Raw genomic sequence first — 59,265 nt, 5'->3', positions numbered from 1 at the left:
ACCACATACTTAAAATCCTAGAAGCTTAGCAAGGATTTTTGCATTTTAAGTTGCCATTCACCAAGTACCCCGCCTGAGTTTCATGCCACATCCTGGAAGGAATGCTAAAAGGAAGGTAAGTGAATTATGAGGTAGAAGCCTGGGGAGACCTGGCTCAGCCTCTCAGCCTCTTAGCCCCTGCTTATGCCTCAGATCCTTCTTCCAGAAACTTGGTCACCTGGGGACAGTCTACCAACTGCTGCAAACTTCATTTACCACAGCGGAAGGAGCACGTACATCTTACGTGATAGAAGCTTCCACATCAATTAATTCAGGTCTTCCCCCACCCACCTCCTTCATAAAGTAATTCATGTGGACATCCCCTTTTCATTGCTGGAGCATCATATTTAAGAGTGCAGGCTCTGAAGCCAGACCGCCTAGGGTTTGTTTCCCAACTCCATCATTTACTAGTCATGTGACCATAGGCAAATTACTTCTCTGTGCCTCAGTTTTCTCACCTATAAAAATGAGATTTATCAAATTTAGACCTTTTTCCAGACACTGGTCTGTATGCTTTATAAATTTTGATTCATTTAATTCTCATAACAACCCTATGACGTAGTATTCGTATGATCTTCTTTTAGCAGATGGGGGCACTGATACACAGGCCTCCCCCAGGTCACAATGCTAGTAAATGGGATTCAAACCTGGGCTGTCTAGTTCTAAAGTCTGTGCTCTTAATCACTACACTGATACCTACTTTGTGGGGTGGTTGTAGGACTAAATAAATATATGTAAACCACTGAGAACAATCCCTGGCATAATCATTAAATTGAGTTATTGGGTTTTTTTGTTATTGTTAATATCATAGTCGTTATTATTGTAACTGCAGCTGCTCTTATGCTTGTCTTTTGAGGTCTAGGAAGCTGCTTTGCACACACTCTCACGTGGATTTTTAGTCCCATTTTAGGAGAGAGACAGGACCTTACAGCTCAGGCAAGGTATTTGCCCAAGGCAAGAAATGAGGAACAGCTGTCTCCAGTTGCTGGAGCCAGTTGACCAATTCACTTATCAATTAAAAAAAAAATGCAGAACCTAAAAGTTGAGCATTATGTTTTATTCGGTGGACTTACTGAGGACTTAAGCCTGGGATTCAGCCACTTAGATAGCTCTGAGGAACTGTTCTGAAGAGAAGCCAGGATATATAGGAGTTTGGAGGGGAAAAAAAGAAAAGAAAAACAAGTAATTGGAACATCAAAAGATTACTGCTAATTAAAGAAAACCAGACATCTCAAGCTAATGAATTTAGCCTTTTTCTATGTATAAGAAGATGCAAGAGTCTGGACTTATTGAAATTATTCCTTTGATATGTACCTTAACTATCTAGGGCCAGTATCCTCTTTTTCCATCCTGAATTCCCCTCAGAGTGCACTGTCAGGGGCAGCTGCAATGGCTGTTGGGTTGATGGCCCCAACATCCTTTGTTTACTGAAAAGACAGGAGACTTTCCTGGTCCACTCTAGACCCTAAGAAGCCTGGAGTCAGTTCTATGAGTCAGGGAGCAGAAAGATCACCCTGGTACCAGATGGAATCTCGTTATCTGCACAAGCATTTCTTCTCCAGTTATCATCACACCAACAGACATCCCTGGAGAGAGGACTCCAAGTGTCCTGGTGGAGCCACAGCTGGGAGTGGTCCCTGAGCCCAGGACTGATAATATACAGACTGCACTCTACCGGGGACCTTTTCCTGCACATGCCCTGCTTGGACAGGGAGAATCCAGTCATTTGGTCATTCCACAATCTGCCCCACCCCAGGCTCCAGACCCAGGGCCTGCCCCCATCTTGGGAATACAAATCTACTTATTAAAAGCTCAAGATGCAGCATCAGGCTGGACACAAAACACTGGTTGATAACAAGCAAATGAAAAATAGGGTCACATGTCCCTCTGCCTGACATCTTCCCCTCTACCTACTGAGCACCTTCTGTATCACCCTGTCCTCCCACCGTACTTCCTCTGCCCATAATTTTACTGCTCTCTCAAGAGCAGGGCCAGCCCCATGTTCAAATTTAGCTTCAGATGTTTACTATAATATTTGGTTCCTGGAAGGTACTCAAAGAAAGGATTTTACACGTTTTTTAACTGAAGGAATGAAATGTTAAAGCTAACATTTGGGCTGGAGAGTTAGGAGGGCACAGAACAGAACTGAAAGAACTTGGAATGCTAAGAGATAAGGACCATCAAGAGATTTTGAAACAAAGTAATGTTTTTCAGGTACTTCTGCCTCACTTTCAGGGGCATCAGTATAGAGGACACAGTCATGGCAGAAGTTAAATGGCCAGAGGGATGAGATGTCCAGAACCAGGTCTGGAAATGGGACGCTTTTGACAACAGGGTGGATCCCAAAGCAGGAGAGCAATTCAATTATCTGGTTCAAGTAATCAGACCTCAACAGAGAAATTTCCCCACCTACTTTGCCAAAGATTGAGATTTTATGGATAACTATTTGCAAAGCACCTATATTTGAGTTCCAGCAAAGGACTAGCAAAATATTCAGGTCAGAAAATAATAGCTGGATTTTACTGGGAAAGACACCATGTGCCAGGCACCATATTAAGCATTGCATTTAATGCTCATCAATATAGGAGGCAAGTATCAATAGGCTCTCCATTTTAAAGATAAGAAAACTGAGGCAAACAGATGTTAAGATGCCATGATCACACAGCAAACGGGCAAGTAGCTTGAAGCAAAGCACCCATGCTTTGAAATGTAAATTTTGAGAGTACAGTTTGTGAAAATATGCTGAAATGATTGAGGCTGGGCTGCACCAGGGGCTAATCATCAGGAGACAATCCAACCATCCATACTTTCTCAGAAGCTCATCAGCTGATAGGGGACTGACAATGAATAAACAGAAAATTAGACCTATAAGGGTGAAGATAAAGGCAGGGGCTCCGGGTATCGACAAAAGTGGCTCTTCAGAGCTGATTTAAGAATTAGCAAGGCAGCCAGAGGGAATAGCCAGTGCATGTCAGGGAGAAAAATATTAGGAAGTACTCAGGGACTGACCAGAGTTGAAGTCACTTTTGACTCTTCTCTCATATCACTTACCTGATCCATCTGCAAACCCTATTGGCTCTACCCGCAAACACTAGATTAAAGTATATCCAGTGGCAAAGCAAATGAAAAGATGCTCACTACCGTGTCATTAGGGAAACGCAAATTAAAACCACAATGAGATTTACACACCTATTAGAATGACTGACTAAAAAGATGAATCACATCAAATGTTGGTGAAGATGGGGAGTAATCAGACTTCTCAAACAGTGTTGGTGGGAATGTGAAACTGTACAACCACTTTGGAAACAGCTCAGCAATTTCTTAAAAACATAAACACCTACCACATGACCCAGCCATATGGAGCCAAGAAAAATGAATGCATTTGTCCACACAGAGACTTTTACATAGCTTTATTTGTAACAGCCCCAAACTGGGGAAAAAAAAAAAAAAAACAAATATCCATCAACAGGTGACTGGATAAACAAATTCCAGATATAAAACAAATATACCCACACTGTGAAATACTACTCTGACAATAAAAGGGAATTATTCCTACAATATGAATCTCAAAATAATTACGTTGAAAGAAGCCAAAGATTAAGCATTGTGTGATTCCATTTATAAGGCCAGGACCCTTTATATATGGGCTGCTTTATACACACACCACGTCCAGCCCATACCTCTGACTTCTTACCCTGGGCTTTCTGGGACATCAGCTTTCGCAAACACTTAGTTCTTCCTTTTGTCACGTCGCCACTTGCAGTTCAGCAATCAAGCAGGAAAAGAGTCGCAGATTAAGGAGTTAGGGCACAAAGTCAGGGAGGGCACAAAGTCAGGGAGGGTACCGCCAGTGCCAACGCCAAGGCCTTGTCCAGAGGCCAGTGGAAACCACCTGGACAGCGCAGCCTGGCCAGACTCCGCGGCCGCACTTGGAGGCAACATCACACTCCTCTGTGAAGATGAACAGGCAAAATCCGGCCTTGGAATCCACCTGGCCGCCCGCGGTGACCAGGGACAAGAGACATGACCTGTTTCGTGGCGCCCCCCTAGTCAACAGAGGCGGAAGGCCCCAGGATGTCCGACCGCGGGGCTGACGCTTCAGTTCACAGCGCGTCCACTTTTCTGCGCGCGTGCACGTTAGAGCGTCGCACGAGGCATCGCGGGAGTCGCGGCGCCTGACGTCAGTAGAGGGCGCGGGCGCTTGGTGTTAGCTTGGAGCGTCGCTGCTGGGTTCTGGTGTTCCTGCATCCTTTCCCCGCGCCCTTGCCTAGCCCGCAGATCTCGCCGGTCCCGCGCCGTCGGAGAAGTGGTCACTGGGAGCGTGCCGTTTCGGGTTGTGGGAAGACGGGTGAAAGAAAGGCCCAGCGGAGGAGAGGGATCAGAGCGGGTACATCACCAACCTTCGACGCTACGGCGGTCATGACCCAGAGTCCGGTTGACCCGCTTGTCTCGAGCCTTCCCTGACTCCCGGTGTGGCTCAGCCCTGGACAGGATCCTAACACTGCAAGTTTCCCTTATGCTATTTGTCACCATTTGCTACTCTTACGAGGTTAAATTCTCTCCCCGATTAGATTGAGCTGCAGGAGCTCGATCTATTAAAAACATAAATAAAACACATTTAGGGAGCATCTGATTAAGCATTAAAAACTAGGTATGATAATAGTATATTACGGCTATATGGTGATATACATTAAGGGGTAAAGTGTTGTAATGTCTGAAATTTAACTTCAGATACCCAGTAAGAAAAATTATACATACATAAAGCATATGGAAATGCTAACTTGAAGGTAGATGGTGGGTACTGGTGTTTGTTTTACTATTTCCACTTTTCTGTTTCAAAATTTTCATAAGACGTTGGACAAAAACATATATCCTTGCCACAAGTCATTCATAGATGAAGGGGGAAAGCCCACTGACCCAGGCAGAAGCCTTGTCCCCTCCAAGGTAACTTCTCAATTCAGGACTGTGGTGGGGGAAGCCCAGATAAGCAGGCGGGCTGTCAGTTCTCTGCCCCTAGGTCTCCCTAGGCCTCTATCCCCTTTGGAAGTGAAGTTGAGGGAAAGTGAAGATTCTGTGGGTTAGGAATTCAGAGAGTTCAGAGCAGGGACTGCTTGTCTTTGCTCCATGATGCCTTGAACCTCCGCTATGACAACTAGGGGTGACTTGATGCTGGGGGCAAGAATCATTTGGAGGCATGTTTCTTCACATGTTTAGTAGGTGATGCTGGTAAAGATTGGGACCTCTGCCTGTTTGCCTGAACATTTATGCATGGCCTATCCACGTAGTCTATCCAAGTGGCCTCAGACTTCTTCCAAGGAGGCTTGTGGTTCTAAAGGTGAGTGTCCCAAGAAGACAAGGCAGAGGCTGTACAGCCTTTTATGACACAGCCTCAGAAGTCAACAGAGTGTCACTTCCATAAATGCCAGATTCAGAGAGAGGGAACACAGACCTCACCTCTTAATGGCAGGAGCACCAAACCCAGTGTAAGAGAAGAGCACAGGGGTTGGGAGCTAATTGTTGAGTACATTTTTAGAATGTATTCCAAATACATTTCCACAACACTCCCCTGCTGTTCCATAGCTGCTTGTTTCTCAGCTGGTTCCGAGATTCTGTGCGTTGAGCAAAGTGGCTTCTCCCATCCCCAACTCTGTGCTCTGGTTTGGCTACTCTGTATAAGCCCTGCACTAGGGCTTGAGAGTGAGAGAATGGAAGCCTATGAACAGAGCTTTAATACAAATAAATCATTTGAAATTCAGGATGTAATTTGAGCCTTTCTCCCCAAGGTTTTAAATTTCCAAAAATGTGAATTCCTTGACAAGCTATTCTCCTGGCTTCAATTATCAACTCCATGTGAACAACTTGTATCTTGAGACTGGATCTTTTCTAACCCTCAGTTAGGGATGTCTTGCTATGCTATTTATTGGTTATTACCACTTGCATGAATTGCCATTGTCTCAATTAGATTCTTTTGCTCCAAAATAGCTCACCCTTCGGAATCGCCATCTTCCAATTGTTCCACCACTGTCCCAAGCAATCAGGCTCAAAAATCTTGCCAACCTGACCTTCAACCCCCAGACCAAATCTATTTCAGAATGCCACCTCTCCTACAACAGCACCTTAAGTCCACATCCTCATTACTTTTTCTTGGAGTTATTTCACAATCTCCCACAAAGGACCTTCCTTCCACAGTTCCCATCTTCAGAGAACCACCAGCTAGGTTATTCCCACTGTACCACATCTCTTACACACTGGCAGTGGTGTTCAATCTTCTGTCTGGCTTTCAGCATTCGCCAAAGGTGGTTCTCAATGTATCCAGTACCCAGCTGTACATTTTAATGCCAACTGCCCCATTCAAGCAGGTACAATCTCTCCCATTGTCCTTGGGACGGATGATCACATTCTGCCCTGCATCATAACCGAAAATGATGATAGAATACAGCGGTTCAGGAGCTCAGAGGAGGGGGATGAAAGTGAGGATGGAGACAACAGCCTCCAAATGGTTGTGCCTGTGGACAGCTGGGAGAAGGAGTGAGCGGTCTATGTAAGGAAGGTACCTATCTACTATTTAATCTTTTTCATTAGGTACAGTGGGGCAAACAGATTGTGGGTTGTTTGTTTTCTATCCTTTTGATAGTCCAAAAGCTATAAGGATTCAGAAGCTTGAGAGTTATTTATGCTTTTGATAAAAGAGACTCACATCTAGAACTGGAGTCAAAAGAAAAGACTTCAATGAAAGACTGATTCATAAATTATAAAAGTACAGATTCAAACAGATTTAATTTAAAAAATGGAACATATCTTACATAAGGATCTTGTAAGTTAGAAACGTTATCCCTCTCCGGGCACTACAGAAGATGCACGGACCTTCCACAGCTCACAGAGGAAAAACTGTATAGACAATTTTGAAAAGGAGTAATTCAAAAAGTTTACAGAGAGAATCAGGAGGCAGAAAATGCTTCAAGAGGCTTGGTCCTCATAAGTTGTTCTGGAATGCCGTTTCACTTGTATCAATATCATGTTCCTGGATGAGGGAATAAGACATAGAATTTTAGTGTTTCAGTACAAAGCCTGAAATGTGAATTCTTTGTTGTTTTGGCTTTGATTAGAGAGTCTAAATCCTCTTTAATTGGGACACACAGGTAATCTCTGGCTTTAAGGCTAAATCCAGACCAAGAATCAAATTTTCATGATCAGGACAGGGCTCTGACCACAGCCCACCACCCCTCATGATGAGTGGGAAGCAAACACAGTTGGAGATACTGATGCAAAGACCACACAAAACTTCTTACCTTGGCTTTGGGGGCCATTCCTTGCCTTGCCACCCAGGTAAGTACTGGTGGGAATCTACCTGAGCCCCATCCCGTATTTCAGTGCTGAGCAAGTATATCAGTACTTTGCCCCTGAGTTCCCTTCCTGGCATTTATCTCAGAGCACCGTCCTCGCCCGTATACTCCTGTCTCCCCCACTGCACGGAGCTCAGAGGCAGACAGCAAGGACTGCATTCATCCCGTTCACTGCTGTAGCCCCGACATCTAGCACCATAAGCACAAGTGAGGTGTATACTATGAATACCCAGCAGATCCAGCCCCCTGCCAGTAGTGGCTCAGATCCTAATTAGTCTTTCTACTCAGCATAACGTACATATATTAAAGAAAAACGGACTCTCCCTCTTTATACTGTTTTATAGCCCTTCCTCCCACCTCACCCCATTTACTGTATCATAAATGTCCTCCCAAGTCCTTAAACATTCTTCTAAACATTCTTAATCTTACAGGATACACCCTAGGTACTTAACCAGTTCCCCACTGATGAAGACTTTTCTTCCATTAAAACAATGCTGCACTGAGCATTTTGACTGTAAATCTACACACATTCAGTATTATATTCTCAAGACAAATTTTGAGGATTAGAATTGCTGGGTCAAAGGTATATATATTTTTCAGGCTTCTGAACGATATTACAAAAAATAGCTCCAGAAAAGTCGGACTAACTTATTCTCCCATCAGTAGTATATAAATGAATGCCCCTTTAACAATAGCGGTTGGGCTTTTAATTTTAGAAATCCTGTCCAGGGATAGACAAAATGAAGGCCAGGCAAAATTTTAAGCTCCTGGACCTCAGTCTAGGGCAAAATGATCCTTAATATAAGGTGCTGACCTTACGTCCTGTACTGCTCCACCCTTAGCTCAGTCCTCTCCAGCCACACAGGCATCACTGCTGTCCCTCAAACATGCCTGGCAGAGCCCAGCCTTAGGGACTCCGCATGGGTCTTCCCTCTGTTGGACACTAGTCCCCAAATCCCTCAATGCCTTCAAGTCTTTGCTCCAGTGGAGCCTATTCTGAATATCCACACTGCCACCTTCACCACACTTCCCTCTCACCCTGCTCTACTTTTCTCTACCATAGCATTTATCATCCCCTAGAATATCCTGTGATTTACTTATGTATTGTTTGTTGTTTACAGTCTCCTCCAGCTAAATCCCTCCATAAATGCAGGGACTGTTATCTGTTTTGTTCACCAATAGATACCAAAATACTTGCAGAATGAATGAATGGCATTAAACACAAGAAGTCCAGTTTCTGGATGATACCACCATCCGAAGGGCTCCCACTTCACTGGGCCTTCCAGACGCTATACCTGGTTCAATTTCTTGAACTCCACCACCTGGAAGAAGATGTGCTCAAGGATATGTTTGGCATCTTGCTGGTCCTTTGGTAGTTTACTGGTGACACCAAGAATGTCACCACACTTCCTGACGTAGAATTCCAGGTCTTCTTCAGTACCTAAGCACAGTGAGGGCAGTTAGATTCACCCTTAACTCTGCCCTTTCCCAACTACAGACTTTTGTGGTTGAGGTACCCCTGTTGAGTTGTCTCAAGATCACCCACCTCTCCCTAGGGTAACGTGACTAAGGGACTTAAACAATGACAAACTGTAGAGATCTCTGTGTGCTGCTTTTGTAAGTTAGGACAAAAGTGTGACACCTAGTGAGAATAAGGCTGGACTGGTTCTGGCTCGCCTACTCCCAGATCCCACACTCCTACGTTACAAAGAACAGGAAAAACCAGTAGGAAATTAAATTACCATTCTCCGAATGCCACAAGGACCATTATGAGAAGGACATGTGGGTGTTTTAAATAGCATTTATTATAGGAAATGAAGAAAAAATAAAAAATATCACCCACAATTCCACCAATAGCGTATCTCTGTGACACCACCCCAGGCCTGTATCAAGGATGGACAGCCATTACTGCCTTTCCAACATAACATTGTCATTTCTTTTTGTTTCCCCTCTGATTTGCGTTTTTATAGTTATCATAGCTATGATCTCTCACCCCAGCTCTATCCCCACCACCACCACTTAGGGTAATTACTGCCATGTATGCCTACATATTTACATGTGTAAAAAATGGGATCAAACTACAATAGTTGTGTAAGTTGCCTTCATCATTTATCGACAGAACACGGACATTCCATGTCAAAGCTTATGCTCCACATCTTTTAACAGATGTATAATATTCCACTTTGATATATTTTTTAACCAATCCTATTGATGGACCATTAGACTGATGCCAATTTTTTGAATGCGATGATTAATACCTCTGTAGCTAATCTTTTTTTGTTTTGTATTTCTACAAGGATTTCTGAAGGATAAATTGCTAGAAACAGAAATGCTAGGTCAAAGCATCTGGTCCCTCACAGGTCTATTATTCCTACTGGACTAATTATTGGATCTTGCTAATTTCTGATTGGACAGCACCTACCACAATGCCTAGCACAGAAAAGAGATGCAGTAAAGGTGTCTTATACTGAACCATTTTCATTTTTGCATATTCCTTTCCAGTCCTTGAACACAGACAGATCATACAGATACTCCCATAGTTGGGATCCTACTGTAAGTAGAGTTTTATATCATGTCTTCTTCATTAAGGAATCTTGCTTAAATTGTATCAGTGTCACTCCCTGGGCTTGTAAATCTCTTTTACAGTGACTATGTATTGTCCCACTGATTGAACGTGGTACAATTTACTACTGTTCCCCTGCTAGTGAACATTAAGACTATTCCCAATTGTATTTTATTTTTTAAATAATGTAGTAATCATTTGTGTACCTTCATTTACCAACTCCTTAGATTAGTTTCCCAGGAGTGGGATCACTGCCTCAAAACGTATGGTTAATGTTCTGTGTCTGAGCACACATGTGCAGGCCCACCTGCTGTGTGAGACAGGGCTTGACAGGAGAGGTATTGGACTAAAAGTCAGGAGCACCACTCACCATGCATCCAAGTGGCCTGGGGCCTCATTTCCTCATCCACAGCTCAGGGTGGGCACATATGACTCTAGGATCCCTTCCAATGTGAAGTTTCTGTAATTTTATTGGCTGTGACTGAATTTTCTTACTCAACTGCTCCTATGACCAAAGGCCTAGATTTGATAACTGGAAGCCAAGGTCAGAATTCATCCTAGAGTCACTCAATAGGTCAGAACTAAACACCCACAGGAATTAAGGCTGAGACCTTGGCTTCTGCTTGGCATCATGTTCTAACTCACTGAGCTAACTGGCCTCTAGAGAAATAATCAACATCATTTACATGAAATAAAAACTAATTTTATACGCCCATTCACATTTTGTTCTTCCTAAACAATCTCTAAGCTTTGTCTCACAGCTAATCTCAGAAATTCACAATAAAACTCACAAAAGGAAACAAACAAGACTCACACTTATTGGTAATCTGAGCAAGCCGAGCCTTCTCAGAGGAGAATGTCTCATCTAAATCAAACAGCTCTAGCGGAGGAGGTGGTAATTCCCTGAAACTCGGAGGGAAAACCTAAAAGGCAATAAGGTCTTTCATGAAAGAGCATATCCAAAGCCATAACTAACAGTGATGAGACGAAAGGAGTATGAGAGGCCAACTCAGCCCTTCCCTGGGATGAACCACCCAGCGCCAGCATCTCCTGCCCTGACCCATTAGACCACAGCAAACAAGACAACAGTCCATTATAAGCAACTCAGTGGAACCGGCTCTAACCAGACCACTGACCTGACCAAGCTGACGTACCAGTGCCCATTAACTCGTGCAAGGACACAGAGCTTGGGGCTTATTAGGTTTATTAGTGTTGAACATTTGATTGTACAAGTTGTTTCTCATCTAATCATGAGTTCTTTAGGGAAGAAATTGGGGAAACAGCTGTGGGTTAATGTAGAAAGTGCTGAACTTAGAGCCAGAATTCGCAGGAATGAACCAGTGGTGTGCTGATAAATGTTTGACTATCACTCAAAACAAAAGGCCTGATCTGTAGCATTTGTCATTTTGTCTTGTAAATACTTTCACCATGGCCAGCTTCAAGCTACCAAGATGAAGCCAACTGGCTCATAACATTCTAGGAATGTGGTGGGATAAGACAATTTGGAAGGCAGTGGAGTTCATGCTGGACTGGGATGTGGAAAAATAACCTCTAGACACACGAGGGCTGTTAGAACTGTGCTATAAATCTGAGTGCCTGCTGCCTAGAAAGCTCAAAGTTTTCTAGCACAAAGCTCTTCATCCTTTTCCCTGAGGAGTTCTCATATCTGCCCTCCAACCCCAGAAGATGGGGAGTATTTAACAGCCAGGAAGGTCCATGACCTTGATTTCTCAGTTGGGAATGACACCAAATGCAAGTTCCTACAAAAAACTAACAGGTTTGGTCTCTGTGCATGTGTAGAGCCAGAGAGACATGGAGACCTACATACGAGGGGCCAGCTGGCCAGGGAAGGGCAAGTGGCAGGGCCCTGCAGTGGGCTGTCCCCTGCATACCTACTCACCGCTGGTTGAAGGGCTGGCAGCGGCGTCTCAAATTGAGGTTGGATGAGCTGGAGAGGTTCATGTTTCACGTTCAGCTGTTCATGAGCCCTGTGTTAACAAGAAGATAAAAGGAAGGAATCAAGACGAGACACTGGGGCAAAGCACATCGAACTGATCACATGGTGCTCTTCTCCACCAAGTCAGGAGGTTCAGCCCTTTGGCAGAAACACACACAAAAAAGTTATTATATGGAATGCAGTGATCCTTTCAAGAATCTTCTCTCCTGTATCAGACAGAGTGACTTTATTGAGAACAGAAAGGAAAGGTTCTTTCAAGTTTCGTATCAGGCTTCTCCTAAACAGACTTTTAATGTTTACCCACTGGACACTGGGAACCTTGTAACTCACTGTGTTTCCTTATTTGTTTTCACCATCAAGAGACGAGTCAAATTTGAAGTAAGCTTCTGGCAACTGTGCAGATCAGGAGGATTAGGCACTGCTGTTTGCTCATTCACTCCACAAATATTCGCTGAACACCTACTATGTACCAGGCAGCTTTATCTACTGGGAGTACAGTAGCAGGGGAAAAAAAGAGTCCAAGGCAGGCCCTTGTGGAACTTATATTCCAGCGGAAGAGAGGCACATGATAAACTAAAGCCAAGACGCCAGCTATGAATAGGCATTACAAAGAAAAGCGGATCAGGAGAGGGGGACGGAGACTGGGAAGGGGCAGGAAGTATGGCTTGTCCAAGCAGCCCTGAGTGAAGGGAGGGACAGGCCATGCAGTCATCCTTAGAAGTGTCTCAGCCAGAGGCAAGAGCAAGGAGAACAGGGAAAGGAGTGCCAGGCACTTGCACAGAACAGCAGGGCAGCCGGAGTGGCTGCGACGGAGGGAGAGCAGTAGCAACAAGTTTCCAGTCTACTGCTGACCTCCCCCCATGGTATTTTTTTTTATTGTGGCTTCCCCTTTGCCTCCCTTCTCTCAAATATTCATTTGACCTTTTTTGCATTATTGTACAGAATTGTGCAAGGTGGCTGACCTCCTCTGGGAATGAGGCAAATTAAAATACACTCACTCAATTTAAATTGTACACACAACGGTGGCCTTTCAAAATGCATCTGAATAAGCAAATGCCAAGAGGTGTGGACAAAATTCATGCCTCCTTCCACGTACGGGTGCTTTCAGAAAGGAGAGAGGTCTGTGACTACAGAAGAGCAGGTAGCTGACCTTACCACTGTCACCCCCTCTACATTTCTCAGGTGTGTGGAGAGCATCTTTCCCAGCAATGAGAAGATCCCCACAGAGAGAGAAGTCTTTTCTTGAGTATCTGCCGCATGCCACACGCTGTGCCTGACCTTGTGCTAGGTACTTATTCCATTTAATCCTCAAAACAACCCTGAGAAGTGGGTGTAATCTTTTATGGAACAGGAAACAGAGGTATAGAGATGAAGCAGCTTCTCAAGGTCACATGGTTAGGAAGCAACAAAGGCAAGATCAGAACTCAGACCTGGCCAATCCCTGCCAACCAGAAGCCCCACGACTCAGTCCACCCAGAAGGCAGAATGACGTTAGAGGCAGTTCTAAGCTAGAGGTCCTACTACCCATACATGAAGAACCCTGTTGCCGAGTCCTGCCCTTGGTCGTTCCAACCATGAGATTCTGTTTTCTGTCCCTAGACAGAGCTGACTGTGCTGAAGGCCTATGTTAATAATAAAACAAATGCCATTAACTCTTCCCTTTCTCTACTCAGCTCACCACCTGCCCAAATCTTCCTCCTACCAGTAGTCAACATGTACTTGGTGGGGGTGGGAAACGGCTAATCTTAAAACTAAGCCAAACCTAGTTCAGAAAGACGATCAGTATAGGAAGAGGGGGAGAATGACTGTCATGACTATACACAAATCTGTGAATGGGGCTGCTACATATGCCAACATACCCCGGCCTGAACTTCAGCATTGCATTTTCACCACTGGTGTCTCACTCCTAAACCCACCATGAACTCTGAGGGCAGGGACGCCACACCATTTGTCTCCACCTCAAGTCCCACAGGCATTAAGAAGTACTAGATGGACAAATGAAGGTACTTTAGAGCAATACCCTACAGTTGACATAAATATTTAAAGACTAATGGAATTTTCAGTCAAAAAGAGAAATTGCATTCAAAAGATGTTACATGCAAATAACACTACTCAAAAGCACCATACAGAAACTGTAAGCCAGAAACTCCTGCCCTTTGCTGTGGTATGAAAGACAAATACAACCAAAAGAGCCTCTAAAACATCTGCTACTTGACTCTGCTGACACTAAAATCATACAGAGTTCCAATCAGTCCCTCATTCAACACTGAGGAGGGGTCTTAATGGCCTGTTACCACATCAGGAATGAAGCAGCCAAAATGGCAGAAGCTGTTTGGACTGGCAGGAGTTAGTGGAGCAGCCTGATGAAGCTTTTGTTATTCTAAGAAAAAAGCCCTGCATGAGAAGGAGAACAGAGATCAAAACCAGGCAAACAAAGAGCCAAACATGCAGCCAGGATTTATGACCTGGCTGTCACCTGCAGGCTGCAGGTGGTGAGTGGATAACAGAGATGCCCTGGCAGCTCTGGGGCATCAGTGCTGTTCTGCTTTTTAGAAACACTGTGACCTCCTATGGTAACAAATCTCCAGATAATTTCTCCCCAGGTTCAGAGTTAAGATTGGCTGGATTCAAATTCAGGCCCCACTGAAAACTAACTGTGTGACCTTAGGCAAGTCACTTAACTTCTCTGTGCTTCAATGTCCTCATATGTAAAAAGGGGATAATAACTGCATTATGATTATCACATGACAAAGCAACATACATTAAAAAAACTTAACACGGTACTTGTTAGAAGTCAAAGCTAAATGCAGTTCAAAGGGCAATTAGGAATAAACTTCCTTGCCTGGACTCACCTTGTCTTTGCTCATGAAGGACCTCACTGCAGAGTGCTCTCTCCCAGTGCCCCAACTATCTCCTGAAATTTCCTCTCACCCCTTAAAGTGCAGCTCCCAGCAGAGTGCCAAGCAGACACAAGTCACCAAGAAATGTTTGTTGAAATAATCAATGCCTGGCCACAAGGACCCCTCTTTCATAAAGCCTTCCCCACTCACCCCAGTCAGAACTGAATTCTCTTTCTTCATTATGCCCATGGCGTCCAGTTTTATTTTTCCACATTTAGCATTAGTATAATAACTTCGCGTCACAGCTTTTGTCTGTCTCCTCTGTATGGCTCCTCCAAAGACCATACACTTTAGCTACAGTGCTTGTTGGCACAGTCTGAGCTCTATAAGTACTTGCTGACCCTGAACACAAGTACAGCGGCAGGAAGTTAGACAATCGTCTGTAGCTGCACCTTCAGCCTTTGATTTATCCAGATGTACATCCTGTGCCAGACCAAAGATGCTCAAAAATGTTAGTCCCTGTGCCTGTCATTAGGGATGTTTGAAAACAATAACAAAGCAGGCAACGAAATAGGGTCAAGCACCAGCTTGAAAGTCACTCAGGCCTGGCTTGAAATCCCTGCTCCCACCTTGGAAGAATCCCTACCCTCTCTAAGCCTCAGTTTCCTCAGCTCAGAGGATAGGTAACTCAGAGGGCTACTGAAAGTACCAAATGAAGCAGGTAACTCAGAGGACTACTGAAAGTATTAAATGAAGGAACAATTTGGAGTGCTTATAGGGTGACTAACCGTCTTGATTTACTGAGTCAGTTTCTGGGATATGGGATGCTCTGTGCTAAGACCAGGAAAGTCCCGGGCAAACCAGGACAAGTTGGCTCCTCCATATGCCTGATACAGAACCTGGAACACAGCAGGGGCTGATAACTCTTGGCGGTTTTCTCTGCATCAAGCCCCCACCCCAGTCTCCCAGCGATCTCAGCCAACCTCATCACAGAGCTGAGAACATGTTTTGCACACCACACTTGCTGTAACCCTAACTCCCATCCCCAGGCTCGTGTTTTCAGACCGAACACTCAGAATGGAGTGCAGAGCAGCAGAGAACTGTGGTACTGACTTGATGACCTTGGGGAGGGAAGTGGTGTCCAGCTGGTAAATGGACAGGTCGAAGAGGGTGGTGAAGTCCCGCGGGTTCTCATCGCCCTCCTGGAGACACACTCGCAGCCGCTCGGACAGAGTGGCCATGTCAGGCAGCATCATGTAGTCGGAAATCTGAAAGCCACAAGAGGGTTCCTTTCAGCAGATCAGGGGCAAGAATTTACTCTGCCTGGTCTCTGACGACTCAGGTCTAAATCTGCAATATTTCTACTCTCTTGCCAAGAGATTTCACTATGCACGATCACTGACAACTAAATCTTAAATAAGCCACTTTGGGAGGAAAGAAGGACAGAGGTCACCTGGCTAAACCTGAACACTGGCAAAATCCAGTTCTGCAATTACTCATACCAGTGTGCACACAGCTGAACATGGCCAGAGAAATGCACAACCCTGCTGACTGGCCTCCTTTTTATCTCATGATCATTGATCTTGGGTGCTCAGCCATCAGCTAAATTCTCAAGTTCATTCCCTTCTCCTATTCTCCTCAGCAACACCTTCCTTCCGTCACTTCAACCATCTAAAATGATTTTCCCTTTCTTAATTTTAGGTGATGACCTTATTTTTTTACTTCAGTGAGAAAACAGAAGCAATCATAAAAGGAAGTCTCCATCTCCCATTTCAACCTCTGTCCTTTCTATCCTCTCTCCAGCCACCAGCACCTGGGCTGCACACAGTGCTTTCTCTTCTGTCCTGTGTACAAACCGCCTGTGACCCCAGAACAGACAACCCCTCCTCAGACACCAGACTCCAGCCCCTCTCATCTAACTGAGGACATGCCTCCAGCACTGCTGAGGCGCCCTTAATTATGTCATGTGCTTAATGATGACAAGAGCTTGATGATGACACTCTGGTAACAGCAAAAGACAGGGAAAACCTAAATGCCTATTGTTAGGAGGCTGGTTAAATGTACTACAGTAAGAAGAAATGGAAAATACAGCTTTCAAAAAATAAAACAAACAAAACAAAAACAGTCAAAAGAAAGCTCTTTTTGTATAAATATGGAAAAACCTCCAAGACATATTTGGTAATTTTGAAAAGTAAGGTGCTAGACAGTGTGCATACACAGCGCCGTTTTAAGTAAAACGGGGAAGGAGAGCACACGCACACACACACACAAATTTGCTTATCTATGTATAAAACATCTCTGGAAGAACAAAAGAGAGACTGCTAAGATTGTTGTCACTAGGGAGACAAGCAGCTGGGCAAAGACAGAAGGAAGACTTCATTGTGCAGGGTTCTGAATTCCAAACTATGTGAATGCACTACCTAGTCCAGCAATAAATTTAAATTTAAATGAACGCATGCTGGCAACAAGAGGCTTGTTTATTCCTAATCTCCCTTTGAACTCATTTAGGCTTGACTTCCAACAAGGCCAACTTGGTGCTCGTTTTAAAAACTGGTCCTCTGAAGTCACCTACAACATGCACATTCTCCGGCACTAGCACTTGAGAAGACACCTAAGCATTACAGAAATAAGTCCAGACAAGCAGGCTCACTTCTTTTTATATCCCAAGGGTCAAAAACTTCCCCAGTCCTCAAACTCTTTTTCAGACAAGAAACAAGGCAGAAGGATCAACAAACAGATGCCCTTCCTGGCACTATCTGGCTGCTGCAGAGGCTTAAACCCTCTAATAGGACAGGGATGGAGGTGAGAGCAGTAGCAAGGGCCCTGACTGGGGCAGGACACACACCTGGGACGTGGCATGGAGATCAGTAACAGGCCAGCAATCCCAAAGGTCCTGCGGCTGATTCTCGGCTCTGCACAGAAGCCTGCTACAAAATCCTAGTTCAGACAACTAACAAGGCCTTAGACATCCAGACAGAAACATTAAAAGAGTGCTACCAGAACCACTGGTTTTCATGACTTCTTAGCAAATGCTGAGGTTAAAACTTGTTACATAAATTCCTTCAGCCCTTTATCAAGCTATCATTTTATTTTATTAACTATCATTTGAAACTGATCTATTTCTGGGTTTGAAACCCATTCCAACCTAACAAGATTTAATCTGAAACCATAGTTAGGCAGTTCAGATTTTTGGAATTTCTTACTGTGAAATGTTCCTGGATCCAGTATTTTACTTTCCAAAGCCTTGCAATACAAAGGACAGTTTTCACCAGGTCTCACATCTGGAAGATACACAAAACTGCATGGTCTTAGAGAAAGGTCTTAACAACATCCCCTTCCTCTGGCTTTCTACTGATGCTTCCCTTCAGAACCAGCCCAGCGTCACGTGTATTAAGAGAGTGAACAACAGGGCAGCAGAAAAGGCACAGGCTCCAGAATCAGCCTGAAATAGGCGTTGATAATGGCATGGCCAGGTATTAAATCTAAGCAGGCACCTTGAAGAATTTTCTTACTTCAACTTCTTCAACTAGAAAACAGGAATGACAGACACTTAGCAGAAGCAAGGTGGCCACACAGAACAGAAGCAGATGCAGCATCTTAGTGCTGCTTCCCTTGACCCACAACACTAACTCAGCTTGGCAACTGCCAAAGATGCCATCCACTCAGAGTTGGGTCCTGTGAGAGCTGAAAAGTGTATTCCTAGCTGTACCCCAGTTCTTTCATTTTGGGGGCTTACATCACTTTTCAGGAGGAATTTAAGCTAAACAGCCACACTCTTAATGTTTCCACATAAGGGGATATTTTAGACATAGGGCTTTCCAGTCGAGGGCAGTAGTCAGTGGACAGCCATTTCTGATCACCTCTTGACCACCTCCTGCTGTCTACAGCCAAGAAATTATTATCCTGACATTTCAGAGTTTAAGAAACTGAGAAGTAACTGTAGAATGAGCAGACTTTGAATCAGGAGAGCTGGGTTATGGGTCCTGGCCCTGCAATTTCTTGCTCTTTGAGCAAGCTGCAATCTTGCAGAATTTGGTTTCCTCCTCTATAAAACAAGAATAAGACCATCTACCTTCTGGGGCTGTCATGAGGTTTAAAGAAGATGATTTATGTGGACACAGTGCCTGGTATATAATACAAGAATTTAAAAAAATCTTGCTAGATATACAGCACGTTTTACACCTTTTAGTTTAATAAGTACATTTACATCTAATTTAGGCCTCACAGCTATTCTGTGAGACAGAGAACACAGGTATATTAGCACCCCCACTTCACAGATGAGAAAACTAAGACAAAAAAAGATCCGAAATAAACTGCTTAAGGTCCCAGGACTGGTGATGAAACAGGACCTAGAATATAGTTACTGGTTCCCATTCCAGTGCTGGTCTCACCATTATCCCTTCTCTGATAACTATTATCACAATGTCTTTAGGATGGTTTTTCCTAAAGGCAACGAAATTATAGTTTAAAACAAATTCTGGTGATCTTTGTTTCTTCATGATAAAATTATTTTTATATCTTACATATTTTTGAAAAACATATTTCTCTACAGGTACTGATTTTGAAAGTTTGGGCCAGAGAGCATATATTAAATTCCAATTATTACATCTATAGAGGTTCCTGTCCCATTGAATACTGTAACAAATTATGTAATTTATTGATTTGTTATTTTTTACAACGTGGCCTTCATCTCCCTAAAGAGCATCACTTCTTTCCATCTGTCTTACAAATAAAGTAAAAGATAGATATTCCCCTGGAACTGGCAGAAGTGGTGCTGAGAACTTGGATCCACTTTTCATTTCAAAGTTTTTTAATGATTCACAACCTCCTACCTCTGGGTCCTCAGCATCAATCTGGTTTAGGTGGATGTCTCCTGTCGTGAGCCACTGGAAAACAACATCCTGGATTTTAAAAAATAAACACAAAATTAGACACTTGGTTATTTGAGAAAGCTGAGGGTAGGACTAGAGAATTAAATCAACCAAGAAAACATGATTAAGGGAAAGAGACTACACCAGTGATTGGAAAAAGAATAGCCATCTGTCTCTCTTGGTGAAATCACATGAAAACTTAAAAGTTTTCCTCACCCTAGTGCCCTTTTTCTCACAGAAAATTTATAATTTATCTTAGGGCACTCTAACCTCTCTAAGCACAAGCCAGAATTTATTAAAATTTATTCACAGTCCTGAAACAACCCCTGCTTAATGTGCTGATGACAGTCGGAACTTAAAAAGTAGAATATATCTAGCTCCCCCCAGAATGTGTCCTATCATAACCCTCCTACATCCCACTCGTGCTGGCCAGCCCCTCCCCGCACTCACACCTTCACTGCCTCTATTCAGGTCACTGTCACTTCTTGCATGGCTGACTCTACCAGCCTCCTAACTGGCTCCAGGTTGATCTCTCCCTCCCATTTTCCAGACAACTGACGGAGTTTTCCTAAAACACAGATCTGACTGTGCCCAAGGCTGCTGGACACTCTACAAGGGCTCCCTGAGGCTTTCTGAAGAAAGTTTAAGATCTTCGGCTTTATATATGAGACCCTAGTTGGGCTCGCTCCTCCCCACTTCTCCAGGGTAGTTCCCACCCCAAGGTGGCACGCTTACAAACGCTCGCCGCATCCTTCTGGATTTACTTCTGTGTCTCTCATGCTCGCTCTTCAATGTACTACAGGCTTTTTCAGGGCAGAGACTACACCTGACTCAACTTTGTATCCTTAGTGCCTGGCATATAATGGGCTCTGAATAGCTGGTTTTAAATGAATAGATAAATGCAGCAGTATTTTTTTAAAAGACATGAAAATCACAAACAATATTCATTAGTATGATAAAAAAGAAGAGCTTACCATGATTTTGCCATTTTCTTCTTTATCCAAATATTGGTCACTGAACATGTGACAGGAACCAAGCACTGCCAGTTTCCCACCTTGGTTCTGCTGGTGACAAAGCTGCGTAAGAAATTCAGATACCAAAATGTGCCACATGTATCCTAGTCTCCAAACTCATCAGAATCATGTGAGCAAATGTCTCATATACTAAGAAGTGCCAATTCATGAGTATTTTAACAGTCTAGAAATATAAACTATGATAACAACTATATTCCAACCTGCCTCTCAATTTAGACACTTCTATTTGACTTTAACAAAAAGCAATGTGAATTGGTTCAACAGTATTTCCCATTGTTAGTCAGTATTAGCAATTTAGAAAAATCAAAACAAAGTATTTTCCAGGCACAGCTACAGAAACAATAAAAAGATGGTCATTTCCAGGGGTTTGGGGAGAATGACAGAGGGAGGTATGAATAGATGGAGCACAAGGGATTTTTAGGGCAATAAAATTATTCTGTATGATACTATAGTGGCTACAAGTCATTATGCATTTGTCAAAACCCATAGAATGCAAAACATTAAGAGTAAACCCTAATGTAAACTATGGACTTTGGTTGAAACAAACAAACAAAAACAAAGTATTTTCCTATCAGATTAATAAATAAGGAAAAAATGACTATTAATGTTGGTCAAGTTTTAGTTAAGTTCTTTTACATACTGTTCCTGAAACTGTCAACATATGCAAGAAAGCAGTTGCAGAAATATACCAAAAACTCTGCACAATTTTATAGTCACAAACACAAAAGATTAGAAATAAATCCAAATGTTCAACTATAGGAAAATGGTTAAGAATAATGGAACCTCCTCCAGTTGTTAAATTATATATTAGAAAGGGTTTTCAGCAATGTGCAAGAATGCTTCTATCACAACATTAGATTAAAAAAAATGTATACCATCAAATTGTACAGTTATCAGAGCTTAAAGCCTATGAAGCAAATAAACAAAAACAAGGCACAAGCGAAAGTGGGAGAAAATGATCAAATCACCAGCCTGGGCTGCCTCACAGCAGTGAAAATGGGTGGCATTCTTTTTTCCTCCATTTTTGTATTTTAAAATTTTTCTATAATGAGCATATATTATTTTTGTAATGAGGAAAACAATGCAATATTAAAAATACAAAATGAAATCAGATTTTTCTAGCAACAACACATACAGGGAACAGGCACAGTCATACTGGCACCGGGAAAGAATGACATCTAAGCCAGAGATGTTAAGAGATACAAATACACAAAGTCCATAAATAAAATTTACAAACCAAACTGACTTGTCCCACCTGAAAAGCAAACGCTTCAGAGGAAAAATAACAGGACTAGTATACCATAGCCACTGCAAACAGATCAGTTACTGAGAACAGGAAGTGAACCTGGTGGAACTCTACAGAAAGACCAGGGAAGGGACTGGATGAACTGGGCTGCGATTTGAAACCTTGTAGGTAGGTAAATACCTATACTTCTACTCCCAGTTAGACTTCTGTTTTTCTCCTTAAAATGCAGTTGATCTTTGAACAGCAGAGGTTTGACCTGCACAGTTCCACTTATAAGAAAACTTTTTCAATAGTACATACTCCAGGACCACATGATCTGCAGCTGGTTAAATGTGCAGGTGCAGAACTGCATATACGGAGGCCCGACTGTGTGTTACACACCATCTTCGACTGCACAGGAGATCGGTACCCTCATCCCTGCATCGTTCAAGGGTCAGCTGTATTTCCTTTTCCCCATCTCATTTATTTCAAATAGATTATAGATCCTCTTTTAGTCCTTCTGTTCTGTCCTGACTGAGATTTCACCATTGTCTTCAGCTTCTTATTCCAGCATTTGTCTATAATTTGTTTCAATTAAATAAGAGTATGTCTACTCAACAACCACTCTGCACCTTCAATGTTGAGTCTATCCCAGCAAACCAAAGACCTAGAAAGGCTCATGATAAAGCTCAGTGAAGGCAATGGCCCTGGGCAAGGATGTAGAACTCCTAGTGCCAGCCTGGCCCTTTCATGGGTTCCTGACAGAGAGCGGCCTCCTCTATGGGATCACTGCTTGGTCTCTTATAAACAAGAGTGACAGGCAACAACCTCTCTGAAAAACTGTTTATAAGGCAGGACCAAAAGCCTATTAGGAGGAGAAAATGGGCTTTAAATAGCCAGGTAATGAGCAGACAATACTCTCAAGAGTTCTAGAAGAACCACCACACTTAGCACAGAATTCTGTACCCAACAGATGCTCCATCAAAATCCACTGATTAAGCCAGGTAAAATCTCTGTGCACAGTTGAAAAATCAAGTAATTATAATTCCAGTATTATACTCTAGAGGCCCCTTTCAGATGGTGTCGCATTACTTTTGTGCCTACAAACTGACATTTCACCCAATTATTTCCACATCTTGAATCATTCAACAACTCTTTAATTTTAAAACAGTATTTCCAACTGTTTAGGAGAGACTAACTACCGTAATAGATACATGAATTTCGTATAAATATCATCTTTCAAACACAGCATAGACGTTTATTTACTTCTAATAAAATGATGTCAGAGCTTATAAATATGAGAGGGAAAAGTAATACGTAGGTCCCACAAAGAAAAACAGGATCATGAGGAGCAAGAGACATCTAGGTCTCTGGAGAAAAACTGGGAGGTCAGTGGTGAATTCTAAGTCTTGGTAGACAGGTGAAGGTGAATTCAGCCAACATGAATTAAAAGGCAGTGGATATGTGGGGTGATGATGAGGAGGGCTGTGTCCTTTGGGAACACCTGTTCCCACATGTTGTGGGGTCTCCAGGATGAGAACCAGACAAGTAGTCTTCTGATATGTTTTCCTGCGATAAACTAAAATACTAGCTGCACAATTCCATGCATTTTGTTAACTCAACCTTTCCTTGAATGGATTTCCTTACACTGAGGGTAAGAGCTCGTAGTCAGAGACAGTTATACTATAGATAGCCTCATGTTAGAATAAGAGCTGGGTACAGGTCTTGACTCCATCAATTACTGGGCAATCCACTCTTTCCCCATAAGTAAAATGCAGATAGTTGAAATACTACCTCACAGGACTGTTGTGAAGACCAATGAGAAAATATATGAAACCACTACAGAAATAGTAAAGTCGTTTTTACTATTTCAATAATAAAAATAACATATCCACCCATATCTAAGAAAGGCTGTACCTTCGAGTGATAGAAAGCCAGGATGGGTCTGTTAAGCGGGAAACAGACAGAGCCTGTGGACAGAACAGCCACTGCTGGCTTCATGACACTCAATGTGGCACCAAAAGGATAGACGAAGGTGAGAGCCCTGTAAGAAATTAAAGAAGCATTCCAGTCTTTTTAAAAGTGAAAAAATTTTAAGGACAATCTCAGTGTTTCTTGAGCAATTCACAATCAAACACAAAATCTACTATAAGCTATGGTATGTTAACTCAAAAAATTAGTATAACTCTAGCTACAAGTTTAATAAAGCATTTTAAGAAATATGAATCTAAATTAACAATTTACAATCATACCTATAAATGACTGTAACTGGAAGAACTAAAGTAGCCCCTATGGAGGAGGAGGAAGAGGGGCCTCATCTAAGAACTGAACAAACGCTACACATGAGCCTGCTCTATGTAACAACGTCTTAGAGGGAGCTAGTTTCCTCTGCCTTACAGATTTGACTGGTGTTACCTCCAAGAATGAGTATCTGTCATTAGAAGGGCCAGTTAGTGGCTGAGTGCTTACATGAAGAGCAGCATATATTTATCCGACACTGGACACTTCCACACAGACCTGCCTTGGAGTCCTTCCTCTACTTTCCACTGTCCTAGCCAAGACTTTTGAGTATCTAGAGTGACACAGCTTGACATGGGGCAATATACTTCCGGAAATGGTGTGGGATGGAGGTAGGTAAAGGTGGGTTGCAGACCCTAGGATGAAGCCAATCCCTGCACGAGGGAACAGTTTTACTGAAAGAAAGATGTAGCTCTGAAAAGTAGCTGTTTGAAGGAAGTGTCCTCAGAAAGCAGAGAAACAAGAATCTTAAAAACAAAGCATAAAATTAGAAGACTGGGGGATGGGCAGAGAGAGCACCCATGAAGAATTTCCTATAAAGATTTTAATTTTCCTTGCTCTTAGACCATGAGACAATTCTTTTTAGCTTAAGTTTTAAATTATTTCCTTCCACTGTTAGTTCCCCCGTTCCTTCAGTAAAGTCTCATCCACCCGTATGACTTGGTGTCACATTGTGGTTGAGAAGTGATGCCTGCCCCACGTTCCCCACTCTCCCCTTTCCACCCCTAGCCCAGGAGTACCCCAGTAAGCGGGGCTTCAGCCCATGATTTCTAGGGCAAGAGCAGAAAGAAATGAGCAGTTGTCAAGGAGGAAGAGACGGTAAGTGGGAGAAACAGTTCTGTGGATATCAGGGCACATCCTTCCCCACACTCTCTCCAGTGCACTCAAGGGAGGTAATTCTTAGGAAGGAAGGGAGAATGAACACTTGAGTTATATAATGAAAGTTGTCAGCTAGTATTTACACTCCTCTGTTTATTTTATTATTATTAAGAAATCAATCAGACTGACATTAAGCATAAGGCTAAACACCCACCCCTAAAAACACCCATGCCCAAAACAAATACAAGACTTTTCCTAACCACCTGTGAATGAGTAAGATTAGCTGGGTGGAAAGTTTGGGAAAGCGTATTCCTGAAAGAGGAACAGGAATGTAAAGATCCAAAGGTGAGAACGAGCTTAGCGTACTTAAGGAATTCAAACAAAATCAGTATGGCTACAGCAGAGTGAGAGAAGGAAAAGGGGACATGATAAAAAATGAGGCTAAATGAGAGCCTGAGACTCCAACAGGTCAAGATACTTCAAAGCACAAAACAGGACTGTTTATCCACACCTCAAAGCCTCCCAAGACACTGCTGCTTCCGGGATAACCCAGAAAACAAACAACCAGCCATTTGCCCTTCACTACAACTACCAGGAAGCAATAATTCAACAGCAATGCCTTACACCTTACAGAGCAGTTCCACAAGTATTGCCTCATTGGAGTTTCTCAACAAGTTTGTGAGATTAATATTGTTCCCATTACACAGATAGAGCAACCAAAGGTAACAATTACTTTGCCCTGGGTCACCCTGAAAGTGAGACATGAAATCAGGAACTTCTAAATCCTTCTAATTCCAAGTCCACAGTTCTTTCATTTATTTACCAAGAATTAGATTGTGATTTCTTGAATGTCAAAAATGTTAACTTATGATATATGTTGTTATATATTTTTCTCCTTTATGACTTTACCTTGGTTTCATACTAAGAAGGTCTTTCTTACCCTAAGATTATAAAATACCCATCTATAGTTTTTTTAGTCCTTTCATGGTTTCATTTTTAATATTTAAAATTTTAATTCATCTGTAATGTATTTTGTGGCATAAAAATGAAACCATTTTTCCAAACGGTTAGCCAAAATTATGCTATCCATTCCCCAATAATTTGAAATGTCACTTTTACTACAAACTAATAACCCCTATCTTCTATATATATTCTGGGTCTGATTCTAATTTTTTAAATTTATTTTTCACTATTTCTGCATTAATACCACATTATTTTAATTACTAGAACTTTGTAATAGGCTTTAATTATATAAAAACATTCAACTTCTATGGGGCATAATACCCCAAAGTAAAAAGGTAAACCAGAAAAAATATTTGCAACACATGGAGGTCTTATAAATGAATAAAAAAAAGACAAACCATCAATAGAAAAATAGCAAAAAGCAGTAAGCAGGAAATTCACAGAAGAAACATCATCAGCCAACAGACTTTAAAGGTCACCCCACTCACTAATAATCAAAGAACTGAAAGTTAAAATAAAGTGGTACCATTTTCAATAGAGTATTCCATGCTGGCGAGAGAGGAAGAAGGGGCGTGTTCATAGGGACTGTAAATGTTACAAATGCCTGGAGGGCAACGTGGCAATGCATCAATTAGAAGACCTCTGACCTAGACATCTGAATGCTAAGAATCTGGCTTACTAAGATATTAGCATAAGTGCACAAGAGTTGTATGTACAAAGATGATCACTTTGTGCTTTGTTATTTACAATAACAAATACAAAACTGTTTATATAACAGATACGCCCTGGAGCAGACTGAGGTTTGAAACTCAGGTCTGACACTTACTACTAGTCAAGTGAGCTTGAAAACTAACCTGTTATCTCATCAATAAACTTACAGGTTGTTGTGAGGATTAAATGAGGTAATAAAACCTGCCTGTGACATAGTAAATGCTCAATAAATGTTAGGTGGCATTATTAAAGCAAAATATTATAAATGACCTAAGTGTTCAATAATAGGAGATTGGTTAAATTAGGACATATCCAACTTAACTCAGTCATTAAAAGAATAAGGTACCTATCTTTATTTTATAAATTAAAAAAAATAAAATGTCTAAATACTGTTAAGAAAGATCATCTTTGGGGAGAGAGGCATGGAGTTACACTGGAGAATTTCTGTTTTCTTCCTTTTGAACCATTCAAATTGGTTTTCTGGTGAGAATTACTTTTGTAATAAGAAATGAAAACTCTTCATTTTGAAAAAGAAAACTCTTCAAAATGACAAATACATTCTTTTCAGGTGGCCTCAGAAAACACACTCACTGGGCATTGTTTCCACTGCTCTCTTCATCAATGATTCCAGGTACGGCCTTCCCTGCAGCTCGGCTGATTTCCCTTGAAGACAAAAATTAAAAATCCAGTAAACAAAAAAATTTAGAAATTTCACAATCCTTTCATTAACAGTTAAGTATGAACTAGACACAAGAACTATGCAGACTTGTTCAAAATACAATTCTTAAAAATTAAATAAAGGTACACCTATACACCTACACCTCTTTCGGGAAGCCTATAAAAGTAACATTAAAATGTAAGAATCAGTTGCTCTTTCTTGAGTCCTGAGGGAAGGGTCCATAGACTTACTAGACTTATACCTCTAGGCCTGTGTTCTAGACTCTGTATCTTCAGACCCAGCAGAGTGCCTGGCATATAGCAAGTTCAAGTGTGGAATGAACCGCTGTGAATATAGGGAAAAGCTCCCAGAGGGCACCTGACGTTGCTCCCTCAGGCATTCATTTCCCACTTTCTCAAAGCCCCTAATTTATGTTTTAGGATCCAGTGGGTGAGAAAAAACTGACTTTATCCCAGGCTCCAGGGGTGGAGAATAATATGACCCAGCTGTGCCATCATGGCACTCTATGCCCTCTGCCACAGTGACCAGGCGTGATGGGCAGGTGGTGTAGGCCAGCTCAAACAGAGCAAATGTCAGTTCTATTATTTCTGGGAAAGCTGGGACCAAGGCATGTGCTCTTGCCCTAAATGGTATCACATGAGGATACAAATTTGGGAACTGTCAAAACTATTCAGCCCACACACAGAGGAGAACAGAGCCAAGAGAACTGCAGAGAAATGGAACTGGAGCCCTGATGAGATTATGAATCTTTCAGTCAATCTATATCCAAAGTCTGCCGTATTTCTCGGGTTTTCAGTTACATGAATCAACAAAGTCTCTTTATTATTTAATCCCATTTGAATAGGGTTTTCTGTTACTTGCAACTGAATGTATTCTAACTGACCTAAAGTTGATGTGGAGTAAGGTTTCAAAAGATGGGAGGAACATAATCTGATGGATGAGAAGTATTATAATAAAATAAGCTATGATGTAATAAAATAAAACAGAAAGGCGAGAAAGGAAAAGGGGCCAAAGAAAAGAATGTGTGAGAAGAGAGAAGGGAAGATTCTTGCAGGAAAGATGAGAGTCATTCGCGAAGTCATTTCTGCTTTCCATGCTTACCTATTCAAGACTCCATTGGAGACAAGAGCTTCTTTAGGATGGAAATACTTATAATACACATTTCTAACCACAGCATCTTTAAGGGGAAAAGAAAGGAAGATATATCTTAGATCAGAAGTAAGTTAGATATTATAGATACATACAAATTTTGACCTGAAAGGAAACCTGGAACTATACTCCAGTCCCTCTCATTTTATAAATGGAAGAAGCCTAGAATCAGAAAATTCAGACTGCTGGTCAGGCCAGAATGCTGAACCACGCACCCTCACAGCCCAGGGCTTTTCCAATTGTACTATTAGGCCAGAGGGCTACAGTATGAATAATAAATAGGAAATCACTGCTTCTATTAAAGTAATTATAATAATTACCATTATTAACCATGATTCCATATTCTTCTAGGAGAAAGTTAATATTGGTGTCAAATCTGGATTCCCCACCCTCTCCTAGCATCACAAGGATATCTCCACCACCATCAAGGTATTTCTTCAGGACTTCAAACTATGCAAAGGAAAAAAACAACCTATAAATATGTACAAAAGACTTTTGTGCAAAATAATAATGAATAAGACCTTAAATAGCTGAAAAAGAAACACTTCAAAACTATAAAGGCACTTAAATATAAATGTATTTAAGATAATATAAAATTTACTCTCTACATAGGATTTCCATGCTTGTCTTTAAGCATAAAGCTCTAAAATACTCAAACTGAAATGCCATTTTCCAAGCTATCTAGACAACAGACAAAAGTGGAAAACTATTAGTTAAAGGAAGCTCATAGGTCTTCTCCAATCAGACACCATTAGAAAAAAATTCGAATGTGCACTCCAATATGTATATAAAGTGTGTATATTTATATAGTTATAAAACATACTCCTCAAAGGAAATTTTTAAGGATAAAGAAATACGAAGAATAAATATAATTTCCTTCTGGCACCCAGTGGGTCATCACATGCACCCCACTTTGGAAACCACTGGCCCAGACCAGCTCTGCTATGCACGACCCTCTTGCTCTTGCATACAACCTGGATTCTTTTCACTCCTCCAACCCCCTAAATATAGAAAGTATAGTGCAACAATTAACATTTCCAAGGGGGTCTGCTCACAAATGAGACAGAATTTCACAGATTCTGGACTCCACACAATAGGCTGTCCTGTTCATAGTGATTCTACAGAACTCTTCAAGTTGCAAAACTAAATTTTATATCCATTAAAAAAAAACTACCCATTTCCCTCCTCCCCCGAGCTCCTGGCAACCAACTGTCTAACTTTCTCTCCATGAATATGACTACTCTAGGTACATGATATAAATGGTATCATACAGCATTTATCTTTTTGTAACTGGCTTATTTCACTTATGATGTCCTCAATTTTCATCCATATTGTAGCAAGCATCAGAACTGCCTACTTAAGACTGAGGCAGCTTGAGGGGGTGGGTAATTCAGCAGTAGAGCGCATGCTTAACATGCACAAGGTCCTGGGTTCAATTCCCAGTACCTCCATAAAAAAAAAAAAGATTGAATAATAATTCATTGCATGTATAGACCACATTTTGTTTATCCACTCCTCTGCTAGTGGACATCTGGGTTGCTTCCACCTTTTGGCTACTGTGAATAATGCTGCGATGAACAAATTCCTCCTTTTTGAGATCCTGCTTTCAATTCTTTTGGAATTATATATCCAGAAGTTGGATTGCTAAAGCATATAAATTTCTATTTTTAATTTTCTAAGGAACCGCTGTACTGTTTTCCATAGTGGTTGTACCATCTACCTTTCCACCAGAAGTACACATGGGTTCCAATTTTTCCACATCTTTGCTAACACTTGTTATTTATGCTTGGAATAACTGTCTATCCATGAAATAGAATAAAAAAGTTTAATTTTAACTGGAATTTTCCTATTTTTAAAGAAAAAAAATGGCAAAGAAGTATGGCTAATATTTAACTAGCCTGCACTATGTGTCTGGCACTTCACAGGCATTAACTCAGTTAATCATCACAACTCTGTGATGAAGAGAGATGAAAGTACCACCTTAAGGCGACACAGTAAGTGGTGAAGGAGGATTTTAAATCCAGGGTTTCAGAGCCCATGCTCCTCACTCTCTTACTACATTTCTTCTTTATGAACAATTCTTACCTCAGCTGCAGTAAATTTTTCCCTTGGCCCAGCTGTAATCCACAGTTTCACCCCAATTAGCTTCTCAGATGTGATTTCATCTTTTAAGCTAGAAACATGATTTGAAAAGCAAGTGTTAGATCCATTATTTAAATCAATTTACGAGCTATTTTAGCATCTAGACTGTATGGAACCAGAGGCTACAGAGTCCCAGAGATGAAGAGATTTAGAGGTACCTGGTCAAGCCTCTCTTCCAAAGTGAGATCCCCTCTAATAGGCCTGCCCCAGTGTCATCAGCCACTGGTCAAATACTACCTATAAGCCAAGGTGACCAAATTAAACCATACTAGAGCATAAAGAAGTCCTCGAATTACTAATTCAATCGGTCCTACAATTAGCTTATATGATTACATATCCTTACCCATTAAGAAAAACTGCACACACACACACAGTTACTCTCATCTTTCCTTTCCCTAAACTGAAGTACTGACCCAAGTTAAAATATGGAGGAAGTCTCTAACCTCTTAAAAACCTGTATATTTATAATTAGAATACTTTTTTGATTTGTGATTTGGGGACAACTTAATAATATGCTAATTACCAATTTCAAAAGAGATGTTTTAATAATAATTTATCTCTGAACGATCTTTAAACGGAACTCCACTCACCAAAACAATCTATCTTATGTAAGAAAATAAAGACTTTTCAGTGTTACCAGCAGGCTGTTACCATCACTTAGAAGGGAAAACAATACACATGGTCACCTCTGAATCTTCCAATTACTCCGAAGTCTTTTCTGCATGGATTTATAGCCATTGCTGGTGGTAAATAATTCCTTTTTGTATGCATTGAAAAGAATGGTGCTCCGAAGCTCTTTCTCCATGGTTACCTTATAGAAAAAAGAAGGGATCAGAAAAAGGGAAACAACATTCCAAAAGGAAAACCCTAAAATAGTCTACTTCCTCTAATTGATTAAAAAAAGGTATACAGCTGCAATTAACCTACAATTTCCCTACAATTCCCAAAGGCTGAGAGTGAAATGACAGCTGCAGAAACCCCAGGCAAACCCTAGCCTTCCCACCAGCCCACTTCCATGGCCCTGCCCTGCCACCACCCTACCATGTGGGGAACCATGTATCCAACCTGATTCCTCACTGCTAACTACTGTTAAATGTGGGGTATAGTTTTCTAAATTTCTTTATACATATGTTAAACTTACAGTTTTATTTATGAAATAGGACCACATACACTATTCTGCAACACAGTTTTTTCACCTAACCTGTATCTTTCACATCTTTCCATGTCACTATACATGGATCTACCACTTTTTAAACGGCTGCACAGCATTCCATTTTATAGATGTACCATAATTTATGTAACCAGTCATATACTGATTGATATCTGCTATTCCCCCCAAATTTTTGCTAGTAAAGTACTACAAACATCATGTTTGAACACGATATTTTTGTGTACTTTGCATGTCTGTAGAATAGATTCCTACCTGTTGAATTGCCCTCCAAAAAAATTGTACTAATTTTTACTTCCACTAACTCTAATACATTTCTGTTTCCATACAATCCTATCTATTTTTAATTTTTTCATCTTTGTTAATATGATAGATAAGAAAAACCCTTTATTATTTTAATTTGCACTTTGAAATTAGTGAGATGGCCATCTTTCACTGTGTATATTAGCCACTTGTATATCTTCTAATTTTCTTGTTCATATAGTCTGCTCAATTTTCTACTGAGTTTAATATTTTTCTTAACTGATCATGACACAAGTATTTTCATAAGTTTTTTTGTTTTTAGACTTAGCTACTGGTAGCTTTTTGGGTTTAATTTGTTTGAATTTTGCAGGCCATACAGAATGTTTTAAGTTTTATAGAGTCAAAAGTATTAAATCTTTTCCTTTCCGGCTTCTAGATTGCGTGACATATTTAGAAGAGTTTTTGCCATGCTAAGATTATAGATACATCTGACAATGCTTCCTTCTAGTAGTTTTATGATGTCATAATTTTTAAGATTTAAATTTTAGTCCATTTGGAATTTATTTTGTTGTTTAAAATTAATTTGTTATCTTTTTAATTACTAGGAAGCCACCTGAAACCATTCCATCTTTTCAATACTGATTTAAAATACCACCTTGCCTATACAATAAATCCCTAAAAATTAAATTTTATTATGAACTCTATATATTCTATCTGTCTGTAAGTCACAGCTCAGTTTTACACTACTTTAAGTACTATAGCTTTATAATATGTATGTTATAATATTTGGTGGTGCTGATAGAGTTAATCCCTCTTACTACTCTTAATTTTTAGAATTTTCCAGGTTGGTCCCAGGTATTTTCTTCAGGTTGATCTTTAAAATCATTTTGTCAGGTTAAAAAAAATACCCCCATGATTCTGTCCGTTCATGTTCCATTCCATGCAGGCCCATGCTTATCTTCACAGTGTGTATATACAACAATGTACTCTGCCTTCTGATTAGGTTAGTGGTTGCATGGTTATGCCATAATAAGTTCAATCGCCGCCTTTATACTTTTCAATTTTTTGCCATCATAGATACTCCTGAAATTTACACATTTCTACTTCTGCCGTTAATAGTTTTTTACCATAGGACAGATTCCTAATAGCAAGATTCCTAGAAAAAGAGAATGAGACTAGGATGTTAAGTTACGGTTTCTTGTCTAATGATTTTTACACAGTCAACAGGATGACTAAAAATCTTCCAGCTGGAGGCGACTCAGATTCGAGTGCAGTCTGAGGTCCGGGATCCGGGCCTATATCTGCGCCCTCCTTTTACTTTATCCTAGCAGACCTCGATTTTTCCCGACAGGGCCAGAGGCCTCGAGGGCAGTCAGGCGAGGCCCTCGCCAGCTCCCAGGCCGCCTCAACGCCCCGGTCGGCCCACCCCAGTCGAAGTCTGTCTTACCTGAGGCCCACTGACCACCATCTTCACCTGACGCCGCCCAGCATCCCGCGGCCAGGTATCCAAGGCCGCTTAGCAACCGCAAGAGGAGCGCTAAGAAGGCGTGGACCGGGGCGTGGATCTACTTCCGGGGCAACGTGATGACGCAAGTTCACCTACCGCGTCACGGAGGAAGTATGGGTGGGGGCGGGGGGGCAGGGCTAATGTAGGACTGTACCATTATTTTGGATGAGGGGTAAATCCAAATAGAGCGTGGATTAACTTTAGGCCAAAGATAAACCCACTTAATTTTATCCTTTAATATCAAGTCTTATTTAATAATTATAAAAGTTAGAGGCTCCAAGGTCTCAAACTTCGCTTCACCTCGAGCGAGGAGAACAGTGAAGGCTTTCGAGGGGGAGTGCAGAAGGCCCAGCCGCGATCCCAAGAGCGCAGGCGCAGAGCGGCGGCCCGGAGGAGGGCGGAGCCTTGCGGCTGCGATGTTGTCTGGTGGGTCGCAGCAATGGGAATGCAGGACTGAGCGGTTCGAGGCGTGCCTTGGGAGGGTTTCGGTGCCCTGGAAGGCCGAGGAGAACCTCGCGGAAGAGGGCGGGCAGGTTTAGTGGTGAGAATGGGAACACGAGATAGATCTTTCTGTTTGATTAGCCCCGCATCTCTGAGCGCCACGGTGCCAGGCCCGGGATGAGGCGGTGGACCCGCCCTGTGAGCATCCCTAGGCGGGGAATTAGACCTGGTCAGATACAACCAAAAAGTAAAAAATGTGAACTGCTTAAAGGGAGCTGTGAAGGGCTGGGGCTGGGCAGACAGGGGTCCCTGTTGAGTAGAGAAGTGAAAGAAGAATGGTTCATTAAGGCAGGGTCTGGTGACGTGCAGAAGGAACTGTTTATGCGAAAGAACCATCGCCACGTTCCGGTTGCCCTACAGTCGCTGTGAAAATGAGAAACCAGACGCCGGTAATCACAAACAGGCCACCTTCTCGAGGGGGCGCTCAGTGCCTCCCCCAAGGGAGTGTGGCCATGTGTGCAATGCTGCTGCCTCAAACCAATGAGAGCAGAGACTTTTTGACTTATGTCTATGACAGTCTGCAGCATGTACAGCATAGTTGGCGTTCTAGGGTCTTAAAAAACACACACCACTTTTGTTGCCTTTTCATAGCTACTGTCACTGCAAAGCTAAAAAGCCGAAAAGAGGATGATTGTGATTTCTCTTCTTCGGGATGCTGTCTTTTGATGCAAAATTGGATGAGTACAGTTTGCAGTCAGTGTTTGCTAGAAGACCAAAAAAACTACTTCCCATAGCACTTCTTCCACTGTTAGAAGTTGTAGAAATAGCAAGGGCCTTAGAATCAGCTACCACCAAGTTCAGTTCCCACTTGTGCCTTGTACCAGTTTAGGTGACCTTGGGCAAGTTGCTTACTATCTCTGTTTATCTGTGAAGTGAGGTTAGTAACTTCAAAATGCTTGCTTATTGTGAGGATTGTAGATAATGCATATGAAGCTCAGAATGTGCTCAATAAATGGAGGTCTTGCATGATCAATTCAATATTGTATTTTTTCATTTTTATTTTCTAGCCTGGTGAAAATTTTGTGGTTTTACAGTCTTGGAACAGATAGAACTATTATGTGTTTCACAACCCCTAGTGGGTTGTGTGCTTTTGAGAGCACTATCACATTTCTGACAATTACACACTCTTGCTTTTTGCTTTGGGAAGTTGGGATTTTGGCCTCCCCCTCATCGTGTTCCACCATTGTCTATTAGCAGATGCCATTAACACGGAAATGAAATCAGAGTGTTTCTTTCAGAATTCTCAGCACATGTCAAAGGGTAGCTGTAGCTCTTCTTGACCCAGCTGTGATCCCCAGTAGGTCAGTGTCAGTGTCATTGGTGTGTTTTCCATGGTCTTCCAGCTTCATCCCCCATAATTTCTGGGGCAGGGGGCTGGGTAAACAAAAATGTAAGGCAAAGAATGGGACTGAGTTAAGAGGAAAAGGCAATAAAGTCACCAGCACACACTGATGTTCAGAAAGTTCCCCTCTTGTCCACAAACCAAAAAGTTAATAAGACCACCCTGAAGTAGACCATGAACCACGGGTTTGTGAAAAAGAGACTTTCACTTAAGTAAGTTAGCATGATTCATCCGACAAGTGCAGCATGTCCTGGACCCAAGGTGTTATATCCTCACGTTCTGTCTAGTCAGAATTACTTTCAGAAATGGCTAATCTTGAATATATGGAGGTCTCTATATGTGGCTGGGAAGCTTTGGTCACCAGGCCCGCACAAGCCTCCAGCTCTGTCCAAGGCCTGGGCTCCCTATGGCCTTGTACCTACCAAGCATACAGGGGCATGTGAGGTGGAGCATAGCATGAGCTGGGAAGCCAGGCCCAGACCACAAGCATCTAGTCGAATGCCTCCTCTTCAAGACCCTATTTCCCATCACCTGGCTTGTTCCAGCCAACTCCTGGCTTGGCTCTCCTTTGAGATTTTGACTTTGAGTCATTCTTAGACCTGACAGCCAGAGTGAAGGGTAGACTAGCACAAAGGTTACATGTGAGAGCCCTGCAGTCAGTTTATATGGCTCCAAGTCCCAGCTCTGGCCCATATTAGCTCTGTGACCTCCAGGCAAGAAATAACTTCTCTACCTCTATTTCTTCATTGGTAAAGGGAATAGTAATAGTTCCTACCTTTGAGTTGTTTGGATGAAAACTGATAATAGACTTGAAAGAGTTTAGTACAGAAACTGATTCAGCATAGGCAGGTGTTCTGAAGTTGGCTTTGACCAGTTATGCAAAAAAAGAGTATGTTAACAGAATCAGAAGCTCAAAATCGTTAGGAAAGCTAGAGAAAGAAACTGAAGGCTTCCCAGGAATGCTGCTGCAGTACTGATCTGATGGGGAAACTGATACTGCCAATATATACCAATTGCTACAGTTTGCACTGTTGCCACTTCCACACCAGGAACTCATTTTTGTGGGTTTTGTCACCACACTTACCACATGAAAGAGAGCTCACCATTCCTTCTTTGAGTCAAAAATCTGGCACAGGTGCATCCTGGGGCCACATGGCTGGCCCAAACTGCAGGGGAGGCTGGGAAAGTCAGTATCTAGCATTTTCAGCTACTGTAAGTGGAGGTACTTTTTCCCTCTCATCATGGCTCATAAAGTAGATTACCTGAAGGGGTTCACATGCCAGGAGGACAAACTTAAATGTCCAATACCAACCACCCTAGAAAGACACCATTGACATAGGAAAATAAGAGGATGTTGGGTGGTACCCTATTGGCTTGTTGCATCTCTCATTTTACACATTGAGATGAAAATCCAAACACCAAGTGACCCTCTGGTAAAGAGGAGCCTGTTGCCTCCCCTTCTCCCTTAGTGTCAGAACCCCTGTGTTATTAGGGGGAGTAATGTGCCCAGCTAATTAGACACATAGCCCAACCTCCATTACAGGTAGAGTGGATGGCTAGTGAGGCAAGCAGAAGTCACTGGGTGTGGCTTCTGGGGAAGTTCTGAAGGTGCCGTTTTGCTCTTTCCTCCATTTTCCCTGCCCAGGACACAGCAGCAGTGACTAGAGCACCAGTACCATCTTGTGATAGGATCATAATCCTAACAGTAGAAGCCACTTGCCAAGGATGGCAGAGCAGAAAGCCTCTGAGTATCTGATGACCTGTTGTACCAGTCCTGGACCACCTAACACCATCCTCCTTTTATGTGCTGGAAAAAAAGCTCTTATTTAAGCCATTGTTACTTTGGGTCTCTGTGACTAGCAGCTGAGGATAATTCCTTACAGAAACCAGCTGGCTTCAGTGGTTTCACGATGCTTCACTTCTAGCAATCCAGGATGGCATCATCCTCCGGCGCATAGGAAAATCCCAGGAAGGCACTTGAGGCCCCAGAGCTGCTGGCCACAGTGTCGGGAGTGCAGCCAATGGACTTTGACACAGCTTCTTGGGTGAACTCTGGGTCAAAGTGTTTCAAGTCAGCAGGTCCTGCCTATGAATATAAGCCAATAATGAGAAGGGAACACTCAGAGCTGCCAAAGGAGCCCACAAGCCCTGAGAGGGATGTTAGGGCCCCCCCCCGAGTCCCCCCCCCCAGACACCCTTACTTAACTGTCACTTATTCATGCATTTACATTAGTCATTGTATTCCAGTAGGTCCAATAACTACCTATCAATTCCTCCACTACCTGGCACCCTGCCTGCTCCACTTCAACACTCCAGACACTGCTGGAAGTAAACTGTACTCCCTAGCACGCAGTGAAGGCAGTGTGAGTCAAGAACCTAAAAATACATGCACAACAGATACAGAAAACATGAGAGGTACCAGAGGGGAGAGGGTGGGAGGGAAGGGCAAAATAGGTGGGGATTAAGAGTTACAACCTACTAGGTATAAAATAAATAAGTTGCAAGGATGTAATGTACAGCACATTATATATGGGAATATAGTCAATATTTTATAGTAACTGGTGTATAATCTATAAAAAATATCAAATTACTATGTTGTACACCTGAAACTAATAAGTCAACTATACCTTAATAAAAAAATACACGTTCACATTCTTTGACTTGGTAATTCCACATCTGGAATCCATCTTAAGGAAAATAATCAGAACTACTTTGGACGAAGATGTACACTTAAAGATGTTCATCAGTCCATTATAATAAAAAAATGGTAATAACCTAAAAAGTTCACCATTAGGAGCATGGCTGAATAAATTATGCTATCTAAATAGGATTGAAATACTATGCAGCCACTTTAAATCATACTTACAAAGTCTTGTACGACTTAGGGGAATAATGGCATAGTTTTTAGCAAAAAGTTTAGGGTTCTTGGGGGGAGGGTGAGATATATAAATGACGAGCTATATAAAAACATGTAGAAAAAGACTTGAAGGAAACTTGCCAGCGGTGCTTTCTCTGGGGTGAGATAATAAGCTTTTTCTCCTTGATAATTTAAACCTCTGTTTTACACACCTTTTACAATAAATACGTGTCATTTTTATTATCAGGAAGAAAGCTAAACATAGAAAACAAATCTTAGCAGGGCTTGGCTCTGTCTGGGTGTGTCACATGACATAGTGCACTTTGAAAACTAAAGGGCTCAGTAACGAGGGTTATCGGTGCTAAGTGTCAAGGAGCGGCAACCTGGCTGCCCACACAGAGCTGAACTGGCAGTCAGGACTTCCGGGTTCTAGATCCATGCTGCCTCTAATTTAGGGGTGGCCTTGGACAAATCACTGAGCCTCTGGGACCCTCGGTTCTCCCATCTGTGAAAAGAGAGCTGGCCCAGATACCCTCCAAGTTTCCACCAGCCCTGGGAACCAAGAATCTAGAATGTGATGACCTCTTACCACATTTGGGTTGAAGGGTGGAGTCAGCCTCTTGTGGTACAAGTCATCCCAGTTTATGGGGCTGAAGAATACATGGCTCTTTATCTCAAGCTGCAGGAAGAAGGTGCAGATGAGAAGTCACCCTCTCCATAGGCGCTCCCATCCCATCCTGACGTGCCTTGGAGCTCCAACTCTCCTGGCAACTGGCCATCAAGCCCTAACATCTTTACTGGGAAAGTAACTTGCCATTCTGGCTGGTTTCCTGGAACAAAGTCTCATCTGCAGTCAGACCTCTCCCCTTCGCCATTATCTAGAACCCAAACTTTCTCCCCTATAGCATTTGTTTATTCCACTGCTATTTACTGAGCACCTGCTCTGTGCCAGCAGCATACTAGGCTGTGGAGGTATGTCAGTGAATAAGACTGCAGAACCTGCTCTTGGGGGTCCCCGGGGACCTTGGGGACCCTCTTCCCCCACACTTTGCATCAGCGCATCCTGACTCTTCCAGAAATCTAATCAGAGAAATAGACCAAATCAATTCACAAAGGAAGATTTGGGAAATAAAGCCCCAAGAAAAGCTGCAGGTTCCCAGAGATCCAGAATTTAGGATTCAGCCCTAGGCATGATTCACCACATCTTTCCTAATTCAAGCCAATGTTGGCACCAATTTCCTCCTGATCCAGCAGACCCTTCCCTCTATCTGTGTTTCTTGAAGACTGATTTCTCTGGCCCTTATATCAGAACCCCCTGGGGGGTTGTTAAAAAGTCAGATCCAAACTATTTCCAGAAGACTATCCAAGAAACTAACACTGGTTGCCTCCAAATTAAAACAAAACAAAACTGAGTGGCTGGAGGGACTTCTTCTGAATATCCTTTGAATTTTGATCTATGGGAATGTATACCTTATTTTTAAAACAATACATATTTTTAAAATGCAAATGGGAAGGAGGGGGCCAATCTTCATGAAAGCCCTGATCTTTAAACTGTGCAGGGATGCGTAGGCAAGTGCCCTAAATGTTGTTACACTTCACAGTCTCTGGCATGTGGGGCAGTTTGTACAAACACATAAAAAGCCTTTAGTATGTGTCAGACACTGGCCTAAGTGGTTGAATATACTAGATCATAAGAGCTATGAACTGAGTGCTCTTATTACAGATGGGGAAACTGAGAGAAGTTAAGCAATTTGCCCAGGGTCCTGCAGCTAGTAACTAATGGAGGAGGAATCTGAACCCAGTAAGTCTGTCTCATGGTCCATGCATATCAACCACTACACTAGAAGAAAGAACAAAATTCCAGGAGTAAAACAAACTTCTGTGGTCTTTTTATAAATCCAAATGCTCTTTTGGATTTATAGTAAAGAATTCTTTAGTAAAGAATGTGTTTTTATTGTTAAGGTTTTGCTTTAATTTTAAAAATGCCATGGACTTGCTAAGAGAACAGACTGTGAATTATCCATCCCTCTATTCAGATGCCCAACCCTGGGCAACTGGCAAGGAGGAAGGGCTCAGATGCTTGTGAAAAGCAAGTCTAGTTCACTCTCTGCACAGAAGCCAGAGGAATTTCTTAAAACTTAGATTGGGTCTTGTGACTCCCCTGCTCAACGTACCCTAATTAATTACCTGATGAACGACCCCTGTCCACCTTGTTCCTACTGCAGAACTTTTGCATATGCTGTGCCCCTGTTTCTGGGATGCCTCCTCCCTGCCTTCTCTGTGGGTGGCTCCTTCACATCCTTCAAATGTCATCTTAATTGTCACCTCCTCACAGAGGACCTCCCTGACCATGCCAGTGTGACTTCCTCCCATTATTGTCTATCTCCACTCATTGTTCATGACTTTCTGAGACCTGAGACCATTTACTGGAATGCTTGCACTAGATAAATATTTCCTCAAGTAACAGAATACAAAGACATTATAAGGGACTAAAAATAACTTTACCTATGCACAGTTGGGACAAATTATGAACAATAAGATACAAAAAGGCCAAAAACCAACTGCCATTTCTGAGGCACAGGGAACAAAAGCAGAGGACTGCACATGATCCCTGCACACAGCACCACCAAAGGGGTGGGCAGACCACCCCAGCCACCCCTCCTGCCCGACCCACTGGTCCGCCCCTCCACTCACCCCATTTAAGGAACCAGTTCACACTCCCCACCTCAGGAGCGAGCAAGGGCACCTGTTACTTGTTTTTACCCCCTGGTGCTGCAATGCAAGTCCCAGTAAAGCCTTGCCTGAATTTCTCATCTGGCCTCTTATCCTGTCACACTCTGTAATAGTTGTATGTGTTTATTTGTCTGCCTCCCTGTACCTCCCCCATAGACTTAATAGGGCCAGAGACCCAGTCTACTGAATCCCCAGCACTTAGCTCAATGTCTGGCACATAGTAGGTGTTCAATAAATAAATACTGACTGAATAAAAGCATTCGACTGAAGGAAGTAAATAAGCAGCAGCAGCTGTGAATCTCCAAATGAGTGAATTAGCAGTTCCTAGTTTCAGAGAGCCCCACGAGGGGCCAGTGCTCTGTTGGCAGGTCACCTACAAAGTCTGTCTTAGAGCCCAGCCGCTGCCTCTGGTCCTTGTGGAGAAGGGCTTGCAGGAGGTCACAGGCGGCCACCGTCCGGCCCCCAGGGATCTGCAGCGGCTGGTGCAGAATGTTCTCGTACATCTGGGACAGGTCTTGGCTGTAGAAGGGCGGCTGGTGAGAGAGGGAGAGAGATGGGAGGGTCATCCCTGCTACAGCGGGCACAGTTCTCAGGGACACTTGGAGCAACACTGAGTAGCTGGAAAGATTCAGCCAGACCTGTGTCTGGTGCAATGGCAGGTTGCCTTGTCTTGTGTCACGTGGCAGACTGGAGGGAGACAGAGATCCCTGTGCTTCCAGCATGGTGGCGAGCCTGCTGAGAAGGCCAAGTCTCTCCCCACCAGTGTGAGGCGTATGGACCCCCCAGGTGCCTCCTCTCTCCCACCTCTCTTAATCCAGCTTATGCACCAGTTTTGCACTTTGCAAAGTTAACACTGTTTGTGTCATCTTTCATCCCAGTCTCACACACATCTTTTGAGACAGGTTGTCACTTTTCAGATGAGAAGAGGCTCAGAGAGATGAAGAGAGAAGAAAAGAAAGCCAGGCCCCAAACCGTATCCTGAGCCCACTGCTCTCTCCTGATGGTCTCCCCCACCTCCTTTGCTGGCTCTTCCTTCTCCCGACTCCACAGAGCCTCTTCCTTCATATCCACCCAGCTGTGCAGCAAAGACCCCCCAGAGTAAAGTCTAGGCTTGAGCAAGTCTACACAAGTCTCCACCTAAGCAGGCAGCCAAGGACTGCGTCCAGGAGCTGGTTTCACAACCTCCCAGCACTGTGACCTTTCTGGGCGTCAGTTTCCCTCTCGGTAAAATAAGAACAACTCCATTTTCTGCAGTGCCAGCCTCCAAAGGCTGTTTTGAGGCACCAAAGGAGTAACGTGTGAGACAGTATATTACGAAGTGCTGAACATTATTGAAAAAATACGTCTAATCCTTGTGTTCACTTTGGCATCATCTTTTAAATTTTTATTTATTCTTTTTAATGGAGGTACTGGGAATTGAACCGAGGACCTAGTGCATGCTAACCACTGAGCTATTTCTCTCCCCACCGGCAGCATCTTTTTTAGCTTAGAGAAGAGATGGCTCATTCAGTTCCTTGAGGAGCATGAGCGAGCCACACAAGAGAGAGATCCATCCCCATCTCTCCTTGAGTCAGAAGTCCCTTGCAGACAGCTGTGTCCCCACTCACCAGGCCATGCAGCATCTCGTAGAGAACCGCCCCCAAGCACCACCAGTCCACTGCCCGATCATAAGGCTCTTTCCGAAGCACTTCTGGAGCCAAGTACTGTTAAGGGGAAACACGCTTATACGAAAGACATTCGGCCTCTCCCCATTGGTGAACAAGGCGCTTGGAGGAAAAAAATCACCAGGGGTTGATCCTGCTGTGATATTTACTTGGCTGTGCATATATCCAATCAGCATCCATTTGCCATAGGCTTGCTTTGTGCAGGGCCCTTTGCCAATGTGCTAGGGACATAGAGGAGATCACACAACTGCCCTGTACAGTTGTGTATGTTGTACACCACACAGAAGTACCAGTCAAAGGGGTAAAGAGGGATGCAAGCCTGGCTGTGATCAATTCAGCAAGCCAGAACCCTAGTATAGGGCTGTATCTAGCATCTCACATGTGTTTAAAGGGGAAACTTTTTCTAATTAGTCTGTCCAGAGCCGGTGCCCTCATCTAATTTGCTCAAAAGCATCCAATCAGTGTCTTGAGGCTAGGAAAGCCCCGGGAATACTCACAGTGCAGTGGGAAGACTAACGATAAAGCGTAAATCAATGTGGCAGGTACTTGCACTAGAAATCTTAGTAATGGAGGGATGGAGAGGAGTCAGGAAATAGGGAGCAACACTGGAGTTCCTACTGACAGCCGAATACATGCCATGTGTCTGTGCCTCGCACAAGGAGAGAACGTGGGCCAGAGCTGTGCTTCCTGCCAAACTCAAGGGCTTGGTGACCCCTTAACCTGGTGTTTCTGCCAGTGAGAAAAGGGGTCTCAGCAACAGACAAAGCCACTGTGAGAGACTGTGTGGGTGTGGAGAGAGGCAGGGAGTTACACAGACCTGAGCCCTACTGGGGGTGTGGTCACAAGCAGGTCATTGAACCTCCCAGATCCTTGGTTTCCTCATCCACATAATGAGGTCGCAGAATCGCCCCCCTACAGGGTGTGTTCAGGACAGGGGCTAATATATGTGTTGGCCTGTGAACAATGGGAGCAACTGTGGTTACTCTCATCTGTGCTCCCCAGCAGTGGCTGAGTCATGGAAGAGATGATGAGTTAGGGCCACATGTCTCCTGCTCCTCGCCCCTGGCAGTATCCAAGGAAGGGATGGCTAGGCTGGCAGGCTTTGCGAGGCCAGCTGTGTCCAGCGGGCACCCTCCAATACACAAACACAGACAGTGGCTGCTGCCTACAGAGGTCATCTGTCCATTGGCTCCTCTAAAACCAAACTGAGGAGGCTCAGCTGAATCTGAAACCCAGATTCTCAAGCATATGGAGAAAAATAGCAGCTAACATCCTGTCTCATGCCAGGTTGGAAGGACCTGCCTGCCCTATAGCCTCAGCGCCCCCACCCCCTACCCAGACACCTGTCCAAGGGGCTAGGAACCCCTTTGGGTCCAAGGGTTAAGGGCCAGGTTTCAACATTGGGAGGAGTTTAAGGAAAAGTTTTAAACCCCAAAGCTACAGGGAGGCCTGCAGGACAGAGACACATGTGAATTACTGCTGAGACCCACAAATTTTAACCCTCCAGGCTCTTGGTGTCGGGAAGAAAGAGGTAGATAGATCAGTGTTTTTATGCTTGCAAACCTTGAACTTAACTGTCAGGCCAGGCCCTCCTGTGGCACATGGACTTCACCCTGTAGGACAGTGCTGTCCAATACAGTAGGCACTAGTCATGTGTGGCTACTGAACATTTGAAACGTGACTGATCTGAGCTGACATGGACTGTAAGTGTAAAATGCACACTGGACTTCAAAGATTTAGTTAGTAATAAAAAGGGTAAAATATTTCAACAATTTTACATTTATTATATGTTGACATGATAATATTTTGTCTATACTGGGCTAAATAAAACAGATTATAAAAACTGATTTCATCTTTCTTTTTACTTTTTAAATGTGGTTGCTGGAGATTTTTTAATTGCATAAATGGTTTGCATTTCTCTTTCTGTTTCTGCTAGACAGCACTGCTGCAGAGCTTCACCAGCTGGGTCCCAGCAGCCCCTCGAGCTGGTGCCCCCATGACATAGATGAGGAAACCAAGGCTAAGCACCCAGCCAGCTCAGGGGATGTGCTTGGGTGGGAGGAGTGAGCCCCTCCAGTGCAACCTGGTGGCTCTAATCAGCAGCTGTGGTCTCACCCGTCCTAGGAGCTTTCGCTTACCTCAGGGGTGCCACAAAACGTGGACGTGGTCTCCTCGGGCTCTACACCTTCCTTGCAGAGGCCAAAATCTGTCAGCACCACGTGTCCCTGTAGAGGAGGGAGGGCAGGGGTGGGAAGGTTGCCTGAGCCAAAAGTATGGCTGGGTCTATCCCCAAAGCCCAGATGCCACATCCGGGGCAGTGGCTGTGGGGTCTGATGCCCCAGGCACAGGCACAGGCTGGAGGCTCCACTCAGAGACTCAGTGCTTCTAGCCTGGATGCCTAGAGCAGCACAGGGGGCCAGGCGGGGAGAGGAGGATGTTCCACTGTCTGCCCCCAGCTCGTCACAGGCTCAGATCCACACCCTAAACAGCAGCAGTTCCAGAATGTCCTCACTGGAGGGGCCTGGTGGAAGCAGCCCCCTTAACGGAGGGCTGAGAACCAGAAAGCAGCCATTCCTTGTGACAGTGGGGCGAGAGGGTGGCTGGTGGTGGTCGTGGAGTGGGTGGACACCACGGGCTCTGCCCAGGTCCCCTCTTACCAGCCATCGTGCCCATCCTTCCATGCTGGGCCACTGCCCTCATCCAAGGTCATGCTCCTCTCAAGGGGCAGTCCCCATCCAATGACTGGTCAATGCAGGGGCACAAATGCCCAGCCTCCATGCCTCAGTTTGGAACAGTTCTAAACAGCCATCCTAGCTCAGGTCCACTCCACCCCTGTGAGATCAGCCACGGCCTCACTTGCAACCACAGTGCAGGTGAGCTTCTGCTTCTGTCCAATCCTGCCTCCTCACCCCCTTAAAGTTGGGTCTCTTCACCCCAATAACATTCTGCACCCAGTGCTCCATCTCAGCATCTGTTTCCAGGGAATCCAGTCTAAGACATGGAAGGACTACAAAATCCTCAAGCGTCCACCTGGCTCCACCCCTGCCCCCCTCCACAGACCTTGCACACACACACATGAACATGGGTGGGCAGGTACACACGGTCACATGTACACATGGTGCACATTTACATGCATGCACACAGGCATGGGCATGCATGTGCACACATACTTGGATGCGTCCCTACGCATATGGTGCATGTACAATGCATGAACACACACTCGTAGGCACACAGCACACATGCGCAGCTATGTGCACACACACACACACCAACCTGGCAGTCCAAGAGAATGTTCTCTGGTTTCAGGTCCCTGCAGAAAATGAGAGAAAAGGGTGTTGTGATGTCTCAGCCACCAAGTGAGGAGAGCTGGGGACCTGGGGTCCTGCAGAAGGACTGTTCATGGAGGCTCACGGAGATGTACAGGGAGAGCCCAAGGAAGACGGGCATTCAATCCTGCAAAGGAGGAGGCTCCCACCCACTGGTGGGCCCTCCTCCTCAGACAAAGGACCAAGTTCCCTGGAATATTATCAGGATTTAGGGGTCCATACACCCCCTGGCTATTGAGGCAGAAGGGCCAGGCCTGGCTCTGAGCCACTGGCAGGCCTCACCTGTAAATGATGTTGAGAGAATGCAGGTAGCCAATGGCGCTGGCCACCTCGGCGGCGTAGAACCGAGCCCGGGGCTCCAGGAACCGGTGCTCCCGCTGCAGGTGGAAGAAGAGCTGGAGGGGGAGGAGGCGTGTGAGAGGGTTCTAGGGGAGCTCCTCGAGTGCGGGGTGGGGGCGGCTGGCCAAATCACCCCCTCTCTAAGATGCAATGTACACATACAAGGAAGGGCAGCCAGCCCCCACCCCCACAGAGCTGGCAGTGTTAGCAGGACAGCTGAATACGCAGGGATGGAGCACCTACTGTGTCCCAGGCTCCAGACAGACCCTTTCATGTCTCTTACCTCCTTTAATCCTCCTGACTACCCTCCAGGTATTAAATATGAGGCCAGTTTCATAGAAAAGGAAACTGTGAGAGTCAGAGCAGTCAGGTGACTTGCCCAAGGTCATGGAGCTGTAACTGGCAGAGCTGTGATTTGAATCCAGATGGGTCAAAGATGTGCTCTTCCTCCAACCCAAGTAATAAAATGATTATGATGGTTGAATTGAGCCCAGGTTAGTTCTGCCCTTGGGCCAATTGCTTTGGTCTATTTTGCTGGCAAAGAAAGCCTTTCACTTCCACCAAGGAATTTAAGCATATAGGACAAAAACTCCCCTCTTAGCATCAGGGCAAACAGCATGAGGTCCCACTGATTAAATCTGGGTCACTGAGAAGTGCCCCACTACATTTTGTCATCTTGCCCAAAGAGACAAAGGAGGGAGTCCAGCTTATCCTGGCTGAGCTTCTGGGTCAACAGGTGGCCTCAGATCTTTTCTGCAGGGACTGATCACTCCCACGCAGTGGCCCTGGAAATACTGACCACGGAGCTCCTTTAACATTGACCTTTCCCAGGTCCACTGAAGGGATTCTGGGCTGCTTTGTGTGAGGAAGTCAGGAAATGATAATGGCTGGGAGTTAGACAGACCTGCCTTCAAAGGTACAGGCTGGGGGGCCTTGAGCAAGTGACTTTCTTGCTCTAAGCCTCGGTTTCTTCAGCTGCAAATGAGTCTGTTACAGGGATGAGAGGAGATGGTTCTAGAACCTGGTACACAGTGGGCATGTGGGACAGGTGGCTCCCAGTGAGGGCCAGTCAGAGACTCTGTGGGCCCACCCACCTCTCCCCCGTTGACATAGTCGAGCACAAAGTAGAGCTTCTCGGGCGTCTGGAAGGAGTAGCGCAGGCCCACGAGGAAGGGGTGCCGCACGTTCTTCAGGAGCACGCTGCGCTCCGCCATGATGTGGCTTTGCTGTGGAGTCACACAGACGGGGGGCCGTGTCACAGCCCACCGCAGCCCCTCTCACCCTGGCACAGCCCACAGGGCCTCACCAGTGGGACTTGCCTGGCCTGGGACCTTCTCATGCCCCTGCTCAAACACTCACTGTGGCTCCTCATTGCCCTCAGAGCCAAGCTGAGGCGCCTTGCCTAGTATTCAGGACTCTGCATGGTCCACCTCCTCCCCTGCCAGTCCACATGGGTGCAGCTCTGGCCCTGGATCCAAATCCCTGGCCCCCCACCCCAGGGTGATAAGAAAATTATACATGATTACTTCACAAACGAGTCCCAAGGATAAATCTCTGAGAGAAAAAAAGCTATGCATTATTCACATTCAGGCCTTTGCTGCTGTTTCCCTGCCTGGATACCTGCCTTTCAGACCTTCAAATTCCTATCTTCAAGGCTACCTCTTTCAGAAAGACCTGCCCCATGATGCCTTGTTAACATTAATTCCTTCTCCTGAGTCTTAGGGCCTGCTATGACCTCCTTATGGAGCTGGCATTAAAGAGACCCAAGTCAGCAGAAGCATCTAGAACTCCAGGAGGGCTGTGGCTTGTAGGGGCTTTGGAGAGTCTAAAGTGTGACCCCTACATTGCACAGATGAAGAAGCAGGAACCTCGACAGGGTGGAGGACTTGTCCACCACGGAGCCCTGACTCTTTAGGGGAGCACAGAGGGTGAGAACTGGAAGGCAGTTAGCCTGCCTTCCTGGAGAAGGGTCAGCATTCTGGGATCCATCCAGCCCTCCGCCTCTGGCTGGACCACCTCTGCACCCAGAGTTGGGACCCATTTTCGGAAGGGAGGCCATCTGACTGGGGGTTGAGAAGCAGGAGAGGAGATGGCTGTCCCTGAGCTCTGGTACCTCTTTCTTCTTTAAGATGGATTTTTTCTGCAGCACCTTCACTGCATAGAACGTCCCGTCAGACTTGCGCTTGGCCAGTAGGACCTGAGCAGAAGGACAAACACAGAGCCCACAGGTGACCACTCCCCTGAGCTTTGATTTCTCCACAGCAGTTCAGGCCTCCAGCCCTGGCCCTGCAACCATGATTCTGCAGGTTGTAAGCTCCCTCTCTGCAAGTCAAGAGACAGCAGAGGGTGGAGGAGACCAAAGAAGGAGAGACCCAGGCCTCCCACACTCACTGATCACTTACCTTCCCGTAGTTTCCTTTGCCAATGATTTTGAGGAAATCGAAGTCGGTGGGCCGGGCACTGGGGGAAGAGGGAGGAACGAGGGTCAGCATTTGCAAGCCTGGGGAAACTGATATCTGAGTTTCTTCTTAATTTTGAAGCTGGAAATCACAGCTCCTTTTTAATTTTGAAGCTGGAAAAGGCAGGAAGCTTTCTAAGAGCTAAGCCCCCTTGCCCCTGGAGAATGCCATGTTCTCCCAGCCAAGACGGGGCTTATAAAACTGGATCCTGTGTCTGGAGCTCTCATAATCAAGTAAGCAACAGGCAAGGAAGGGAGAAAACCAGGCACAACTGTATAGAAGGCAAGGAATCTGGCCTCCAAAGACTGAGAAGGGCCTGGAGGGTGGGGGGCTGCTAATAATGCAGATTCTGGGGGGATATCCCAGCCATGGGGCTCAGCATGGGCAGAGGCTGGGGAATTTGTGGGAGATAAAGAATGGGAGCCGGTCCTGGGTCCAGGTGGCAGAGGTTCTTGACGTTAGATCAGAGAACTTGGATTATATTCCCCAGGCAAGGGGTGTCAGGTGTGAGGGGAGCCAAGGAGGAAAGTTATTTGAGAGACCAGAACTCACTTTGGGTTGGCAGAAGGCCCCAGGTTGATATTCCCATTGGCCCTTGGGGGCTAAAGACATTTAAAGAAAGAAGTGATTAAGATCAACAGTTCCTTACTCCTCGGCCCCTACCCTTTCCCCTGGTCCAAGCCCTGCTCCTTCTCCAACATCTCTACTAGCCTGCCTGCCTGCCTTTCTTCCACCCATCCACCAACCCACCCACTGATCCACCATTTCACCTGCTTCTCACAGCAGCCCTGGGAGGCTGCTGGCTGTGGTACCAATTGTGAGGGTGAGGAAACTGAGGCCCAGAGAAGAGCTGACCAAGGACTGACAGGCAGCCCCAGCAGCATCGGAACCCAGGTGTCCTCAGGGCCAACCCCATGGTTTTCCCACCCCATTTACTTCATGATTCCTCTGCCCAAATCTCTTCTCTCTTTGCCCTACAAATGGCCCAGTTCTATGAGCTCCCAGTGACCCCTGTTGGCTCCCCAGTCCTGGGCTTCCCGCCCAACTGACTGGGGCTTCCATGGATTTCCTCAGCCTTGGGAGGTGAGCCTCCTAGTGGTGGGCGGGGGAACCAAGACCCACTCACCTGCGGACTGGGGGTCCCAGCTGGGCTAGAGTCCATCCTGTAACGGTGATCAGGTGGGTTCTGGGGGCACAAGGAAGAGTGGGATGGGAGAGCTATTGTTGAGAATTACTGTCACTTGTCTAGGGTTTTAAACACCGCTGTCCTCTCCACCCCTCCCCAACCCCAGGCACCTTCCATAGTCCAAGCATCTCCCACCCGAGGCCAGCAAGGTATATTCCCTGGACCCAGCCTCTCCAAACATCTCAAGAGGGACAGAAGAAGGATGATCAGAGGTGGCCCCTTCCAGGCTGAGTCTTTTCAAGGGTTGGGAATGGCCAAGGCAGCTTGGAATGTCTGGGATGGCTAGGGCTGGAAGGACCCTTGCAGAGCATGAAGTCTGAACCTGTCCCCCCATTTCTCAAGTGGGAAACCTGAGGCCTAGAATGGGGCTTGCCTAGGGTCCCACAGCTTGTGAGGGGCAGGCCCCCAAATGGGCATGTTGCAACCCTGGATTCCTGCTGACAGCCCAAGGCTGGGCTCTGTGTTGGCTCTTACCTCTCTGCCACAAGGACTTCCGTCTAAAATGCCCTGGAAGGGCAGCTGCCCTGGGGACCTTGGGCCAGAGCCATGGACAGACCCACTGGTCTATGTCTATTTGAGATGAAACAGTGGAGAGTGTGACCAGGAGCATATACCTTCCCTGCCCTCAGCCTGCAGGGTGGAGGAGGCTGGTGTATCTGAGCCCTGGCTCAGGATGCCCAGGGACCCACAACCCCACTCCTGCTTGGAAGGTCAAGGCCAAAAATCAAGATCTCATCTGAGAACTGAACTGTTCTCGGGGCTGCTGGGTACTGTGCATCCTAAGACCACAGCCTTCACCTGCTCACAGCAGCACAGACCACTCACCCTTACAAGGGAGGTCCTGGAGCGACCACCCCACAGCCTTCCTGGGAGCTGAGAAAGTGACCGCGGGGCAAGTGAGGGGATCGCCCTGCCCAGGCTGCTCCGTGGGCCCAGCCCTGCTGAGCCCTGAGAGAGTGAGCCGCAGAATTTCCCAAACAGGCACTGCAGCCTGGCTTCAGCCAGCACCCCATGGTCCGCGCTCCCGCAGAGAACCCACACCCTCTCCTGGCCTGGCTCTGACCTCCCTGGCCCCTCGTACCTGCACAGCCTGAGGAGAGGCCGCCGGGAGAAGCAGCAGTTGGAGCCGGAGGATGGGCAGCGGACAAGAGAGTCTCTCTCTGTTCTCCCAACAAGGGCCGAAGTGTCTGTGCCTGGCGCCGGCCCGGCCCCAGCACCCAGCCTGCGACTCCCGGCAGCAGCGAGGGGACTGCTGTGTCACGCGGGAGCCAGCAGGGCTTAAGATGGGACCGAAGACCTCTGTTCCCTCGGGGACATCGCCTCCCCCTGGGCGTGTGGGTGGAAGGGGGTGAGCACAGCTGCAGGAGAGCCCTGGAGACACGGGGGGCTCGTTAGAATGCGTGCGCGTGAGGGGGCAGGGGTGTGTGTGCAGGTGGTTCACGCAGAGATGCGCTTCAGTGTGTCTGTCTGTCTGCTGTATCAGTGTCTCTCTGGATGTCAAGGTATTTGTGCCTCAGTGTGACTACGTTTGTATAATTTTGTAGGTGTTTCTGTGCATCTATGACTGTGTGTTCTCACTCTGCATGTGTGTGTGTAGAGATGTGCTTCAGTGAGTCTCTGTGTAGTGTGTGGACACGTCAGTGTGTTACCTCTATATGTTAATGTGTTGTGTGTATGAGTGTGAGGTCTATGAATATGTGTGTGACAGTAGTCATTGTGTGTGTGTGTTCATATTGGTGTATGTCAGTATATCTGTGTGTGTGTGTGTGTGTGTGTGTGTGTGTGTGTGTGTAGGGCTCCGGCCTGTGAGAAGATACATTCCCCAGGGCCTACCGAGGCCTGGTACAGACCATCTAGGGCTGAAGATGAGGTTCCAGAGACCTCAATCATGGCAGCTGAGAGGAGTTTGCCTCCCAAGAAACTGCAGGTGTTTCAGAGGCCAGGTGTCTGGCTCAGTCCCCCTGGCTTTGGTCTTTGCTGAACACTTGGCCCTTTGGGCCTTTCCCTGCTGGCCCTCCAGGGCTGTACCACTGTCTCCGGGGCAGGGCTGGTTGGCTATGGAAGAGCCAGGAAGCAGCATCCCAGCCAGCACCCTGGCTCATAACCTTGCTGCCTGGTGGGATAATGAAGTACTCACAGGTTCCCTTCCTCTCTCCTGGAGGTAATGAGGAGTATTCTAGGGAATGAAGGAGTTGACAGGGCCTGACACAGCCTCTGCCCTTCTGGAACTTTCTGTGTGGCTACCACATACCACACCCAGACTTCTGTAATTCACCACAGCGGGGGGACCTGTGCGGTTAGGGTCGGAGTGGGTTGGTCAGAGAGGGACCTGAGCCCAGTGGCCTCAGATGTTCTCTGTCGACTTGAAAGTGAGGGTGTCATACAAGGAAAACCCAAGTGAACAGTATCAGAGCCTTCCAACCTTTCAAGGAAATAGAATTGTTGAACCAATACACAGATGAGTATGATATCATGTTGACAAAACAAATGCCCAGAACAAGGGCATCTCTTTTCAATGACAAGACCCTGATGTGACCTTCATTTGGCAGCACTACTTAGAACCGGAAAACAATGGTGATAATAAAAATAATCTCCAGGTCCCACTGTAGGGCACTTCAGAATACCCGCAGACTCTAACAGCTCCTCTCTGGACCTTACATCCCTCTTGAGATACTGTCCCATTTCTCTGTTCCCCTTTTCAGGTAAACTCCCTGAGAGAGTTGTCCGGACTCAGTCCCCACTCCTTCTCCTTTTCTCTCTTGAAGCCATTCCAAAGAGGCTATCATTCCAACATGCCAGTGGCACTACCACCTACTGAAAAGTCCAAGCCAGCAACTTGGAATTTATGCCAGAAACTTTGCACCCTCACCCCACTCCCACTTGACCGTGAAATCTCCATTAGACTCAACCTTCAAAATATATCCAGAAACCACTGCTCCAACCACCCCGCCCGAGCCACCATCATCATGTGCATGGATTATTGCAATAGCTTCCCTACTGTGGCCCTATTCCCTTTACCCTCTATACTCTTCCTTCACCAAAAACCAGAATGATTCTTTTAAAATGTAAGTCAGATCATGTGACTTTGTTGCCAAAAAACTCCAGTCGCTTCCCATCACACTTAGGATTAAAATCCAGTCTTTACCACGGTCTAAAAGATTCCACATGCCCTGGCTCCTGACTCCATCTCTACCTTGGTCTCTGGGCTCTGGGTCTTACTACACTGCAGCCCCTGTGGCTTTCTTGCTGCGCCTTGAACACACAGAGTGCACTCTGGCTTCCCGCCTCTTTTACTTCCTTTCCCTCTGCTTAGAAGACTCTTCCCCTGGACGTCTGCTGCAGGGCTGGCTTCTGCTATCATCACAGAGGTCTCTGCTCAGATGTCACCTCTCAGAGAGGTCTTTTCTGATTACGTATGACTGATGGTCCCAGTTTGTCCTGGACGTAAGGGTTTCCTGGGATATGAGATTTTCAGTGCTTAAACCAGTACAGTCCTGGGCAAACCAGGATGGTTGGCCACTCCCACCTGTTCCCCATCCACATTTTCTGCTTTATGTTTTACTTTTGTAACACTTATCACTCTCTGGTACTTTATCATGGAACTCTTTTCATTGTTCATTTTCTGCCTCCAACTGGAACATCAACTCTGCAAGGGCAAAGACTTTTCTGGTTCAGTGTTCAATCTCCAGCACCTAGATTAAAGCTTGGAATATGGTTGGTGTTCAGTACCTATTTGATTTCTGAATCAAAGAATGAATTGATTCATATAAGATAAATTATATTACATATATAAAATGGAAAATTAACTAAAAAACCATTTACAAGCCTACATAAATTGAAATGGGAACATATATGTGATACAATGTCAAGCAAAAAAAGCAGGTTTCAAAATGATAGGTGACCAAGAATACCATCTTTGTAAAGAAAATAAAGATGTGAATACACATAGCCACCAAAAAAAGCCTGGAGGGCTACAATCCAAGGTGATAGTGGGTTAGGTTATTTTTTATCTTTGTACCATTGCATAAAAATTCTCAAAGTGTTGCTGTTCACTTAATACTTCGGTACTAAGTCCTGGTGGGAACTTGGACGTGTTCATTGCCAACTACCACATTCTCCCATCGCCTTGACTGTGACTCCCACACCTAAGCAACTCTTCAGCTCCTAAGGCATCTTTCTTTCTTGCACCACTGCTCTCTGATTTTTTGGCCAGAGACTGAACATCAGTACTTTCTCCCAACAAGAATTCAGACCACTCCCAGGGGGTGGTCCTAGCTCCTCCGTCAGCCCTCCCCCAATCCTCCCCCAAACTTGCCCCAGCCTAGATTTGGATCCCTCTTCCCCCATCACTACATGGATCTGCTGAATGCGGTGGGAATGGGGATCACACAGTGCCCTCTTCCTGGAACAACCCCCTGCCCAATCTGATCTGCTCAGCTAACCCTTGGCACCTGTCCTCACTTGTCTTCCCCAGAAGCCTCCCCAGACCACCCCCAACCCCATGAACCCTAGCTCCCTTCCTTGTGCCCACTTCTGTTATCACACCTGTCTTCACCCTACTGTAATTCATTCACACACGCCTGCCTGCCCAGTGCCCACCAATGACAGTGCGTACCAAGTGCCAACTGATCTTATTTTGTTCCCACAGTGCCATGGGTGAGGAACGCTTCATTCCTGTTTTAAGGAGGATGAGACTGAGGCACAGAGAGGTGAAGTGACTTGATCGCGGCATCCAGGTAGTAAATGATATGACTGGGATTTGAACCAGGCAGTCTGACTCCAGAGCCCATGGCCTAGAATTTCAGCAGGAAGTTAGGAATTTAGAAAAAGAAGGAAGGAAGTTAGTGGGAAGGAAGTGAGGATTAAATGGGTTAGTTAGGAAGGAAGAAAACTAGGCAGCTGAGAAGGTGGAAAGTTAGTTGAGAGGGAAGGAGGGAAAACAGGAAGAAGGGAGGGAGGGGAGAGTTAAGAATCAAAAAGAAAGGGAGGAATTAGGAAGGAGGGTGTTGGGGAGGGAAGGAAGTCAATAGGGTAGTTAGGAAGGAAATTAGCTGGGTAACTAATTCCTAAATTTGGCAGATCACCAGGCTGGAAGGCAGGTGTCCTGCTCACGGCTCAGCCTCTCACCTGAAAGCTCTGGGTCGCAGCTCAGGTCCTGGGGAGCAGCCCCGTGCACAGCTCTGCCTTCTTGTTTCTCTGCATGGTCCCTCTGCCCTGAAGCCCAATCCTGACTTGCCGGACAACCTTCCAAGTCAGGAGCGACCTGTCACCCACTCGCTCAGGCGCCCGAACCAGCTACAGTTCAACCTTCCAGTGCTGCTGGCTGGGAACTGGCTGCAGGACCTTCCAGTTACTAATTAACCGCTGGACCTGAATCACAATGCTGTCTGCACCCACTGGCTCCTCCACAGGGCCCTGCCCTGGGGACCCTTTTTTAAAAGCGACAGCACAACTTAAGTTGTGTGACCTTGGGCAAGTGACTCCAGCTCCCTGAGCCTCATGTGAATCGGTGATGATGGTGTGTGTTCTGCCTTACAGGGAGGGTCCCTGAAGTCCCTTGCAACACTGTCACATTTCATTCTCTGAAATCTTCTCCCCTGACCCAGCCCCCTTCTCCAAGTCCAGCTCAAATGCTGACTCTCCCACAGACCCTTTCCTGACTCCATCAGCAGACTCACTTTCCCTATCTCCTAGAGCAGGGAGAACCGACCATGAAAAGGGCTTGTCTTGCAAAACTCTCCCAGATGGGGACCACCAGCCTCTGTGATTAGTCCATTCGTGGACACATCTGGGGAGGGGCAGTGCACTCCCTCTGGAGCCAGCCTGACACATCTAGCATTCTCTTGTGTTGAGCCAAAGGTTGGGCCCAGAGCTCCCCTGCTCTGGCACTGCCTGGGCACTGACCTGAGAGGAGACCCATGCCCCACTCTGCCCTTCAGAGAACTGAGGCTCAGGAACCAGGGCTCAGCTCACTCCAAGCTTTCTCCTACTTGATCTGAAGTGCCCAGACCGAGGGTCCTAACTCAGGGCCTGGCCTGCTGGACAGGTGAGAAAAGCTCTGCCCAGTGCCTCCCTTCTTAGCAGGCAACTCAAAGTCTGACTACTGCGCTTCTTTCTTTGTGGCCTTTCCAGTAAGATGTCAACAACTTCCCAGTCATTCTAGTGCCTTAGAAACCTGCTGCTCTAATGTGCTTTGGAGGAGCCCAGCCTGCCCCACTCTCCGCCTCCAGCAGCACACTCAGCAGCAGGTGTCTGGCTCCCACCCAGAGAGGGGCGTTGGCTGGCCCCAGCGCACCAAGCAAATCAGGGCAGAGCCCCCGTCCTGACCCTTTCCCCAGCTGAGCTGCTCTGGTTCCACCAAGCTCCTCCTCCTCTACATTCCTTCTCCCCTACGCTCCCAAAGCCAAAGGAAAAAAAAAAAAAAAAAAAAAAAAGCCCACATATTGGTATTGCACAAACTGTATGGAAGAATTCCAACACAGGGAAGAAAGGGAAATAAAAGTGAAAGCGTCTCCTCCAGCCCATCTTCAATCTCATTTCCAGAGGTAACTGCTGTTACCTAAACAGTGACTCTCCTTCCAGACTTTTGTCTACACCCTAATCTCCGTATCTCAGACATTTCTTCCTCCACTCTACATATTGTTTAGCAACTCACTTTTTTTTTCTCACACACGGTTTTCCGTGTCAACACCTAGAGATTCAACTTGTTAAAAACACTTGCATCACATTGTATGTACCCCGTGGGATAAATTGCCCCATTCTTATTCCCTGTTCACTGTTCCTTTGTGGATGGACATTTAACCTATTACCAGTTCCACGATAATTCTAACACGGCTGCAGAGAACATCTTTGTGTTCATTCCCTGTGGCCTTGTGCTCATGTTTCCTTCTGATAAACTCCTGTAAATGGGAGTGCTGGGTTAATTTTGACCTCTCTACAAAATTACTGAAATAAGCTGTCCCAACTGACATGGCTATCAGCAGTGCTTAAACTTGCCCTTTCCCCTCAAAGATACTGCAGAAAATAGTCAAGGCCACTCCTGCCCTGAGGCCACTGCAGTCAAGCATCTCCTCCCCGTCTTCCTCTTACTTCTTCTCTCCCCTCCCACCCTTCCTGTGTCTTCTCTCTCAGCCTACTGGTTTCTGTTGTTTGGGTAGGAAGGTCAAAGATATGTTCTTGGCAGGGGTTGGAGGGAGGGTGGGGTGAGCCGATGGGGGCGTGGGGATGGGGGGTGCAGGGGGTGTGGGTTTGTGGTGGGTATAGCTCAGTGGTGGTTCAATCCCCAGTACCTCCATTAAAAAAAAAAAAAATATATATATATATATATATATATATTATATATATATATATTCTCAGGGATGAGAACGGGAAACAAGAGCCTAAACCAATGAGAACCCACCTCCGTGAATGTTCCCTCCACCTTGCCATTTCTCAGCTCACTTTTCTGTACTTTATCTGCACCACCCCCACCTCCGCACCCACATCCCACCACTCCCCATACCTGCACACACCTTCTCCCACCTGCAGATTCACCCATGGGCAGAGGGAATAACAGGTATCGGGGCAGCACTGAAAAACCTGTTACCCCCATGGGCTGGGTGCAGGACCCTTGGCCAACAGAGTTCATACATAGGCCAGAGATGAGCCCCCCAGTTTTCTTTTAGAAAGGGAAGATTTTTAGAAAGTGATAAATGTACACTATTTTAAAAATCGAGCTGGACTATGTGCTTTAGCTGCTTCCTTTGGTATTTACCTCCACGTGTCTAAATAGTATGATCATACTGCTATTCGTTTGTCTTTCATTTTTAGAAATTTTCAGATGACTTCCTTCCTACAGTATTTAGATCTTGCCCATCCAAACACACGCTTCCGCTTTTCCTAAAGTTAATGAAAAACTGCCTCATTTAATGGTTTGAAATACTGAACATATATCTATGTGTACACACACACATGTAATTCTCTCTTACTCTCTGATAGAGCTGAAACCATTCTCCTAATACAATAATATATCAGTTTCAGTTTGTTTGTTTGTTTCTCATCCTCTTCTCACCTAGATAGTCGCTCAGTTGTCAACCTGGCCCTTCCTTTCCCATTACTCTGGACATTCCTTTTGTCCCTCTCCTTGTAAGATGTCCTGTTTCCTGGATCCTATGTTTTCCTCTTTTAAAAAATTTTTTAAATTGCGGTTAAATCTATATAACTCAAAATTTGCCATTTTAACCATTTATTAAGGTTATTTAACCATTATTCAGTGTCATTAAGTACATTCATAATGTTGTGCAACCATCATCATCATCTATTTCCAAAACTTTTTCATCACCCCAAAGAGGAATTCTTTAGCCATTAAGCAATAACTCCCAATTCCTCCTTCACCCCAGCCCCTGGTAACCTCTACTCTATTTTCTGTCTCTATGAATTTGCCTGTTCTGGATATTTCCTATAAGTGGAATCATGTAATATTTTCCTTTTGTGCCTGGCTTATCCCACTTAGCATAATGCGTTCAAGGTTCATCCATTTTGTTTATTCTGTTTTCTGGTTGAATAATATTCCGTCGTAAGGACAGTCCAAATTTTGTCTACCCATTCATCTATTGATGGACAGACACTTTGGTTGTTTCTACCTTTCGGCTACTGTGAATAATGCTTCAGTGAACACTGGCATATAAACATCTGTTTTCAAAACTTTTAGGTATATACTTAGGAGTGAAATTGTTGGATAATATGGTAATTCTATGGTTAGCTTTTTGAGGAATTAAAGTTTTCCTCAAATAGCCAAACGTTTCACGGTGGCTGAACCATTTTATGTTCCAACCAGCAGTTCCCCCACATCGTTGCCAACAATGATTATTTTCCTTTTTTTTTTTATCATAGCCATCCTAGTGGGTGTAATACGGTATCTCATTGTGGTGTTGGGTTTTTTAATCTCATTGTGGTTTTGATTTGCATTTTTCTAATGACTAATGATGTTGAATATCTTTTTGTGTGTTTTTAGCCATTTGTATATCTTCTTTGGAGAAATGTCTAGTCAAATCCTGTGCCCATTTTTGGGGGGAGAGTAACTAAGTTTATTTATTTTTAATGAAGGTACTGGGGATTGAACCTAGCACCTCGTGCATGCTAGGCACGTACTCTACCACTGAGCTATACCCTCCCCCACCTCTGCCCATTTTTTATTTGGGTTGCTTGTCTTTCTGTTGTTTAGTTTTAGGAGTTCACTATATATATTCTGGGTGTTAAAGCCTTGTCAGATATATACACTCTGCACATATTTTCTCCCATTCTGTCAGTTGTCTTTTCACTTTCTTGA

General features: G+C 44.8%; 2 protein-coding genes across 7 annotated transcripts; both read right to left on the bottom strand.

Moving 5' to 3' along the window:
- Window positions 1-6,780: 6,780 nt before the first annotated feature.
- Window positions 6,781-33,645, bottom strand: IFT52 (intraflagellar transport 52). Of its 4 annotated transcripts, none has more exons than XM_032461204.1 (14): window positions 33,492-33,645; window positions 31,320-31,444; window positions 30,577-30,664; window positions 28,812-28,941; window positions 28,444-28,519; window positions 27,255-27,326; window positions 23,790-23,916; window positions 20,588-20,689; window positions 19,575-19,643; window positions 15,856-16,010; window positions 11,846-11,933; window positions 10,760-10,868; window positions 8,678-8,823; window positions 6,781-7,060 (listed from the first exon to the last, which is right to left on the bottom strand). In XM_032461204.1, the coding sequence occupies exons 1-14, from the start codon at window positions 33,510-33,512 to the stop codon at window positions 7,013-7,015; spliced, it is 1,356 nt and encodes a 451-aa protein (XP_032317095.1). In that variant the 5' UTR covers window positions 33,513-33,645; the 3' UTR covers window positions 6,781-7,012. The 4 variants fall into 4 exon arrangements, 3 of the variants coding, with proteins under 3 accessions (XP_032317095.1, XP_006193551.1, XP_032317096.1); XM_006193489.3 differs by having other exon boundaries at window positions 20,588-20,674; XR_004312932.1 differs by lacking the exon at window positions 6,781-7,060 and having other exon boundaries at window positions 8,685-8,823; window positions 11,838-11,933.
- A 1,375-nt stretch (window positions 33,646-35,020) lies between these two features.
- On the bottom strand, window positions 35,021-55,312 carry SGK2 (serum/glucocorticoid regulated kinase 2). Of its 3 annotated transcripts, none has more exons than XM_014566708.2 (15): window positions 55,086-55,220; window positions 51,040-51,329; window positions 49,899-49,958; window positions 49,325-49,374; window positions 48,716-48,773; window positions 48,427-48,510; window positions 47,408-47,539; window positions 46,257-46,369; window positions 45,922-45,958; window positions 44,787-44,873; window positions 42,592-42,687; window positions 41,362-41,517; window positions 38,841-38,930; window positions 37,276-37,480; window positions 35,021-35,426 (listed from the first exon to the last, which is right to left on the bottom strand). In XM_014566708.2, exons 3-14 carry the CDS (start codon window positions 49,932-49,934, stop codon window positions 37,316-37,318), a joined length of 1,104 nt encoding a protein of 367 aa, XP_014422194.1. In that variant the 5' UTR covers window positions 49,935-49,958; window positions 51,040-51,329; window positions 55,086-55,220; the 3' UTR covers window positions 35,021-35,426; window positions 37,276-37,315. The 3 variants fall into 3 exon arrangements, with proteins under 3 accessions (XP_014422194.1, XP_006193550.1, XP_014422193.1); XM_006193488.3 differs by having other exon boundaries at window positions 51,040-51,284; XM_014566707.2 differs by lacking the exon at window positions 51,040-51,329 and having other exon boundaries at window positions 55,086-55,312.
- Between the last annotated feature and the right edge of the window lie 3,953 nt (window positions 55,313-59,265).

The sequence above is a fragment of the Camelus ferus genome, chromosome 19 (assembly GCF_009834535.1).
Source record: "Camelus ferus isolate YT-003-E chromosome 19, BCGSAC_Cfer_1.0, whole genome shotgun sequence".
Classification (NCBI taxonomy): domain Eukaryota; kingdom Metazoa; phylum Chordata; class Mammalia; order Artiodactyla; family Camelidae; genus Camelus; species Camelus ferus.
The sequence above is the reverse complement of the archived record's forward strand: the minus strand, read 5'-3'. Positions and strand labels throughout refer to the sequence as shown.

Coding starts and splice junctions, on each gene's coding strand:
- IFT52 (XM_032461204.1), bottom strand. CDS start 33,512: ATGGTGGTCAGTGGGCCTCAG. Junction 20,690..23,789: donor TGGCTTTCTATCACTCGAAG/GTACAGCCTTTC, acceptor TTTCTTACGCAG/CTTTGTCACCAGCAGAACCA. Junction 7,061..8,677: donor AGTTCAAGAAATTGAACCAG/GTATAGCGTCTG, acceptor TCCCTCATCCAG/GAACATGATATTGATACAAG.
- SGK2 (XM_014566707.2), bottom strand. CDS start 49,934: ATGGACTCTAGCCCAGCTGGGACCCCCAGTCCGCAG. Junction 48,774..49,324: donor GGGCCTTCTGCCAACCCAAA/GTGAGTTCTGGT, acceptor CTCTTCCCCCAG/TGCCCGGCCCACCGACTTCG. Junction 38,931..41,361: donor TGGGCTCTAAGACAGACTTT/GTAGGTGACCTG, acceptor TTCTTCCTGCAG/CTTGAGATAAAGAGCCATGT.